The sequence below is a fragment of the Acipenser ruthenus genome, chromosome 2, assembly GCF_902713425.1.
Source record: "Acipenser ruthenus chromosome 2, fAciRut3.2 maternal haplotype, whole genome shotgun sequence".
Taxonomy (NCBI): domain Eukaryota; kingdom Metazoa; phylum Chordata; class Actinopteri; order Acipenseriformes; family Acipenseridae; genus Acipenser; species Acipenser ruthenus.
The window spans coordinates 24,552,487-24,624,575 of record NC_081190.1 but is presented as its reverse complement, the minus strand read 5'-3'; the positions used below and the strand labels follow the sequence as shown (position 1 = coordinate 24,624,575).

General features: G+C 36.4%; 2 protein-coding genes across 3 annotated transcripts in view; one reads left to right on the top strand and one right to left on the bottom strand.

Moving 5' to 3' along the window:
- The window catches only part of LOC117963437 (peptidyl-prolyl cis-trans isomerase C-like), a 5,811-nt gene extending 756 nt beyond the window's left edge, over positions 1–5,055 (bottom strand). Inside the window, exons 1-5 of the mRNA XM_034903539.2 lie at positions 4,848–5,055; positions 4,119–4,232; positions 1,569–1,662; positions 518–702; positions 1–134 (exon numbers count right to left, since the gene is read on the bottom strand). The exon at positions 1–134 is cut by the window's left edge and continues 756 nt beyond it. Of these exons, the coding sequence (XP_034759430.2) occupies positions 6–134; positions 518–702; positions 1,569–1,662; positions 4,119–4,232; positions 4,848–4,952 (627 nt within the window). The 5' untranslated portion in view covers positions 4,953–5,055 and the 3' untranslated portion in view covers positions 1–5. The remainder of the gene's footprint in view (positions 135–517; positions 703–1,568; positions 1,663–4,118; positions 4,233–4,847) is intronic.
- Positions 5,056–24,366: 19,311 nt separating this feature from the next.
- LOC117962511 (putative histone-lysine N-methyltransferase PRDM6) lies at positions 24,367–70,565 on the top strand. Of its 2 annotated transcripts, none has more exons than XM_034903546.2 (8): positions 24,367–24,735; positions 25,371–25,860; positions 30,089–30,396; positions 51,341–51,468; positions 55,254–55,378; positions 56,223–56,565; positions 63,815–63,991; positions 68,761–70,565. In XM_034903546.2, the coding sequence occupies exons 2-8, from the start codon at positions 25,383–25,385 to the stop codon at positions 68,873–68,875; spliced, it is 1,674 nt and encodes a 557-aa protein (XP_034759437.1). In that variant the 5' UTR covers positions 24,367–24,735; positions 25,371–25,382; the 3' UTR covers positions 68,876–70,565. The 2 variants fall into 2 exon arrangements, with proteins under 2 accessions (XP_034759437.1, XP_033870066.2); XM_034014175.3 differs by having other exon boundaries at positions 63,815–64,001; positions 68,761–68,889.
- Positions 70,566–72,089: the final 1,524 nt, after the last annotated feature.

Below are 72,089 nucleotides of genomic sequence, written 5' to 3'. Positions count from 1 at the left end.
ACTTTTTACCAGCCTTCCAATTCTATCACAAATGGTTCTTTCACGTCTATCTTACCACTGTTAAAAATCACACAGTCCTGGAGGGGTTGATTTCTATCGTTTGTGTCTTGAAGTTCTATTGTGTGAATCACAGACTGAAAAAGAAAGAAAGAAGATATTGGTTCATTTAATATAACTATCTAATAAAACAATTCAGTAGGATGCTTGCCAGACAGAATACATTTTGCATTTGAGATACCATTTAGCCTACAGTACTAGTTCTTGTACTAACTGTGCTACCAGAGAGCCCAGTCAGAACAAACAGCAAATGAAATTCATTCTGACTGAGCTCTTATTTATTGTTTTCAATCATGCTTTAACCTACTGAATTCTTCTTTGGAAGTTTGACCAATACTTACTGATTCCTACTTCTGGAGGAACCATGAAGATTCACTTGGCTCTATATTAAAGCTGTCTCTAGTAACTGGTTTAATTCTAAAAGACCAGTTTCACCTCTATATAATAAACTATGTTTTACCATTCCTTCAAGGACCTTCCCAAACACAACGTGCTTGCCATCCAACCAGGGTGCTTTTGCTGAGGTGATGAAGAACTGGGAACCATTGGTATCTGGGCCTGCATTGGCCATGCTGACCCACCCTGCTCCCAAGTGCTTCAGCTTGAAGTTCTCATCTGGAAATGTCACTCCATAGATGCTCATGCCTGAAACAAAGACTGTGGTTAGACTCATCCACTTACTGTTCATGCTCATGGCAGTCGCAAACCTAAGCTATTTGAACTACTTGGTGAAATTAAAATTCTGTACGCTACTTTTACTTGACTACTGCCTTGCTTTATAAAGGTTTTAAATTAGTGCAATTATTTTACAAAACCTTTACTAGCTCAATACTTAGAATTCCAGAGTACATTGTAAGATTTTCTGGTCCTCATAAGAATAACGAACAAAGTATGTATTGTTTGCATAGAATATTTTAAAGAAATCCAAAAAGAGCCTGGTGATATTCGAAGCCTGTAGCAGTGTGGAGTAGTGGTTAGGGCTCTTGACCAGAGGGTTGTGGGTTCAATCCCCAGTGGGGACACTGCTGCTGTACCCTTGAGCAAGGTACTTTACCTAGATTGCTCTAGTAAAAACCCAACTGTATAAATGGGTAATTGTACATAAAAATAATGTGTTATCTTGTAACAATTGTAAGTTGCCCTGGATAAGGGCGTCAACTAAGAAATAAATAATAATAATAGAAAACACTGTATCAAAGTCAAGGCATGTAGTTATCAAAAGTCATGGTTTCCTCATAGCTGCAGAAAGTCTCCATGAAAAAAGTCCAAGTGACAAGTGTTCATATCACAACACTCTTACCATATAATCTGTTCATAACCACAAGACTCCGATTTCCTCAGTTCCAATCCAAATGTTTATTCCAACCACATCCTTAATTATGAAATCGAACCAAATAAAACCCTCAATCTTTTTTTTAATTTTACCCATTAACTTTGTACTGGAACAGCACTCCAATGTGCGAGTTGCCTGCCCCTGCTGTAGAGCATGGTTTTAGCATCAAATGCTTTACCTCCAGTTCCATCTCCAGCAGTAAAATCTCCTCCTTGGATCATGAAGTCCTTGATCACCCGATGAAATTTACTTCCTTTGTAGCCGTATCCTTTCTGTAAAAGCAAACACAGCATACAGATTAATTACTAAGACATAAATATTCACATTTAAATGTATTCATGCTCATTGATTTCAGAAAAAAATAAACTGCAGGCCTACATTTTGTATGTCTTCAGTACTGACTTGCTGAAAAACTAATAAAGGCTAACCAATTTTATACTTTAAAAATACATTTTTAAAAATGGGCATAGATACACATTTTACTTTGAGATTGGTCTGATATAAGTGAAATAATATGTCCTATACAACTATATCTGTCTTCAGAGCCTTTTGAGTCTATGAAGGGAATAATGTGTGCATTTTGACTAATTAACACAGCTGGAATAGTCAGTATCCTGAAGGTAATAAAGTATGGCCAGAAATCTATCTAGAAACATCAGATCTAATACAGTATGTTGTAAACAGTACAAATCAATTGAGAACAGCACCCAAAAATGTTGTCTGAACTGAACTGTTACATAGGTGACCTCATATGCGTTGCTGAAGTGTCCAGGGAAAAGATTGCTCAACAGTGAATATAAGATGTTTTAATCTACACAATTGAAATGTGCTTTAACCACTGCTGGTTTTTATTTCGTCAGAAATTGTAGGGCTGTGCAATGCAGCTTTCAAGTCAAACTCTTCACATAAAGAAGCAGCTGTTGATGTTAAACATTCAGATTGCATTGGACTCTTTCCAGATGAGGCCCAAATGAGTTATTTATTGCAATAGAACTAATGCAGACAAACAGATAATACCAGGATTAATTCACTAAGTGTATATTATTAACACTATGTAACACAATTTTTGTTCCTGGGTAGTAAGTGGTATTTCCTAATTGCTTATGCCTCAAAAGTATAGAAAATGGCTATTATTCCCCACAAACTTTGCTTTTGTGACCAGGACAGTGATATTTTGAATTGACCTATTTCCAGTGAGAAAATGGGTGAATTTGTGTCTTTTCGTTCACATAAAGTCAGAAAAAAACAACATGTGAATCCAAATTAACATGTATTTATACTAAAGTAATACAAAAATGACTACAAAAGATTTAGAAGTGAGTAGTTTTTCGAGATTTACGATTATACTGTAAATCACTTTCACGAATCAGCCCCCAAATGTAGTCTCCCATCATGTTCTCGTTATACTGTCCTTGGTAGCGGCGTTCAAAGTCCAGTATATCCTGGTGGAAGCGCTCGCCTTGCTCCTCCGAGTACGCTCCCATGTTCTCCTTGAATTTATCAAGATGAGCATCAAGGATATGGACTTTGAGGGACATCCTACAGCCCATTGTGCCGTAGTTCTTCACCAGAGTCTCAACCAGCTCCACATAGTTTTCAGCCTTGTGATTGCCCAGGAAGCCCCGAACCACTGGGACAAAGCTGTTCCAAGCCGCTTTCTCCTTACTAGTGAGCTTCTTGGGGAATTCATTGCACTCCAGGATCTTCTTTATCTGTGGTCCGACAAAGACACCGGCTTTGACCTTTGCCTCAGACAGCTTAGGGAAGAAGTCTTGAAGGTACTTGAAGGCTGCCGACTCCTTATCTAGAGCTCTGACAAATTGTTTCAAATCAAATTGGCCCAATTTGATGTGCAGTGGTGGCATCAGCACCTTCCGGGGGTCCATCAGTAGCTCCCACTTGACGTTGTTCCTCCCCACAGAGAACTCGGTCCGCTGTGGCCAGTCCCGCCTGTGGTAGTGCGCCTTGGTGTCCCTGCTGTCCCAAAGGCAAAGATAGCAGGGAAACTTGGTAAAACCGCCTTGGAGACCCATCAGGAATGCCACCATTTTGAAGTCTCCTATGACCTTGATGCCATCTCAGAAAAATGCAGATATGTATCCCTTAGGCAGCTGGAACTAAACTGAACTGGTGGGCTTAAGGCCCCTGTATTTATACTACTATTTATATTACTGGAAAGTTCTAGAAAGTTCTAGAAGTTACTCCAAGTTTACTCAGCACTGAATCTATCTGGAATGTTCTAGAAAATAGGTAAATTTCAAAATATCACTGTCCTGGTCACAAAAGCAAAGTTTGTGGGGAATAATAGCCATTTTCTATACTTTTGAGGCATTAGCAATTAGGAAATAACACTTACTACCCAGGAACCAAAAAAAAAATTGTTACACGGTGTTACTCCTATCATAACAATGATTGGTTTCAATTACATATATGGGTGGAATCACTTGGTGTAGAGGTGAAATACTGGATTAAAAAAACACATTCATTCAACTCGGCATGGAAAGGATCATTAGGTGGCTTTGCTACTTATAAAGCCGATTCCACCAACTAACACAAAAGCAGCCGCTTGCATGCGACCTACAGTCAGGGACTGCTAATATATCCATATAGTGGCTATGCAGATAGTTAGAAGAGACTATAAATAATAAGAATAATCAGAAACCATTGCAATCTATTGTATATGTTGTGTACTACTACATATAAACTTTACATTTTAAACTGTTCATACCTCACCAGTTGCAAGGGTAATAAAGTTGTTCACTGTCTTTGGCACAACTTCCCCAAACAGCCCAATAACTATTCTGCCAACCTCGTACTCTCCCACCTGGATGTCAAAGAACACCTGAAACAATAAAAAAACAAGTGCATATACTGTCTGAGTGATATAAATAACTGACATAATAATCTGGTTTATTTAGAAAGTGGCTAATGCCGTTTTTTTTTTCTTCACAGGGTTACTTGGGGGTTCATAATTGGCACATCACTGGTGCAGCATATACGAAACGACAAGTCTGACATCGTTTTGTAATGTTAAAAATATAACAACTAAATAGAATTGATTCAAAATGTTATTCCATGCACACGCTTAGTAGTACATGGACAAATGAATCAATATGACCTCCATGTCTTAGATGTTTGATTCTGGTTGCTGTAGTAGCACCATCTGTATTACAGGGCGATAGGAAAATAAGTTTACCACATCAACGCACCATATCATTGATGTTGTAAACGTACTTTTTAATCACCCATTGAAACCACCGAGTGTAATGTTAATACCATACAAATTGATTCCATTACCATATTTTAATCTATACTAAATAGCTGTACCGATACTGTTACACACATTCAAATTACAAATAGATCTTCATCATTCCTTGTTTACCTCACTTCAGCCTGCGGTGTTACTGACCTTGGCACCTGCATTTCTAATCTACATTAGGAACATTGTGATACCAACCTTAGCTGTTAGTTTTGGTCCTCTTTTTCCTTTTGCGCATTCCACAGCAGGAAATGTTACTAAGACTAGAAGCGTCAAAACGCTGAGTACTGTTCTCGGTTCCATCTTACGTGCTAGGAAGGACGTGGAAGAAAAAAAGCCGCAGCTTCTGCTGTAAAACGAATATGAATCACTGAAGCACTTCCTGCATAGAGCAGACCCTTAAGTGAGCAGGGGAGATATTACAGAATCTTTTCGGAATACGTTAGAAGGAGGAGTTGGGGTTTTCACGTGTGTACGTTTCAATTAGTGCTTTACAGTGCCAAGTCTGCAACATTATTTTACAACGTTGCACATTATTTCTGCTGAAAAGTATAACAAACAAAGCCGGATAAAAGTAAATGAAACTGTTGTACACTCATGGGACAGGACTGGTAATTTCAGCCAATGGATGCAAAATTGAGTATATGTTTTGTATGTCAAATTCTTCACTCCGTACATAATCCGTTCGATATGCTAAATACTGTAACTGATCAAAATACTGCATCTTGATTAATTACATTAAAACAATGACTAGGCAGTTCTGACTTGAGTAAAGCCTAATAAAGTGTATTGACAAAAAAAAAAAAGCTTAGTTCAGTGCAACATTGGGTTGTGTTTCGATGCAGTACATACTGTGTTTTAAAAGTGTGATGAAATGTTGAATAAAATACTGTATGCAGTTAATGACTCAGGAAAGATTACATTACAGATTATAAGTATCAATACTTCTGTGTCACTTCAGTTGGAATATACTATCTATCTCTCTCTCTCTCTCTCTCTCTCTCTCTCTCTCTCTCTCTCTCTCTCTCTCTCTCTATATATATATATATATATAAATACAATATTTGAGTCGTAGTATTAAAAGCTGGATAGTCTTAAAACGTGGAGAGGAATGTGTATTAAGTTATAGGCACAAACTTGATCATGGTTGCGTTTAAGATAATCCCTTGAAACAGAAGTAGGCCATGACAGCCATGCAATATGTAGACATTTGTTTTCACCTTTCTCAAGCTAGATGCAATTTTGTGCAACTACAGAATGAATTTGCAAAATGAGTACTTTTGAAGTTCCCCAGTTAATGTGCCTAATTCAGAATATGTGTGAGACCCTTTTACCTTTATTACAGGCATTGCTTACACTGTACAGTAATTCCGCTCTACGACTAGATGTGTGACTATTCCTGATCATTACAAAAGGCTGATGCCTAGAATTTATATAAGTGCTGCAATTGAATAGTTTCTGCTCTGCAACAATATACAGTGACTACATTAATGGAATTACTGGGAAATTATAAGGTGTCCTGATTTGTAGAATTCTACTGTTAGCTGCCTAACTGTGATTAACTGACATGAAATATACATTTAAATGTGTATGACATACATAACAGCCCGGGGTTGGGGGTAAATTGTCTACGTCTGTTCTCAGTTAACATTCACATTACTTATCATAAAGTGACAGGCAGGCACTGTGAAGTCAGTGACTAATTTGGTGTCTGTGAAATGCTATTAGAACCATAATGCTGCCAAACAAGCACTACATGACTGCAGGAAAATGGTGCCGTTCAAACCTCAAGACATTGGGGTGGGGGGTAAGTGAGTTTGATCCAGTTGATTGGACTAAGGTTTATAGCATAACAAAAGTTAGGCATCACATTAGAATAAGCAATAGATTAAAACTTGATCTTGATTGCAGTGTACTAAATCTGACCCCCTAAATAATGCACCATCAACACACTGTGAAACTACGTGATAGTCACACATTATTTAAGCACTGTGAATAAGGTTATAGTCTGCTTGCTCACTGATGTTGTTTTTCTGATGTCAAGCAAACGTCTGCTTGAGGTGAATTAAACCACAAGTATGCTGTAACTGACCCTGAGGGTATAGCTGTTATGTGTTTATTGTTTAGCAGGTTGCTTGGACCAATATGTATGTGCAAATATTTATTGAGTTCTATATAAGTGGTTCATATGGGTTGTGCCTAAATTCTTCATTTGAGGAGTGAGAAGTAGGTTCATGAGAGAGTTGTCTTTACTGAAACCTGCTTTTCATTTTTGAGATGTCTCATCGTGGTGCTTTAGGTTTTTACACAAATAGTAAAGATAAGTCTAAAAGGCTAAATGCAACATTAAAAACTAAACTCAGTGCCCAGGAGTCCAGTCCATCATCACTGTGCATGTCAGTACTGGTGTGCAATGTCTCTGTTTACTAAAATCCTCCATAGTTTGGAGTGTTTTTTCTTCTATTTTATCTGAGCACAGACCTTTTGTATTAATAGTAAATTAGTTTTTTGTTTGTTTATATTCCCCAAAGGTAAGAAACAGACTTCCTCTCCATGTCACTTTGTCAAGAGTATTGAGTTTTTACAGGAAATCACTTCAGCATAGACTAAAAAGGTAACAACCACTCTTTATGTGAAACAAATATTTATATAAGGATGCTTAATAAAATGTTCCTTGTCATTATACAATATTGATCAAAGAGCTATTGGTATGAAATGAGAAAGAACAGCTAACTAATGTATTAATTTTCTATTTCAGTCATGACATCCTTTTACATCAAGTTTACACTCTGCCTCCGGTAGATGGAAGAAATACCAGGTTTGTTATCTGTGGTTTTTCTTACTGCTGTATTTCGTACACCTGCTAGGGGCAGGGACACAGGTTAAGAATCGCCCTCTGGTGTACTAGCTGTACTAAAAGAGAAGACAAAGCTCTATTGAGGACACAGGGAAGCTTTTAACTTCTGGCTTTTAAAACGTCACCAGTACTACCAAGACTGAAGTGAGTCTAGACAAGAAGAAAAATACATTAGTTACGATAACTGTGATGCTTCATACCCATGTCAAGTTGCTCATTATTATGCTGCAACCTCTAAGCATAGTGGATGAGGTTTTGTTTTTAACAAAGTAGCATGTAGGGTTGATATTCCTTGTAGGTTTATTATACTATGTACTCATACTAAATATAATATTAATGCTATTATACATATGCTATTATACACAATTCTTTCTGTAGTTTCCTCACTAATGAAAATAACCTATTTTTAATCAGTTATATATCCTGAGATTGTGTGAAAACCACTCAAAGAACCGGTATGTTATCAGTTTCCTCTGGTTTTGTACCATCTAAACAGAAAGCCATTTGGTGCGATGTGTGTTCTACTGCAAATCATTACAGACCACTTCCCTGCCCTGGTATTAGCTCATACTAGATAACAGAAAACATATACAGGCAATTCTGTATCTTTCCTAAAGCTCGCCCCAGTCCCTCAACTGATTTCCACCCATTCATTCCTTTATAGTTGTTCCTATGTTGGGTTCTGATGTTGTTGGCCTAATATAGAGTTTGGCATCCATGTTATCCCTGCAAATTGAAAATGTCTTGTCTGCAAATTAGATGACAATGCTAATTATTTCATGCTAAATCTTGATTTATCCTCAGGATAATTGCCACTGACTACAATGCTTTTTTTTTTTACAGTTGGTGAAGGTTACTCCAGCTCTTGTGGTATGATCTTGACCTGGTGTACCCGTTCAGTCATGTCCATTCTATCAACGACCTTCAATCACACATCATTTCATTTTATTGAAAAATACTTTAAGGGCCCATGGCAAGGTGAGTGGTTCCATGTCACACGTCTGGGGGGGAGCCTGTGCTGAGCTGTCCACTCCACCTTTGTGCAAAATGAGTGCCTGCTTCCCTTACGTAAATAGTTGCATGTGTTTTGGTGGGGATAGGGTTAAAAAAATATCCCTGCATGAAAATTGTACTTAGTTTCTCTTTATTCCAGTCATGTGAGAACTTTGCTGGCTTGGAGGAAACTGGGGCTCTGATTGATTGGACAATCAGTTAATCAATTTAGTCAATGAAGCCACCTGGAATTAAAAGGCAGCAGAAAAGCCCCAATTGTGGTTTGTCGGTCTAGGTTGTATAGTGTGGGAGAAATTCGTAGTTGTAATTGAATGTACTTATAAAATGACATTTCAAGGGCTCCCGAGTGGCACATCCAGTAAAGGCGCTCCGTCTGGAGTGCAGGATGCGCCCTATAGTCTGGACGTTCGAGTCCTGAGTTCGAGTCCAGGCTAGTCCTTTGCCGACCAAGGACGGGAGCTCCTAGGGGGCGGCGCTCAATTGGCCGAGCGCCACCCGGGGGGAGGGAGGGCTAGGTCGGCCAGGGTGTCCTCGGCTCACCGCGCACCAGCGACCCCTGTGGTCTGACCGGGCGCCTGCGGGCTTGCATGGAAGCTGCCCAGAGCTGCGTTGTCCTCCGACGCTGTAGCTCTGAGGTGGCTGCACGGGTAGTCTGCAGAGTGTAATGAAGCGGACGACTGACGGCTCACACTTTGAAGGACAGCGCGTGTTCGTCTTCGCCACTCCCGAGTCAGCGCGGGGGTGGTAGCGGTGGGCTGAGCCGAAAAATAATTGAACATTACAAAATTGGGGAGCAAACAATATAAATAACTGGCGACCACTAAATAAAAAAATAAAAAATGACATTTCAAATCTTAAACTACGAGACTTGAGATGCTGTGATGTTAATGAAGTTTATCTTCCCCTTTCCTTCCCCCCATAACATTCTCTAGATCTACTTCAAAGGATTAGATATTAGTAACGATTTAAATTAGGGAATAGTTGAGATTACCTGCTGTGCTGATCTTTACAGTTTTGTCTAAACAAACAAAGATGATTCTTATCTGTTAATTAAGAATGTCTGTCTGAAAGACATTTATCTTCCTATAAAGGGTTAAGAAGTGCAAGACCTGGTAGATATGAGGTGCCATGACTTTCTCCCATGAAACGAATTGTTACCATGAAACATGGAATGTTTAAGTGAATAGAAATTACTAATTTCCTTATCCTAAAAGTTAATTGAAAAACAAACCTTTACGAGGGTATAATATTGATTTGTTTAACAATCTCAGGGTTTTAGATTTACTAAAACTATGAGATTGAAACGTAACAAATAAGTAAAACTTAACTGATAAATTGGTTTTAGAATGCTTTTAGTAACTAATCTTGCTGATAAAAGTTTCCGAGTTGTTTAAGAACATTTTCCCAATAAAATTGAAATGTTTCTTGTTTTTTTAATGAAGTTTCAAGTGAAAATAATTCTTAAATGATTTTACTTTAATTATTGCATAACATGTTTAACATGCTTGTAACAGTAATCTAGTTAGGAGAATGAAACTGAAATTATTTTATGATCAATATAACTAAAGTTAGAACAAAATTAAGTTTTGATCTATAAATGTTACTGTTTTTGTGTTTTCTCTCTCCATGGAGGAGGGGACACTACCTGTGTTAATGAAAGAACTGATTTCGGTCAGGGATTAGCTTCCTGTTTTACCCAGAAGTGATTGGATCACCAAAGTAAACTTCTCTTTGGGAGCTATATTTAAAGCAAAACAAGTATGAACTCGTTCTCTTGGGCTCTTGAATCTTAACTCTCATCTCGTCATGAAGTAACCACTGAGCCTTCGCTTGTAATGGGGACTGTGAACAGGTTGGCTTGGTGGTGACGTCAGACCAGGAAGAGACAGACACTGTTGCTGTGGGTTGAAGGGCAGTAATAGTGATTATAGATGAAAAAGTTATTCAAAACAAAACAACACAAAATAAAAGGCCAAAATAAACTGACAGCGAGACACACACTGAAACAAACAAGTACTAATTGTAGCAATTGCAGTTTATAGCTATATTTTCACTCACGTCTCTATCTCCTTCCTTATCCCTGAACACCCAACCCCGAACAGCAAAAGCTGCTGGTGTTTATATTGTGGTCAAAGGATTAACTGGCTATTAATTGCCTACTTTAACCGTCGACCACGTTCTGCACGGGCTTTCTCATACGCGTGATCGACAGCCAATCTGTCAATAATCACTAGCTGCCGACCACGCACTCTCACGATTTTAGCTGGATGGGGCAGTTTAACCCCATTCATGCTGTAAAACAATAATAACAGTAAAACAACATTAAAACACAAAACACGCACAGGGGCGGGGTGTACCCCACCACAGGGACCCATGCAAGCGTTGTACGTATCTTCGTCCTGAAGAAGACTCCTTGCTACATCCAACTGCAACTCTACGTGTTACACATCTCCAGAATAAGTATTACCTTTAAAAGACTAAAAGTTAAGTAAAATAGTATGTTTGTATAGGAAATATCTACATGCAAACCAGAAGTAAAAACGTTTAATACAATGTAACACTTTGATTAAAAATGATGAACAATTGAAGCAAGATAAGATTAATGGAACTGATGATATTGTGGCATTTGAAAACAACAGCTGCGAATGATGGAACCATTTAAACATTGATTGAATTTATCTACAAGTTTGAAGTAACTCTGGATTAGAATTTAATACTAATTGCAATTGAAACTGCTTCCGAACTAAACTTGTGAAACAAAAATGCAGTCTTAAGTCCAACACAACAGACACTGCTTAACACAGTCACTGTACGTAATGTGCATGAATCCTGCGTGCACGTGTACTTAACCATACTGAAGCCTGTAATATTTATATGTTTATTTAGCAGATTCCTTTATCCAACGCAAATTACAGTAGAAGGGGAATTGGCTCGCCCTGCTGGAAATTTTGTGTTGGGCGAAATTGGCCCAGAAGAGTGACTTGAACAGATCTTCCCGTTTCCGGACCCAACATTGTTTGTAAAGCCCCATAGAGTTCGAAAGACAAGAAGGGTTAGAAGAAACGAAAAACGTAAGGGCCCCATAGGGGAAAGGGTACCCGAAATGTTACTTGGGGAGAGGACACCTGGTACACAGCCAATACTAGGATTTACTGGAGCAGTGGTCTCTGCCAAATTTACAGTTTGGAAGGGAACAGTTAAATGATCTCACTTTGATGCATATAAGGAAATCTGTTGTGGAAATAAATGGGCTGCTGGTTGAGGGTAAAACTAAAAATCCTGTGGAAAAATCCCATAGTTTTGATTCCGAAGCCAGACAGGTCCTAGCATATTTGTACTGATTTTCGTAAGGTAAACAAGGTATCTAAATTTGACGATTACACAGTGCCCCAGGTTGATGAGTTGATTGCAAAATTGGGCAAAGCCACATCTGTGTCAGTGTTGAACCTTACCAAAGGTTACTGGCAGATCCCGTTACAGTCTGGGCTAAGGAAAAGACGACCCCATAAAGGTTTATTTCAGCACACGGTCATGCCCTTCAGAATACACAGTGCCCCTGCGACATTCCAGGCTTATAGATAAAGTGTTGAGGCCTCATATTCAGTATGCATCAGCATACCTTGATGATATCGTGGTGCATAGTGAGGATTGGGAAACTTAGCTAAGGTGGAAACTGTCTTAGACAGCTTACACCAGGCAGGGCTTAACCTAACCCTGAAAAGTGCCATCTGGGTTTAACAGAGGCAAAATATTTGGGCAATGTTGTCAGTGGTGGGTTAATTAGGCCAAAGTGAGCAAAGTGGAAGCCATAAAAGACCCATCAATAAGAAGCAGGTTTGGGCCTTCCTGGGAATTGTAGGGTATTATCGGAGGTTTATTCCGTATTTTGCTACAATTGCGGCTCCATTAACCAAAATGACAAAGGATAAAACTCCAAATATGGTTAGGTCGACAAGAGAGACTGAAAAAGCCTTTAACCAGTTGAGAAACCTACTGTGTAGTGGCCCTGTATTAATAGTCTCAGATTTTAAAAAGCGTTTGTAGTGTGTTGGTTTAAACCTTTATTTTGTTCCTAAGGCACTGAACTGTAATACTGTCTGTGGGTGCTTGCTGTTTGACCGTCTGTCACGTTACCACATAACTAATATGTTTGTATATTACCAAAATAGTGGGGGTGGCCTAGGATATTGATGTATTACTTTTAAATATTATATCTTCATAAATATGCACTACAATAGTAACCAGTGTCAAGTGTCTGATAAGTGCCTCTCGATGCACTGTTTAGCATGCTATGTGTTACTGTAGGATAGAACTCTGCAGCTTGAGAGTTTTTCTGAACCTGAATCTGTACCAGGGAAGCTGTATCTCTGTTAAAAACCTGAACTGATGATGTGCGGATCCAATCATTCGGCTAAGTCGAGGTGGTTCCTTCGACTGGAATCGAGTACCCATGGCCTGGAACCGCAAAAGAGGACGGGGCATGGACAAGGATCAGTCCAGTCCTGACCTGACTTCTGTTGAAGCAGACTGGTACAACTCCTGATTTAGCTTACCCAGCCTTTTAACCACGTTACAATTACTAGACTCCAGATTCCTTTTCTATGTCACTGAAGATATAACTTGTTGTAATTTTAACTTGTTGCATCCTATTTCATATTGTATGTTAGTAGTATGATTTGCACTTACTGTAAACTGTACTATACTTAAATATTAAATACAGTACAGGATAAAGGCGTCTGCCAAATAATACAATAATAATAATAATATACATCCGTAGCACATGCTGGGCAGGAGTGCTTCAAGCCATTCACTTATTCCTTTCAAATGAAATATGTTTTAGTTCAACCATAAGAAATAACTTTTAAATTCAAATTAAATTACAATGTATTAAATATTTTCAAGACTACATAATGCTCTGTTCCATCAGTATGATCAAAGCAGTTTTGAAAAATGACAAGGTTTATAATATCCTATGTACTGTGAGATTCAGTATACTTTTTTTTATGGGCAATCATGCTGAGACCTGCAAGAAATGTAATTTCCCCACCACAGGAGTGGACAGGTTAAAAATATTTTATATATCATAACCACAAACAGAGGACCAACATCCATCATCCCCTTCAAAGAAATGTATTCAACATAGAATAGATCATACTGTTCTTAATTCAAAAAACCTCTTTGAAGTACAATCACATATTACAAATTCAAGTAACATTTACATCCAGTAAAAACACATACATTCCAGTCTTAATTCATTTAATTATTAATGTATTGGTTACAGTAATGTTTGGGCACCCCAAAAACATAATTGTAATATGACCCCGTTCACAGTACTGGGCTGGCCCAGGGCCGCAGCATATTTAGGTCTGAAACCCCATTCACATTTGTGGTTTGAGGCGGCTTTGCGCGTTCACACAAGTGACTTAAAAGCAGGCCTAAAATGTGGCAGTGATCTTTGATTTATATCAGATGTTTCTTATTAATATATTCATATATATATTTTTCAATGCAGCTCAGTAGCAATAGTATGGTATATATATAAAAAAATAAACATATATATTATTGACTCTTTTGACTTAATGTTATGGTGTGTAACGGGGCGACGGTCCGAGCTTACCCCCGACGCACAATAACAGTATTCTCTCAAGAACACGGAGGTATTTAGAATGCAGGAAACACCGACTTGCTAGTGTTCACAGGTATACATATTTATTTTCATAATGGATACTTCACTCAGATTGCAAAGGACTGACATTCACAAGACAAGCTCACAACTGACCACATAATACTACTGCTCCCTCCTAAAGAAAGACACGGCATTAAATAATCAATTAATTATTCAATAACCAGTTACACCTGGAATAATTTCATACAAAAATAATTTTTAACATGCATTCCATTTACAATAAACACTCATATATTTTACATTACACATGTTTCTTCTCAGTTATATGTATTTGTTTAACCTGCATGAATACCGTCTTTGTTTACAAACACGATCGTTAAACTATTCTATTGTTTACTTGTTATTATTATCATTGTCATTATTATTCTCTAGTCCCTAACCATTACCAGTAGAGACTGGACATCACCATTACCCCATCTTTGGAAGATGACCGAACATATCACTATAACAAAACCCTTGTTACACATGTAGCTACGGCAACTCAATTAAGGGAAGCGCCCTAATCTAAATACAGCAATACACTGTCATATATCAAATACACTTTACTCAACAACATGCATGATACATAATAAACTACTGCTTTATTGCCAGTAGAATAACATTAGCACAGAAAAGAATCCCAAGTTTGCTGTTTACGTTTCCTTTCATTTATGTTTCGCACTTCCCATGTGTTCTACAATGGTCTGCCTACGAGTGTAATCTACAGCCTTGCTGCATGAAGTACAAAACAGCACATTGCCATCGAAGTGAAATTCGTGCTTGCCAAACTGGTTGATCCGATCATTAGGGGTGATTGTTGTTGTTTTTGGTATCTTTGAACAGATCTGGATATTGACTGAAGCCTCATTCAACACTGAACTTGAATACCGGAAGCAGTTTTATTAGACAGGTATGTTTATGTCAATTTAAAGCAAAGTTGCCTGTGTTAATGTTTATATATGGTACGTGTATTGATTTGGTTATTATCAAACAAACAAAAAAAATGTTTTTTGCCCCTCCCCAAATGTAAAACAAAAAAATCACCGTGATCATAGACAATCCACTTTTCTCCTTGTTATTCCGCAGCAAACTGATCCCTGCTACTGAGCTACATAATCAAACTGGTAATGTGATACAAAAAGGCGGCCCTAAGTCTGCTTTGCTTTCATATATACATGAAGGCCGGCCCTAGTCCCGGATTGCAGGCCCTGGGCCACATTTTTCTTTTTTGGAGCATTCACATGAGAAAAGGCAGCCCTGAGGTAGCCCTGGGCCATCTTAAATCGCAAGTGTAAATGGGGTCCAAGTGTCTGAAAACCATCATATATATATATACAGTCGCAGACAAAAGTATTTGGGCAGTTAAAAAAAAATTAAAAAACACAAAGAAAGTGATTTCTATAATTTCTAATTGTTCTATTAAAAAATATAAATTAGAGATTCTGCTTTATAAGAAAACAACAAATTAACAAATAACATACATAAAATGAAATCACATCACATGCAAAAACTAATTTCATACTTTGACAAAAGTATTTGGGCACCCTTACATTAGTATTTTGTGTGCCCACCTTTGCTACCTTTACAGCTTGCAGTCTTTTTTTGTATTTTGAAACCAGTTCCTGGCATCTTTCCAGAGATATTTTTGCCCATTCTTCAACACATACAGCTTTGAGTTCTGCAATTGACTTTGGTTTCTTTTTTGCAACAGCAGCCTTCAAGCCAATCCACAACATCTCGATGGGATTCTGGCGACTGAGATGGCCAATCCATAACTGTAATCTTTTTTTCAGAAATTCCTTTGTAGACTTTGCAGAATGTTTAGCGTCATTATCCTGCTGGAATACAAACATCCGTACAACAAGCCTTCTAGCACTGGGTAGCAAATGAGAGTGCAAAATGTCTTGATATTTTGCAGCATTCACTGATCCTTCTACAATACAAAGGTCGCCAGTGCCTGAGGAATAAAAACAAGCCAATACCATCAAATCTCCACCATGTTTAATACTGGGCACGATTAACTTTTCTTTAAATTCTTCTCCTCTTTTTCTCCAAACATATTCTTGCTTTCTTGGTGGAAAAAGTTACATTTTGGCTTCGTCGGACCATAACATTTGGTTGAAGAAATCATCAGGCTGTTGGTTTTCAGTCATGATATTGTCAATAATTAGCAATGAATGGGTTTCATACAAAATATGTTGATTGCCCAAATACTTTTGTCAAAGTATGAAATTATTTTTTGCATGTTATTTTTCATTGTATGCATGTTATGTAATAATTTATTTGGTTTTATTATAAAGCTGAATCTCAAATTTATATACTTCAATAGAACAATTAGAAATTAAAGTAATAACATACCGTATTTATATATATATGTGTATATATACACACTGTATTATCTCTCTCTCTCTCTCTCTCTCTCTCTCTCTCTCTCTCTCTCTCTCTCTCTATATATATATATATATATATATATATATATATATATATATATATATACTGTATCTATGCATATACACTGTATATATTGTAACATATATTTTCTTTAGGCATTGAGAGTCTGCATGAATGATGGAAACAGAGGCGTTCTTTCACAGGGTTTTGTAATACAGCACAAGTAATGGAGCACAGATGTGAGCAGAATTGTGAGCATGGTAAGAAATCTGATGTACTGTAACATGTGTAAGAAACAACTGAAGTACAGGTAGGTGCAAAATTAAGTTTGCTTTTAAACATACCTTGTGCCCTTCACCGCTGCTTCTTCTAATAACCTTTCAAATGCTTGTCCCTTTTACTCAGGGAAGCTGCTGACAAGTACATTTGTCCTTGAAAAAATATCTTCTATCCTTTATCTCAAGTTGGGCTTAAGCAGTTTCCTCCATTTACATCACACTGTGCCAGTTAAAAACTTCAAAAATCATTAAAGAGTGCTTTGTATCTTTGCTAATGCTAATTTTATTTCCTGTAAATTCAATTTAACTGAAAATAGTTCAGGCAAAGGCATATACAATGTTATTTTTCAAGTAGATTAAAAGGGGAGATACTAGCGCAAATTAATAATTATTGTTTTAAAGAGTAAGTAATGGTGTTCCGAAAACTACAACTGTTTAACGCACCTGGAATTTTTACCTGACAACTTTTTACACTTATAACTTTATTTCAGTTTCAAAGCTCTTTTGGCTGCTCTAGTGTATTGGGGTTTGAGATCTGTCCTCTAAATCACTGCAGGAAGAGTGATAAATAAAAAACACATAACAACAGGGGCTGTGGCATTTCTGTTTCGTACCACATCATGGATAGTTATTGCTGCTTTAACTATTTGACAATGTGGGTAATAATCCTTACACTATCAATGTACTAGAGCGGACATTTTGAAAAGAGCTTTGAAACAGACTTTAAAGTTATAAGTGTAAAAAGTTGTCAGGATGTTAACAATGAAAAGAAAACTTACAGGTATGTTATCTAAACAGTTGTAGCAACACATGGGGACGTGTAACACTATGTTTCGGAACCCCGCTAGAAAGGAGACAAAAGTGTGTTAAAAAACAATATGCTGTCTTTTAAGCCCCACTGGGAAAAAAGAATACCAAATAGTTATCTGTGTGTTACTTTATCATAGCAGAATCCCCTTCAATACATATTTAAGTCCCCCTGTCATATCAACCTCAATAATGGAACCTATTAATTTTAGTTTATGATTCATTATAGTATAGGGCACATGATGTCTACTCATTCATGTTATCAATATTCAGAGGGATAATGGAATACGGATATATAGACTCAGATTGGTGACAACAAAGATAAATTGCCCCTAAGGGATAGGTGGTTTAGATTGTAGTGTCTGTGCGTGTGTGTGTCTGTGTATGTGTGTATGTGACTGAATCTCAAAACATACAGATGTTGTGTTACTACTGTATTCTCATGAAAGTGTGTAAAAGTAGAGCAACACATACTGTTAACCAACAGTTTGATCTTAGACATATGCTATGGGCTACCAATCACAAGAATACTACTAAACTCTTTATACAGCTATGGTCAAAAGTTTTGTATCACATTATAGAATTAACAAATTTTGCTTGATAAAGTCGGATGAAACCTGCTGAATAATGTTACGTTAACAAATTGAATTACATACCGCTTTGTAGTTTTCCATATACTTAATGAAAAACTGACAACAATTGTTGAAATCTAACATGAAATACTGTACTACTATTATGGCTTCCATTAGACTTGTGATATCATTTTGTAGTTTCTTTGATTACATGATGCTAAATAAAATATCTAAATTATGTTCATAAAGTTGTTTTTTTTTTATGTTTCAATCCTAAAAATTATAGGCGATACAAAACTTTTGGCCATAGCTGTATAACCAAATGGTTTCTTTAGTACCACTCTGGTAAAATGGAAAACAGTCAGTACTATATTGCTGTATAAAAAAGCATATGTAAATATAAAATTATTAAATTTTAAGGAAGTAAGGAAACAAGTTGTTATATAAAGAACACTCAGGAATCTTATTTTCTAATGTGTAGTACCATTTTTTTTATAAGGTTACAATTATCTGTCAGTTTGAACAGTTAGTATACATGAGGTTATATGTGTAATTTAAGGTGGTTGATGTTTTAACTTAGTTTTTTTTTTGTTTGGTTTTAGCTTATTAAAAGCAGCTCGAGTCAGAACCCTTCTGGCTACTCTGTATCTAACAAAAAATGTAAACGTTATCTTGTTGATCTATCACTACCACCTTAAACCCTATAGTAAAACTAAACCATGTTAAACATCCCGAAGTCTCTACTGAAGTAACACATCTACTGAAATAAGTAAAGACACATCCGAAGTCTGTTATCTCTTACTTAATCAGTCTTCTTTTATCTTATTGAGTGTTTTGTATAAATGGATAAATTAACAGTCAGCACTAAAATATGCAACTGTTTACATTATATAATTTACTTTTGGGTGTTATATTTGCATTTGTCAGCATTTACATTAAGTACAGCGAATGAGAGGAGAATTTTTGTAGATTTCAAAGGAGTGACATCCATTAAATCCCTCACCTACTTATCCCGGATTAAATGTACATCTTTCAACTTGTCACCTAAACATGTCCCACTTTTCTTTGTACAGAGAAACGTAAAACAACTATAGAAAAGCATACAATCAACCAATGCCACTTTTATTTCAACACTTTGATAAAATGGAATATTAGTAACATTTAATTATTAACAGCTAATTGTATAAGCAGATTTTGACAACAGCATATTTCCATGTGGGTTACTTTTTCCTTTCAATCTTTCCTACCCACAACTGCTAAAAATACAAACAAAATACATCATATCATCCCAGAATGCATTGGAGGTGTACCGATAACACAACCTTGCTTCTGCTTGCCACTTGGGGGCACTGATAACACCCCAATCAATTAATCAAGAAACTTTTGGCCACCGGTGGCACTGTTTGATGAGCAAAAGGAGAATATTTTCATTCTTAATGTTTGTTTTTTGGACATACGCAGCTTTGAGCTTAAGTTGATATACAATACACTAAATTATCTGTCTTTACTTAAATAGGTTTGTAAAGTCATACCCATTTTATTATGGCAAGCCCAATTATAATTTAGAGATATCTTAAAATCAGATTTGAGATATCTTCAAATATTTAAAAGATATCTGTAAAACATTTTGAGATTTCTCAAATTGAATTACAGATATCTTTAAAACACTTTATTTTAAGAGATCTGTAAATCAAATAGAGATATCTAAAAACGAATCTCAAATTGATTTACAGATATCTTGAAATAATATGTAGGTATCTGTAAACCACCTGGATTTTGCTAGAATGGTACGCCACACTGTCATTTAGAGATATCTGTAAATCATTTAAAGATATCTCTAAATCATTTTAAGATATTAAAGATATCTCTAAATGGACAGGAAATCTCTTCAAAACAGGAAGTAATTTAGAGATATCTGTAAATTACTTCCTGTTCATTTAAAGATATCTCTAAATAATTTCAAGATATCTTAAAATGACTTCCTGACAATTTATATATATATATATATATATATATATATATATATATATATATATATATATATATATATATATATATATATATATATAAATGACTATTAGTATTGTTGCTGTTGTTGTTGTTGCTCATAATAATAATAATAATAATAATAATAATAATAATAATAATAATAATTAATATTAAATATATGTTAAATGTCACATACATTAAGCACATTAATAAATTAATTAATCTTTGCAAAAGGTAACATCTTTTTCAGGCCTATTGATTAAAGTTTAGGTCCTAAGTCTTGGGCTAATGAAAGCCCCTGTCTGAATTTCATCTTGATTATTTTATTTGTCCTGTTTAATTTAGACTGTCATAGACCCTCACTAAACAAGTTATGATATTAGGCCTACATGCCGCTAACAATATGATGTCCCAAAGTATTGACACTCTCCTATTTTTTCAACAGCTGTTGTATAAATCATTTAATTAGGAAATTATGAAGGAATTATTTCCCGTTTGATACCAATTACAACAAATAAATAAATACATTTTACATATTTCACTTTATAATTTCAAATTCATATTTTTACACAAGTGATGACATTGAGAAGAATGTTAATTATAGGTTACATATCCACAAATGAGAATACAATCAATCAATCAATCAATCAATCAATGTGGCCTTTCATGGCTAAACCATCTCAAAATCAACGTGTATGTTGCATGTAAAAGTTTGGAAAGGGTGTCAATGAGAGGGAGAGAGAGAGAGAGAGAGAGAGAGAGAGAGAGAGAGAGAGAGAGAGAATTAATATACCATTCTCTGCAATAGATCTGTATAATAGTAATACAAAAATGTCAAACAAATATTGCCACCCGAACAGGAAAACCAACAGGTGTGTAATTGAACAGACTGTCAAGAGTAAATTAGTCATATCGCTGTTCTTAAATTGCTATGCAGGGTTCCAAAGAAAATTACTTTACATTTGGCAGCAGAACGTGAGTCTCTAAAATGAATCCCTTTTAAACAATTTTACATGTATTTTGGTCTCGATTTATTTTAATAATTCTATAAATACTGTAAACCACATCTATAGAAACTGTATAAACGTGGGAGAGCGTGTGTTGTTTTTGAATTAATATTTATTATGCACCTCATCCGAGAATGCATTGGCCTACTCGAAAAATCTGAGTTGATCTTAGTTAATGTTGCGTACATTCTTTTACCAATGAAGAACACAAGTTCCCTCTCCAGATCATTGTGGGTAATGTTCTATTTATTTTTTATGAAACCTGGGACTCGTTAAATACAAATTAATAACCGCTTTATTAAATTAAACTAAATACTTATGGTACTCTGCAAGGAGAAATTAAATCATGATGCTAGAGAAAATGTGAATCACCGAGTCCCATCTGAATAAATGTCTATATTAATGAATTATAAACCCAGCAACCCGTGACCTTAAAACTATAATCAGGAGACACCCAGGACATGGAGAAAAGCTGTTGAATTCTTTATCGGACTCCTGTCAAAGAGAACCGTCCATTTGTCTTCCGTGGATCAGGCGAATTAATTAACAAGAAATGTAAACTTTTTAATTGGATGTCAAACAGAATCAGATACATACAGAATGCAGATCGGGACTAAACCTGTACTAGTATTTTGAAATCCACGTCAAAAACGTGCTGCCACTAGATTATTTTGGTCAAATAAATGATGAATTTCGGCAGTTAATTTATCGATCCAAACTCCCATTCCGTTTTATTTTAGAGGTCATTAATCAATGAAGAAAAACACCGCTGCGCTCCCCTTTTGCATTTAATACACTCGTACGCCTTATTTATTTCACTTCAACAAATTCGTAGCAATATTCAACATCGATTTGTAGGATAAATATTTAAAAACACGTCTGATCGCTTCCACATTAAATACTAAACGTGATCATTTTTATAACTGGAAGTCCCAAGTTGCTTAAATCACTATACAGAAAAAAAAATACATAGTGCAGTTTTCCGGATTGGATATTTACTTGTTTTATAAACTAAATACACAAAGCATAAAATACATACACTGACTCGAGTCCAAGTCCATTCTTTACACAATTTGTTGAACTACATCAAGTTTATAGCTCTTATATAGGAATGTATATGTAAAACACCATATACATATGTATATTAGTACAAAAGTACAGTTTTCACTTTTATTTGTGAAATAATGAGACTCGCAACCGCTAATATCATATTTCCCTCTGCTCATAAAATGACCTGAGTTATTTAGCTCCAGAAATTTAATTTTTGAAACATCATTGAACAGCTGGTTTTTAAAGGCATCTGGTCTATAGATGTCTATTTTATAATAATAATAATAATAATAATAATAATAATAATAATAATAATAATAATAATAATAATAAAACGTACACTTCCATATACACAATGTATCCGAAAAGATATGGAAGGATACTGGCTTTATTGAAGTAACTGAAAAATATACCAAGGTTATGGTTAACACATTACTTGCCTATAGATAGGCCTCAATAGGTCACGATTCAAAAAGCAAAAAAAAAAAAAAACAACACAAAAAAAAAACGTTTAGTTTTAATTTCCATTTTAAAAAGGACCGTGTTAATTTAGTAAAGTAGTGATCCTCTGTTGGGCGCTTGATGGACAAGCACCACGTTAAGTGTTCTTGCAATCCCTCCCGAAGGACCCATGTTAATCACACAGCTAGAGAGCGCTTTTATTGCTCTTTGGCTCCCAAGTTTGAAAAGTCCCTGGTGGTAGTTTTGTTTTATATCCCTCTCTCTTTTTCTTACCGTTTATCGTCTGTAATTGAAATCGTATTTGTGAATGTGACTGCACACAATTCGTTACACGCAGAAGTAGAAGTTATATTACAACATTAACAAGCTGAATTGGATCATGCCACCCTCAGCAGGTGTTTATGAAGTGAGTGATGTGTGATAATTGATGCCGCAGTCAGCATTATTTCAATGTTTATGTGCATACAAACGGTGTGTACCGGCACCTTAAATCTGTAATAGTATTTTTTATCGTCAAAAAGTTCATTTTTATTTCTTAATATGCATAGCTACGATATATGTGAATAAAAAGTGAATAAAAACACTCCCAGTCGTTATTTAACCAAATGTACATTAAATATGTGTTTAATGTAATATATAAAGCGCCATTAAATGGCCCGGCCTGCATAGAAAGTCGAGTAGAAATAGCTGATGTCTGTGTTGATATTTAATTACACTTTGATATACACTTTGAGTATTCGGGCATATTGCTTTGACATTCGACAATAAAAATAACAGAAACATATTGGCCACAACAATTCAGCTTTTAAAAAATCCTCTCGACTACACACTCACAGAATTGTCGCAGAACAAACTGGGAGATCAGTGTACTTTATGACCCACATTCTTTTCAAGTGAGCTAGACTTTTCATAGTCAACTCAACCAAATTCCTTTTCTGGCGATTATGTGTGTCTTTTAGTTTATGTTATCAATCTGTAGTGCAGATGACGGATGACCTTGTCAAAACGACGCCAGTCAAAACATTTTTTTTAGCGCTGCTCTGTTCAAAATTGTGTAAAAATGCCCTGCATTTAGATACAGACACAATCCAAACAGCAGTAACTTTCTCAGAGTCTGAAAGAATGGGTGGGAAACACTGGAGGTTGAATAAGAAACTCAAATAACAATACCACGAAGTCAGTTAGAGTCTAATGTAAATTAATGTTTAAATTGTTTTAATGTTATACCTGCACTTGTAAAAAATAGACAAATGAAAGGATTGAATCAATAATAATAATAATAATAATAATAATAATAATAATAATAATAATAATAATAATAATGATGATCATGATCATGATGATCATGATGATCATGATCATGATGGTAGACAAGGTCAGATGCCTTTAAAACAAGCTGTTCAATAATGTTTAAATAAATTCTGGAGCTAAATAACTGAAGTCATTTTATGAGCAGAGGGAAATATAATATTAGCGTTTGCAAGCCGTATTATTTAACAAAATAACTGTACTTTTCTACAGCCTTTGTCTTCATTACAATGACAACATCATTGAGCGTCATTTTAATGACCTCGACAGCTAAAAATAAATACATACCAATAATAACACAAAAAGAAATACTTCTGTGTGTGTCATTATGTCATGACAGTGATCTGAATTGTCAATCTTAAAGTGCCGTGAGCTCTTTTTAATAACCCAAACACTATCGAGATGGCAGAGACAGATGTTAGGTTGTATTTTTGATCCAGTGTTAACTCCCCCATCCCTTGTGTTGTGTGCTGTCGTAAAGCCCACGTGCCCTCTCTCAAGCCTGCTAGTGATCAGAGAGCAAGCGAGAAGTGGGGAAGCTCAGATACTGTACTGTCGGACTTGGAGCTTCGCTAGAGAACACCTCATATCCCAATAAACAAAGGGATTATGATTTAAGGATCTGGAATATACAATCCGGAGCCATTGTGAGTGACGAGGAAAAGACAGATTTTTGAATAAACTGGGTAAGTCTATTTATATACAGAATGCTTAGCATGTTACCTAAAATAGGAGAAACTATCGCACTGATCCTCACTGTAAGCAATAGCTCAGCAAAACAAATGTAGCGTTTTTGCCATTCTAAAACATAAGAAGTATTAAACAGAAATAAGCCGGCTATCAGAATGGTATGCTTGACTCACAAAGTAAAATAACCAATGTTATTCCAAAAATATTTTTTCTAGATTGCGAGCATTTTGCTACTATTGTATTATTTTAGGATAGCTTCAATGAAAGTAAGTTATAGACTTTTAGATTGTTGAAACAATATTTTGATACAGTACAGCCAAATTAATATTGCAAGGAATTACGGGTATTTGTTCACAAACTTTTTGCAGTGCTGTTAATAAACTTTCATACAATTTTTAATACTGTGCCACGGATAGGTGAAGATGTGTCTTCCCAAACATAAAACACCACAACGTCATTGTACTGTAATTATATAGGATATGTTCGGCATGCAGGACTATAGTCATGGTTAACCTAGTAAGTGTGTGTGCTTTCTTGTTATAAATAGTTTTTGTTTGTTTTGTTTTGTTTTTCTTGAGCAACATGTATGAAAATAAATTAATAAACACGTACCTTGTTCTGTGCACTTTAGCCACAATTGGAGATGCTGAAGCCCGGTGACCCCAGCGGATCTGCTTTCTTGAAGGTAGATCCAGCCTACATTCAGCACTGGCAGCAGCTTTTCCCGCAAAGCCAACTAAAGACCGGAGCCCTGAGTCAGCTGCAGCCACACGAGAGAGCAGATCTCCCGGTAGAAAGTCTCCGCCACCGCCCGACCTCCATCTCCTCCGCCTCCTCCTCCGCCTCAACCCCATCATCGTCGTCCTGCTCATCCTCCTCGTTAGCAGGCTTAACCCAGTTGTCTGTGCCCCAGATTGCACTTTTTGGACACTCGCAGTGCCCCGAAATCCCCACATCGGTACTCAGCGGTCAAAGCAAAGAGCTTTATTTATCTTCCCAGTGTAAAAACGACAGAGGACCAAGAATTAAATTCACTCCCGAGGAGTTAGACTACTACCTTTATGGACAGCAGAGAATGGAAATTATTCCTTTGAACAATCACACCAGCGACCCAAATAACCGTACGTACAGGCTATATATTTTGAAGTTACCAATGGGGGACAATATGTTTGGTTCTTTGCAGCTGGGTACCAGTTTTATATTTATTTATAATCTTTCCTTATCGTTGATGTGTTTGGCTGATGCATGTCTTTTACGTGTAGAGGTAAAGTTGGAAAGGATGTTATTGCGCAGTTTCATTGGCGCTTAACAATTACAGAAATAGGCCCTAAGGCGACATGGCAAGACAGTGCATTTTACACTTCGCCTTGTTGGTGTTTAATCTCTGTGTTATAAACATTTTATTAAACTTACTAAGAAGATGTTATACTAAATTACAATACAAAACTTAGTGGTTTAACAAAAAGAAAAAAAAACGTTTTTTTTTTTGTCGTTTCTAGTAGAAACTATACATTTGCCTAATCTTAAGCACACAAATCACCTTTCAGTGCTCAAACTTTAAACTGCCTAAAGAGACAAGTCTTGATATATCAAGGTTTACTGTGGAGTACAGTGTCAAAATATATCAGTCTTAAAGGCATTACTTTCACTTAAAATCTAATGCTTTGTATATGATGTACGCTGTGGGGTTTTAATGTTGAGTATATAAGATACCAAACTAATATAAAAACTATATAGATAGATCTGTAAATTACATTGCACAATGAATTGTCATAGCTTATAAATCAACATAAACTCAGTGTTAAATCCCATAACATAACATACATGCAGCAATACTCTTTTTACCGTACAAGTCAGCAATAGCCTTTTTGCATGGCAAATTTAGTAACACTTACCGAAAAACAGTAGGTCACCGCTAAGTGGAGTTGTTCTTTAATTTTACCGATGTTCAAAGAAGTAAAACAACATTATTAGCAAAACCATGAAACATAACAAAATTATGCAAAGCTGGATATAGATTAGAGATATAGCTATATAAGCACATTTTTCAAAAGGAGACACATTGGCTTGTAATGTAGGCCTGCATTAAAGAACGTTTTAATCAAAAGAAGAAAGATTTTTGATTAGCATTTTTAATATGAAAACTTAACTATCCCAATAAGTTACATAATTAACAAAAATGTGATAGCTCGTATTACCTCATCATATTACGTGCTAATTCACATTTGGAAAGGGTGCAAATGTTACGAAGTGGTACAAATATACATACAAACTTCCTTAAAATAAATTATATTCATGTGCATCCTGCATGGGACAGAAATGAATCTTGATATTTCATCTGCTACAATAAACCCGAAACATATGAACAGCACACTGCACGGACATTTCGGTATATCCAGCCCCAAAAATGGAAGCTATAAATTAAACCAGTTTGTTATTGATTACTGTGGATACAGTACAAGAACATGTAAAATAGTTTAGAATACATGTAGACATATGTTATTGAACAGTAAAAAAAAAAAAAAAAAAAAGCTAAAGAAACCAATACCTGTCACAATTAAGAATCCATAATGATTTAATCATTTAGTATTTGAAAAGCTCATATGATGTTACTTTGAAATAATAATAATAATAATAATAATAATAATAATAATAATAATAATAATAATAATAATAATAATGGTAGCATTTCTTAGTGTTTTGCCAAATGTATTGAGGAGGAAAGGGGCGTGTTTGTAGAATGGGCAACTCCTTGGGCTATACAGAATAATATTATATTGCCTAAAGCAATATTTGTCCATGTCGAATAATCTTTTCCCGTAGTCGGTTTGTATCCTATACATAAGGGCTTGTGATTTAGATTTACAGCTTTTTACATGTTCTATTCTACTTCAATATATATATATATATATAAAGGGTATACCACTATATATTAAAGTGAGGTTTGAAAAGGTGGTGACTGTTTATTTAAGGTGATAAAATGGTCCATCAGCAGTAATCTCCATCGATATGTGCCACAAGGAGATGAAGGATGAGGGGACAAGCCACAATTAATTGCCGTATAGTTTTGTAGAAGAGAGTGGAGTGAGTGTGGATCAGGAATCGATCTTCTTCACCGGCCCCTATTCATCATCTCTACATGGTATACGGAGGTCTCTGGGGGACAGGGGACTGCTTTATCTACACACAATATTCTCTCACTCATATTTCAAACAAATCGGAGTCATTTACAATACAACCACAGTGTCTGTAGAAGACATGCTAATACTATCACCTTTTAGACACCGAATCGAGTCGAGTTTATTGGAATGACGTGTTGTAGTCTATGGTGATTAACATGCAGTGATATACACTATTTGGCTGGCATACAGAGCAACGTGGATAATGTAGCAGGTAGTATAGTGACCAGCTTTCTATTGTATAAACGGGGATAGAAATGGTGTTCAAGTAACCACACACCCCTGTGTGATTACCATCACGGTTTAATGATTTCGTATATTGTAAATTATTATTTTTTAAAAAATAAACTAGAATGCATGCAAAGTTTTTCAAATCCTCCATTTTAAACCACAACTTTAATGATGGAAGTTGTATTGTGCTATTTTACTTACTCCAAGCAAAGCAGATGTTCTGCAATTAAATTTGAATTATTAATTTGACCGCATACTTATTGTATGGAAAAAAGAAAAAAAAATCAAGTTACAAAATATACTACCAAAATTTGGTACACTATTGAAAATGTGAAAAGGCCATTTTATTATTTTGGACAGAACTGTGTTCACATGGGTTGACAACTGCTTAGGGGCAAAACAGCCTCGTAGTTGACCTTCTATCTCTGGTCACTCCTGTCTGTATTTGTTAGCATCTGTCAGTGACATTTTGTCAGCAACATGTATTATTATTATTATTATTATTATTATTATTATTATTATTATTATTATTATTAAGTTGCATTGTAAGTTAAGCTTTCTTTCTTGTACATTTTGAAATTCTGCGCTGAATTTTGTAAATTAAGTCTCCTAACTAGTTTGGTTACCTAAAAAGATGCGCCATTTACATAAACGAATACATCATTTTGTCTACCGGATCTTTTAGGTTAGTGCAGAATACAATTTTAATGCTGCAAAAGTTGCGCGTCGCCTGTTAATTTCTAGATACATAATCCTTTTCAAGTTTCCTATTATTATTATTATTATTATTATTATTATTATTATTATTATTATTATTATTATTATTATGAATATTTTTTTTAATTAAGTTATACAATAAATTAATCGGTTCTAAATGTTTTTGCATATGCGTAGTACTTTCCTTTTTACAGATGCTTTGTTAAACAAAATGTAAAATGTAGAAACAGAATTAAAAACATTTACACAGTTAACAGTGAGACGACGTTCGCCTTTCTCCACATTCATGAACTTTTTCAAGAAACGGTTTATGAATTCCTCGAGGAAATTTACATTAGGCATAGCCCAACGAGGTTACAACGCGTTTGTGCACCAACCCATAGGCCTATACAGTTCTCATTAGTTCAGTGATTTTGTAAGTTTTATACATTTTCAAATAATTTGATGAATGAATTTTCAATAATCTCCTTCACAAATCCACAATTTCACTATAAATGAAACGTTGGTTTGCGGTGTTCAGTGTAAATATGCTTTTCTTCCGTTTTAGTAATTTGTACAGCCTAGTCACCGCATATACAGTCCAGTCTCATTACACAAAACGAAATATTTTAATGACCTCAAAAATGAATACAATATAAATTAAAAGATGTACAATAAGCTGTTCTGCAAAATTCGAACACGCACGTATACCGTTTGGCAAACAAGCCGTATTGAAATTTAATTAAAAACAGTGCACATCTCTGCAAGGGGTTGTCCCTTATCAACCTTACATTTCGGGCACTACAGTAAAACCATTTTCAAAACCCTTTTCATTATCACCTTCGATCAAAAAGGTGTATGTACAGCCCCTAATTTTATGAAAAATATACATTATGTATTGTTTTAAAGTCTATATTTTAGTTGATAATTGTTTCTTTTTGGACCTATAAAAGTGGCTTGTTTGAATGATCGCATATCTAAATTAAAAACGTAATTATCTACAGGTTAATGATTATTTAATGTCATGAGTTAATACTGCCACTCAATTCATAAAATAATAATAATAATAATAATAATAATAATAATAATAATAATAATAATAATAATAAGTTTTGGAAATTAGTAGTCTCCTTCAGATTTTTTCTGTATACAGTGCATCTAAGAAACAGCCACAGTATACAAAAACTACTGAATCAATTTCAAAAGTTTCTGCCTGATCTCATCCTGTCTGTTTCCACCCCAGGTTGTGACATGTGTGTTGATAACCGGAATGGTGAGTGTCCCATGCACGGCCCCCTGCACTCATTGCGGCGACTGGTAGGAACAAGCAGTTCAGCTGCCACTGTTCCCCCACCAGAGATCCCAGAGTGGCTGCGGGATCTTCCCAGAGAAGTGTGCCTCTGCACCAGCACCGTGCCAGGACTCGGATATGGAATCTGTGCGGCACAGAGGATCCCGCAGGGCACATGGATTGGTCCCTTTCAGGGAGTTCCACTGCTGCTGGACAAACCCCAACCTGGAGTTGGGAGGAACTCGCGTCACATGTGGGAGGTAGGTCTCTGAGATATATTTCTTTAGCAAAGGATGAAGTATTCCAACTGTATCAGTGCATGACATCATTAGTAACCCTGTGCCTCAGCAACAAACACTGCTGGCTAAAGGGATGCAGCTTGAAACCCTCCTGGAAGCTGAGGTTTGAGAGAATGGCAATTGAAATCACTTCAGATATACAACAATTTGTTCAAGGACTGTTTTAAAAAAGTGAAGAGGTTCCTTAGCTCGTATTAGATCCCTAATTGAAATAGTTTTATCCCCCTTTTTTCATGCAGTATTACTTTAGAGAAGTGATGTCATGTTGATTGTATCTGTTTGTGAATTCATATTTAGAGTTACTCACAACAACCACTATTGTGTATGCAAAAGCTTACTTTTTTGCCTAATATCCTTCCCCAGAAAATATACAAATAGAAAAGAAACTTGTGTCAAATCTATGTACTTGTAAGAATAAATGGGTGGTTCATTCTCTTCTTTAAGCTCGAGTCGTTGACCACTTTGTATTGCTGCTGTGGGGAAAAAAAACACAACCAAAGAACAATGAAACTTGGCAGGTGGAAGAATCAAATATTGAAAAACAAGCTTCTATAGCTGACACCTTTAAGAGTTACTGTATTAACTGCTTAATCTGGGAATCATTAGTCTCAAAGAATGGTTCATTTCCGAGAGCATTAAACAGTAGAACGCAGCATTTTCACAGGGACGCACAACGATGACCTTCCAATTCTTTTTCCCAGAGCCGCGATGCAACGAGACTGACCTGCATTATAACAATCTACTAAATAATGTATATCTAATTCAGTTTAGCGTTCAGATATCTGTTTATATGCAACTTTAAAAAAAAAAATGTTGAATATGTTATAAAGGTGATTTTTATATTTTTATGGAGAATTTTAGAACAGTTCTGTAACACATTATATTATTTTAAACTGATAAGTACTGTCCATACACAAATCCATAAATAAAGTCTTTATATGTTTAAAACTTTTTTTCAGATGTTTAGAACTCTCTTAGCATTTCAATTTGAACCCACAGTCACACAAACAATCACACCTTGTTCTCCAGGAGAGCCTCTTGCTTGCTGTTTGCTTTGGATGTAATCTGTATACTTCACTTTACATCATCTTCAAGTGTATCAGATGCTATTCCACAACCTCACATCATGTCTTGACACCTGTGGGTGTTTATGGGAAATGATAAACTGTCCAGGCCCGAGGCCTTAATAATTCTTTTTATTTGGCATGAGCCAGTGTGGAGGTGACATGTTTAGCGTTGGTTCACTGATTCAAAAAGCCACACAATTAGTCATTTAAGTTATTTCATGGCCCATTTCATCTCAGATCCCAAGGTTTGTTGTGTAAGAAAGCATGTACAAGACAGCAACAGTTCTGTTTTTGAAAAGGATCATAGCAAGTATGATCAGCTAAACATATTCTTTTTGGCAGCATTAACATTTTTCTTCCAACAATAGCAAAAAGTGTTAAAGATTTCTGGTATTTTTCAAATTGAAGTAATGGCAGCAATCATCCTGTAATGGTTCTTTAAAGAAAACAGAAACTTTCTCAGCAATTAAGTGCTGTTGGTATCACAGAGATAGAGATCGTTTATCCATTAAAGTGCCTGCTAATAAAGGTTCACAAAAAAAGCCTGCATGAGCATAACACAAATGAAAATATTATCTTTGTTATTAATGAACTCTTTCCCTCAGGGATAAATTAATCTGGCTGCTCAAGGTTTTCCCCGTTTTCTGCTTAACGTCAGATCATAATAAGACTAGACTGGAGGAATGTACACAGTGTACATGAAAATTCAGTGGGAACAATTGCAAAGGACAGGTTATAACAGTTTAAAAACATACATATACATATATTATGTACAGCAGATATCAGAAAATGTAACCGTGTAGCTAATGTTATCTAGCTAGTTAATGCTGAGCTAATTGTTACCTTCTCATTAAACCCCTTAAATGCTCAATTACCCATCTTTAGAATTCGGTTCTACAGACAAGTGTACCGTTTCAAAGAAGCTGTGGACAACTGTACTTTACCCTTAGAATTCTCTTCTGAAAATGCAACAGGTGTGCGTGTCTTTGGAGCTCTCTGAGAAACTGCCAACAAGTAAAGCTCATCCTTAAAGGGACTGCTGACAGATCCTTAGAATTCTCTTCATAATTTTTGTTTTTCACCTTAAATTTCAGCACAGAGAAACTGTTAACAAATATACCTGCCCTTTGAATTCTCTGGTGATAAACCATTGACAAGTATACCTGCCTTTGGAACCCTAACATGAGAAATCACTGACAATCACACATGTACTTAGAATTCTGCCTTGAGAAATGGTTTGTCTTTGGTCTCCTCTTGTGTTTCTTCCCTTCACAGAATGTTAGTTCTTGGCATATGCTCATGGAAAATAACAATGTTACGGTAAAGGTAACAGGAAAAGAAAATCCGTTTGGTTGTTAGTAGCTTATTGATCCCAGAATCTCATCAAGCAGCTTCTTGAAGGATCCCAGGGTGTCGGCTTCAACAACATTACTGGGGAGAAACCTCACAATTCTCTGTGTTAAAAAGTACCTCCTATTTTCTGTTCTGAATGCCCCTTTATCTAATCTCCATTTGTGACCCCTGTTCCTTGTTTCTTTTTTCAGGTCAAAAAAAGTCCCCTGGGTCGACATTGTCTATACCTTTTAGGATTTTGAATGCTTGAATCAGATCACCGCATAGTCTTCTTTGTTCAAGACTGAATAGATCCAATTCTTTTAGCCTGTCTGCATACGACATGCCTTTTAAATCCAGGATAATTTTGGTTGCTCTTCTTTGCTCTCTTTCTAGAGCAGCAATATCCTTTTTGTAACGAGGTGACCAGAACTGAACACAATATTCTAGGTGAGGTCTTACTTATACATTGTAAAGTTTTAACATTACTTCCCTTGATTTAAATTCAACACTTCTCACAATATATCCGAGCATCTTGTTGGCCTTTTTTATAGCTTCCCCACATTGTCTAGATGAAGACATTTCTGAGTCAACATAAACTCCTAGGTCTTTTTCATAGATTCCTTCTTCAATTTCAGTATCTCCCATATGATATTTATAATGCACATTTATATTGCCTGCGTGCAGTACTTTACACTTTTCTCTATTAAATGTCATTTGCCATGTGTCTGCCCAGTTCTGAATGCTGTCTAGATCATTTTGAATGACCTTTGCTGCTGCAACAGTGTTTGCCACGCCTCCTATTTTTGTGTCGTCTGCAAATTTAACAAGTTTGCTTACTATACTAGAATCTAAATCATTAATGTAGATTAGGAATAGCAGAGGGCCTAATACTGATCCCTGAGGTACTCCACTGGTTACCTCGCTCCATTTTGAGGTTTCTCCTCTAATCAGTTCTTTCTGTTTTCTACTGATAAAACAACTCTTGCAGTCTGATCAGTGTAATAAAACATGCAGGTGCCAGTTTTTAAGACTGCTGTTCTACTTCTTAACTTATTACCTAAATGCCAAATATGTGAGCTGTTGGGATTTTATAGAGGTAATAATGTGTTACACTATTGATATGCTCCAAACTAATATCCAGTCCTGGCCCACTAAAACAGCTTCAGTCAGGCCTAAGAAATATTATTAATGTGAGAGATTTATTTGTATTATACATGAAAATAATTGGCAACAAAGAAATTTGTTTTGTATTTAAATTTAAGTTGTGCAATATAATGGTGACAAAAAAGCCAGGGCATGGGGCTCCCGAGTGGCGCATCCAGTAAAAGCACTCACTGGAGTGTAGGATGCGCTCTATAGCCTGGACGTCGCCGGTTCGAGTCCAGGCTATTCCACAGCCGACCGTCAACGGGAGCTCCCAGGGGCCAGCGCTCAATTGGCCGAGCGTCGTCCGGGGGGAGGGAGGGTTAGGTCGGCCAGGGTGTCCTCAGCTCACCGCGCACCAGTGACCCCTGTAGTCTGGCCGGGCGCCTGCGGGCTTGCCTGTAAGCTGCCCAGAGCTGCGTTGTCCTCCGACAATGTAGCTCTGAGGTGGCTGCACGGTGAGTCTGCAGAGTGTAAAGAAGCGGGTGGCTGACGACACACGCTTCGGAGGACAGCGTGTGTTCATCTTCGCCCCTCCCGACTCAGCACAGGGGTGGTAGCCTAAAAATAACTGGGCATTTCAAATTGGGGAGAAAATAATAAAAACTAATTGGCAACGACTAAATTAAAAAAAAAAAAAAGCCAGGGCATGCCTAAATATATACATAGTCTGCCATTACCAACAAACACTTCAAGATGCCTTATCAAACATCGAAAGGGTCACTGTAGTCGCGATCCCCATGATAGCATGCAGCTCAAGGGGATACAATTATATTCATGCCATGGTTCGATTAAAGTTAAATTAAAGTTTCTCAGACCATCCATCATCTACTTTTTCTAGACTATTTGGCAGCTATTTTAAAGCATGTTGTGTATTTGAAATGCATGCCATGCTTATTGCCCTTGGAATAAACCCGGGCTCCGTGGCATGTTCAGTCAGCTGTAAAACAAAATAGTTGTGCTTTTGTTTCCTGTTTCTTTAAGTTTTTTTTTTTTTCATGTGAGAATTTTTTTTTTTCCCCCGTCTGACCTGGAATGAATTATTGTGTTTGTTTGTTGAGAGTGGTTGTTTTTAGCCTGACCCGAACATTTTATTACAGAGCTGACTTGTAAACTGTAAAGGCTTTTCCTCATTAAAACTGCTAGCAGAAATCTTTTTATCTTTTTTTACTGTATGTCTTTGCAAACTGTCTGTAGTGCTGCCAACACATTTTTTGCAGGTTGTCAGACATCCTTATTGTGGGTTATTGTACTTGACATCATCAACATGCTGAAGGGTGAAAGATAAATGACTCAGATGGACAGATGTCCACCCCTGCCTCATCTCTCTCATTTGTACAGCCCATGTACACAGTGTAATGTGCAAAGAAATTCCTTTAATCACTTACCTTCTCTGTCAGTTGACCAAACAATGGGAATGTAAAGATGCATTTCATTATCATAATAACCCAGATTGGTCTCTTTTTCAACTTTAACTATATATTATAACTTTAGATGGCTGGCTTTCTGACAATTTGCTCTTAAACTGTAATTCTCTGCAGATTATTATTTATTTTAATTCTGAAGGAAAGTAGTTCTCAGAATCCCTTATTAACTGTTAATTTTTTCATTTTGTTTCTGCTTTCTATAGCTTTCTATAGAAACCATGCAACCACGAACCACTACAATGATACATTATTATAGGAGGGCCCAACACCTTGTTTACAATAGAGTGTTTCTCACATAAAGTTGAACTCCTGATGAGAAATAATTAAGGGGTGAAGAGACTTGGCTCAAAAGGATAACTGTGGCTTTAAGCTGACACCCTGGGATCCTTCAAGAAACTGCTTGATGAGATTCTGGGATCAATAAGCTACTAACAACCAAACGAGCAAGATGGGCTGAATGGCCTCCTCTCGTTTGTAAACTTTCTTATGTTCTTATGTTCTTAGCTCAGGTTTCAAATTAAAGTTATACCAATACGTTTTATTTTATTGATTTGTGTATTTTTTAGATAAGACATAGTCTGGAATGTTTAGTAATAATATTACATTCAGCAGTAGTTTTAAACTAAATACCTTACTTGTAATTCTATCAGTGCTTTTTCCCCCAGCTTGAATCGCCTGTATAGGTGTAGTGGTTTATCCTGTACGAGCCATGGTGTAGCTGACACAGCAGTAAATATTTAGCATATCTTAGTTCTGTAGCAGTCTACGCCAGCATAATTTGTACATCACTTTTAAGTGTTTCGTTAGATAAGTTACAGAATTCCATTATCCAAATTGTTGCACATGTGTGACAGAGGTTGACCTTTAGTCATGTCAATCCTTTTGGCGTATTCCTCAGGCTCCAGTCTAATGGCTCAAAGTCTGATTTACTCACTGTAATAAGGGCAGAGGGTCAAGCAATTGTCAGCCAGCCTGTACATACTCTCCTCGGAGCCTGGCTGTTAACACAAAGCTTTTCAAAGTGAATTTACAACCACCATCTCTGACAGGGGCCAATCAGTACACCATAAATGTCAGGTTAGTGAGATTGAGCAGTAAGTAAAGCACTGACAAGACACTATTGGCTGGAATCAATTGCTGAAGGTTTGACTAAGAGTTGCAATCTCTCGGTACCAGTAATAGGAAAAGTAAACATGAAGGCAAGAAACCCCCTGGCTGTAATTTACATTTATTCGCACCGGTGTCTAAATGTAGGTTCACTTAAGCTTTACCTGTCATTGAAAAGCATTGTAAATCCAACTTCCATGGACTACCAAATGGTTTACTTTCATTGTGTAACAAACGACTTCACGAAGGATAAACACACACACACACACACACACAAGTTTGCATGACGACAACACTTCAATATATATTATTTATGTGCTGTTTGCTAAAAGCTAATCCCACGTATAACATATATTGAAAATTACAACACAAGAAACTGAGCAAATACTTTTTTTTGTAAAACATGGTTGCTATCAGAAATGAGATAGAAGGAGAATCTCAAGGATGAAAGATTGGTTATTTGTACAGGCTTCTGATATACAGCATTTGGTTCTCCACCCCAGGGTGGTCGTCTTGTCATGGTTGTTCAGGGCTTTCTAATCAGCTGGATTTACAGCCTGGCATTCTTTGGTTTTGTCTACAGAAGTAAGAAATACATCCTTGATAAAGGATATGTAATCTGTCAGAGAAGTGCTTCCTCAACATACAGTAAACTAGGTGTACTATTCAGCGTTGCTGCCAGACAGGCAGTATGATTACTGTGTGGAATCCATCACTTTGCCTTTTGCACTGATTTCAGATGGCTGCTTTTGAACGTTAAACAGAGCATTTCATTGATTGCTGGTGCAGTCTCATCAACAGGGGGAATTAGCTCCAATCTTTAAGGTTTACCATTCTTTTGCCTCGATTAAAAACTGAGAAGCTATATTATGCACTTCTTTTTGTGACCATAACACAGGTCCTGTAAACTATAGCTGGCATCTCACTGCATCTGGAGTTCCCCATGCCAGCACTCTCAAACACTGTCTAAGGCAACCAGTGATTGCTTTTTAATTGAACATATTGTTTTAATTCATTATGGATCCTTCTTCTTTTAAAAAAATATAAACTACACTAGATACAGTTTACCAATGTGCTTTAACAGTTTGCATCACTGCTGCCACCACCAGGATGCTACTGGAATGTAAATATGTGTGTGATATATCCTGATTTGAATTGCATAAATAAATGTCTTGGTCTTTATGTAAAAGCACAATGTGCCAGTCAGGCTTGCCACCCTTAAAGGAGCAATGTACATATTGTATTCACTAGGGCAGATACACAAAACATTAACTTGTGCTTCATTTAAAGGGTTTTAAGCTGCTATTGATTATTAAATAAGGTTTGGTATTCAAGAAAGCGTACAAACCCTCCTCAATATAAAAGAAAAACGAACTAAAAAAGCATTTCCAGGGTTCATTGTTTCATTATGTGTTGTTTTGGGAGTGTTTTTATCAGTGTTTAGTAGTAAATCAAAAAATATATTTTTACTCCATTTTCTATCTGTTCCTAATTTTAGGGTGAAACTTTTTTTTTTGTATCTGTTTGCAACCATGCACTGCATATTAGAAGACTCCACAAGCTTTATGGTACCCTTTTTTATTTTAAATGTTGAAGCATTACACTGTCATAGGAAAACAAATACATTGGCACGACCCTGCAGTTCTGAAAAGGAAATTCCTGGATTCTTCTTTAAACAAAAAAAAAACGGTCTGATTTTTAAACATATTCCGATTTACTTCAATGCACTTGATGCTGATGAAGTGCAACAGAAATGCTGGACAGTGTTATAGGGTTAATAACCTCATGCAGCGAAGGCAGCGTGTCCAGTGGGTGTTTGGATGCTCCGATATCCATGACCTTTAGTTTCATTTAAGGTTGACCACCCATATCATTCTGTGCAGTGACAGCCAGGACAACAACTCATTTAGCTTTTAGGACATCAGCAGTAAGTAAGGGGATCCATTAAAATGCTGTATGCAAGGATTTATAAATTAGGCAATTTCCTTGATTATTGCAATCATTTACAAAATTGATCGTTTCAGTGTGGTATAGACAGATTTCAGCAATGGCAATTGACAGGGTTCACCTCCAATATACAATGTCCCTCCATGATAAAGTAGGATGCCGTTCTACAAAAGGTTGTTTAGCTTTCGCAGACATCTCAAGGTCAGGTATGCTTAGAAATTAATAATAAAAAGGCAGGTTATTGATATGACAGCTGGGACTCGTGAGAGGCAAGCCACTCTGCATAGTCAGTTTGAAAAGATTTTTTTCAGCCACACTATAATTTGTTTCCTGATGACTGGAAGATTTGTTTTAGCCAGCACTTTATCTTCTCATTGTGATTAATATTGAAAGGTAAATAATTTCAGCAAATCACAGTGGTAAATATTTATTTGATTAGAGATGCAGACTCAATAATATGCTTTTAAAGTCCTAACTTACAAACTGACAGTTGGTAACTTGCTTTTGTTAATTATTTAGCAAATTATATAAAAGGGGCATTGTATGCACATAATTTAATTAGGAGCAGCGAGTGTCAATTGTTTTAACCATAACATAGCTTCGAACCAGTGGTATTGAGTTTCAGTTGAGACAAAAGGCAACGGTATAAATCTTGTTTGAGGGTAAACTATCATGCTGTACATAACTCTGCTGTGTGTTCCATTATTAAAAGCTACTGTAGTAAATGTGTATGTTGTAGTAATAAAGATGGCACTTTACCATTTAATTTTTGTATTATTCATGAACTAAGAGGCTTTACTTCAGTAACTCACCATGGGTTCAGTGCTACCATGTAGGGTTAGGGTTATGTTTTTTTAAATGTATACTTTATATAGGATGTGTGTGTGTATTGTATAATATCATACATAAAAGCATTTCACATTAAGACTTTCAAACAATTATTTAAATAAATTGTGGCATACTATACTGTAAACTATTTATAAAAATTCGGCTTCATAATAATATCTGTATTTAGTCATAATGTGTTACTTACATTTGTGCATTAACTCAACATTTTTACTGGAAAATCTGAATAAAAAGAAATAGAAACTTAAAGACAAGACAGGAGTTTAGCGCTCCAGCAGCTAGTTTAGCTTGTTTTTATTCCGTTTTTTTTCCAGCTTTTCATAGCAGTCTTTTAAAATAAAGTAAAATACTATCCAGATCTCCTCCTGTCACTATGGTTAACTCGAGTGATAAATTACATCTGATATTTACAGAATCTGTAAAAATACAAGCCATTATGTGTTTGTTTACATATTGACAGGATGATGTACAGTTCTGGAGTCAAGGGTGGTGTGATCTGTTATGGTTTTCCTGTCAGAGAAACTAAAAAAACTATTTAAATGTTTTTTTTATAGAGTATTAACACAGGGACTTGCTTAGACTGAAGCAGTCCTATTTTCTAAATTGTCTTGGTAATGTTTCTTGGGTGTTTTGCAATATATTACGTCTTCAAGAGGCCAGGGAAAGAGAGCCAATACAGTTACTGGAGACCGTTTAGTCAAATTGGCCGTTTCAGTGGTTCACTGAATGCATGAGTAACCTCCTGACCTGCCACTCTGATAAGTGTACAGTTATAATTAAATTAGTGCTGTTTTCTTTCTGGATAGTTTCTACTGTAATAATATGTGGAGAACCGTGTCTTGTAAGAATGTTTAATTGAACGGATTTCTGTTTTTCTAAGTCCTATCTTCAAGTTTTTTGACATTAAGTAGGTTATGTGGTTACTTTTTCGACACGTGAGGGTAATTTGACCCCTCTAGGGTTTTACATTATCATTCAAATCTGAATAAAATAAAATAAAAACATTGCAGGCAACATGGTTTTTGTGGTTACATAAAAAAAAATAGGCTCCACAAAGCATTATCATGCTAGTAAACACGTGGTTTTTATGCTTGAGATTGTGTGTAGGATTCCCAGCTTGACTTGCTGTGTGAAATCCAGTATATCCTGTAGACCTGATCCACACACTTTATACTTCAAAGCATGCTGGGGGGTGGGACAGTGACTGCTTGCAAGACCTGAGCGCCACACAGAACCTGGAAGATACTGTAGAGGTGGCGCTTTGTGTCAAACTGTAGCATTGGACAAATTATCCTTGGCAAAGTTGTATTAAAGAATATCAGGACCAGGGCTGGGTGATGCCCTTAGAGAAACTTGCAAGCACAGTACTGGCTAGCTGTGTCATAGCAATTATGACCTACTGGAACTGTAAAGGTGGGAAGGCCAGGACAATATGGGCATGACTATAAAAACACAATACCAGCATTGTGTAGAAACATACAGAGTTATTTTTAGGAGTTATTTATAGGATTTTTTTTTTGTTTTTAACTGGGTCAGTAAATCCCCATTTAGGGGAAACTCCAGCAAGATTATTATTGAGTTAAAGAGCTATGTTTTTTAGACTTGCAGCTATTTGGATCATTGAAATAGACCCCATTATCACAAATACCTGTTTCTTGTGTTTTTGATTATATGTTGAATTGGGGATTATTTATTTTCTGTTAATATTATTTAATAGGATACGAAAGTATGATATGTGTTTGTTTTTTTTTGATTGCATGAAATTCGAGTCCACTCAGAATCACTGATGGTTGGTGTATATAACATGCTTGCTTAAAGAATAGTTAATTAATAGCATTGATTAGGAATGTCATAGTCTTTGAAGAATGTCGTTTTATGAGTCTCTGTAATGGATACAGTGACAATGGGTTCTATATTTATGTGTATATATATATATATATATATATATATATATATATATATATATATATATATATATATATATATATATATATTCATTCTGTTTTAACATTTGTTCTCAATTTTAAAATTCATTCATAAAGGTCAGACAAAGTTCAGGTTTCTATGATGAACTGTAGCTATTTTCTTTGGAAAACTGGCCTGGATAAAGCTATGGTTAGGACATATTATATGTGTTAAGTAATATGATACTTTTCTATATTAATACCATATTTTATTACATTCACGTTCATAAGTCTATTGCTTTGAGCATCAAAAGGACAACCACATGCTTTTCTGTCATCAGAAACATTAAAAAAGGTCTATGTTTTCTGACCCCAAGAATTATTAAGAGATTTTAATATATCTTATTTTGGCTTAATACTCTTTTGTTATTCACTTAAAATAATCTCTGTTTTCATTACAAATGCTTAGCAGATAAATGCTTATCTGACATTTGTTTTATGGCAGAATTTAAATTTGATCTCAGATCATTTACTATGGTGCTACCGCTGAAAACTTAGCTACAGTATTGATACATACTGTTTTACCAATTTAATTAAACAAGTTGACTATCTCCTACACTGCTAGACAGTTTGAGGAATACAGTCCGTATTCATCACGCTTAGAAGTATTTTGTAATGAGTTGTGTACTAGGAGGCTGTGTTTAAATATTACTAGGCAGTAATGCTTTTGTCTGCTACAGTTGTAGTACTATAACCAAGTAACTGCTCCACATATACGAGTGTTGTTTTACATTCTAAAATCTGTAAACTGACAAACATGTGGATCCTGTTTAGAAATGTTATTTTTTGGATGTCATTTACTCAATACATTTCTTTTTTTCCCATGGTAAGTGTGTTTGGTACTCATTTCCTGCAATGCTTCGTAATGTTCTTTGTTACTGAGTTGCATACAGTTGTCACGATCACATGCAGAATTCTATGAACTGTAATGCACTTTGAGTTAGGTAATATCAGTGCAGTGAGCTCTTGATCTTACGGCTTAAAGAAATGTCGTTCACTTATACAATAACATCTCCATCCCCAGAGGAACTATTTCTGCTAGTTTGGTGCATTTGTGTACAGCAGTTTAATCATGAAAGCAATTATATTCTGTGTTGACCAGTATTTAGGAGTTAGCTTTTACCCTTTTTTATTAACAGCCCATCATTTGACACTTCCTTGGTTCAGCTCCTTTGAATACCTTTTTTTTCTATCAGGATGTATAAAGGACTTTTATGTTAGATGATATATAAAATATGACTAGAATATTATTGAAAATGAACGTTTTTACACTTCAGTGTTCACGCTGAGCACAGTTTGATTTATGTATTATTAGCAGTCTTCTTGTTATGTTTGAGCTAAATACTTTTTATTAGAAACAAAACTATATACAGTATAACAACAGAAAATCGTATCTACTCATGAGCATGTGGTAAATTCTTGAATAGCAGTAATTGCTATGGCAGCAGAATAGTGTGGAGTAGTGGTTAGGGCTCTGGACTCTTGACCAGAGGGTCGTGGGTTCAATCCCAGGTGGGGGACACTGCTGCTGTACCCTTGAGCAAGATACTTTACCTAGATTACTCCAGTAAAAAACCCAACTGTATAAATGGGTAATTGTATGTAAAAATAATGTGATATCTTGTAACAATTGTAAGTCACCCTGGATAAGGGCGTCTGCTAAGAAATAAATAATAATAGTGTTAATATCATTTGAATGCAGTATAACAAACAGCTGTATAGCATTTCTGCCTATATGTCAATAAACTGCATTTAGAAACAACACAGGTAGGTGACAATCTATTCCTATTTTGTGTAATGTCTTCCTTTACTAGCCTATTTACAGGAGCTATGTGTAATAAAGACATTTCAACATAGTACAGTATATACTTCAATGCTGATACGGAAACAAGATCCAGATGAACCGAATAGAACCGGTTCACAGCTTGAATATTGCTCTGAAAAAAGTCACCGTTCTTTGATCTTCATAGAGAATATATTTGATTGGGCCAGCAAATAATGGATGCTGTTGCTATGAAGACAGTGAGAGACAGGACAGGAGCAAAAAAAAAAAAAAAAGCTGGCATCGAGCCAGTAAACTGAAAAATGGCAAACATGTCACATTTAGCAGCTGGGTGCAGAAATATTTCTCTCTAATTCAGGAGGATAGGATTTTTTTCACAGCAGGGTACTCTCGAAAGAGTACAACATCAAAGAGGGTGGGACCCACCAGTCAAACAGCGTCTGGCTCCGCAGCAGAGCAAAATGAATGAACTGTCAGGACTTTTTTTCCAGTGGATACGTTTTTTCCAAGTGAAAAGTAAAAGGTTCAGTGGCTTGTTCTAATCACAGACCAAGTCCTGATAATGAAAAGCTGATTCCCCCAACGTCTCCCTCTGATCAGCTGCCGTGACATGTCTGAAGAAGACCACAGATTGATTGATGGTCCACTTTCTAGTGATGGCCCCTGCCGCCCTTGGAGATAAGTGAGATATTGACGGTGAACAAGAGACACCTCCACCCACTAGGTGCTTGTGTGCTCCTGTTGCTAATATCTTATCCAACGACATAGCCCTGCAAAAAGTTGTTATCGCTCAAGGAATGTGTAGGATAATTTTGTAATCAGTATTTACAGGGTTAATTTTAATGGACAGTCTTTTTTAGAACTATTTAGGTCTTTAAATTGTTATTACTACAAATAGAATGCAGATTGAATGTGTTTAAAATGCTACATTAAAGATCAGGATCAATGTAGCTGGCAGCAGTGTGGAGTAGTGGTTAGGGCTCTGGACTCTTGACCGGAGGGTCGTGGGTTCAAATCCCGGTGGGGACACTGCTGCTGTACCCTTGAGCAAGGTACTTTACCTAGATTGCTCCAGTAAAAAAAAAAAAAACCCAACTGTATAAATGGGTAATTGTATGTAAAAATAATGTGATATCTTGTAACAATTGTAAGTCGCCCTGGATAAGGGCGTCAGCTAAGAAATAAATAATAATAATAATAATAATAATAATAATAATGTATCTCATACCACTGGGTGCATGGGAACCAGGAATGTTTACTGTAATGTAAGAACAAATAAGTAGATCTTACTTGGGTTAAATGATTTGGTAACTGTTTAAAGATATGTCTACAAATTCATATACAGTGCCTTGCGAAAGTATTCGGCCCCCTTGAACTTTGCAACCTTTTGCCACATTTCAGGCTTCAAACATAAAGATATGAAACTGTAATTTTTTGTGAAGAATCAACAACAAGTGGGACACAATCATGAAGTGGAACGAAATTTATTGGATATTTCAAACTTTTTTAACAAATAAAAAACTGAAAAATTGGGCGTGCAAAATTATTCAGCCCCTTTACTTTCAGTGCAGCAAACTCTCTCCAGAAGTTCAGTGAGGATCTCTGAATGATCCAATGTTGACCTAAATGACTAATGATGATAAATAGAATCCACCTGTGTGTAATCAAGTCTCCGTATAAATGCACCTGCACTGTGATAGTCTCAGAGGTCCGTTTAAAGCGCAGAGAGCATCATGAAGAACAAGGAACACACCAGGCAGGTCCGAGATACTGTTGTGGAGAAGTTTAAAGCCGGATTTGGATACAAAAAGATTTCCCAAGCTTTAAACATCCCAAGGAGCACTGTGCAAGCGATAATATTGAAATGGAAGGAGTATCAGACCACTGCAAATCTACCAAGACCTGGCCGTCCCTCTAAACCTTCAGCTCATACAAGGAGAAGACTGATCAGAGATGCAGCCAAGAGGCCCATGATCACTCTGGATGAACTGCAGAGATCTACAGCTGAGGTGGGAGACTCTGTCCATAGGACAACAATCAGTCGTATACTGCACAAATCTGGTCTTTATGGAAGAGTGGCAAGAAGAAAGCCATTTCTTAAAGATATCCATAAAAAGTGTCGTTTACAGTTTGCCACAAGCCACCTGGGAGACACACCAAACATGTGGAAGAAGGTGCTCTGGTCAGATGAAACCAAAATCGAACTTTTTGGCAACAATGCAAAACGTTATGTTTGGCGTAAAAGCAACACAGCTCATCACCCTGAACACACCATCCCCACTGTCAAACATGGTGGTGGCAGCATCATGGTTTGGGCCTGCTTTTCTTCAGCAGGGACAGGGAAGATGGTTAAAATTGATGGGAAGATGGATGGAGCCAAATACAGGACCATTCTGGAAGAAAACCTGATGGAGTCTGCAAAAGACCTGAGACTGGGACGGAGATTTGTCTTCCAACAAGACAATGATCCAAAACATAAAGCAAAATCTACAATGGAATGGTTCACAAATAAACATATCCAGGTGTTAGAATGGCCAAGTCAAAGTCCAGACCTGAATCCAATCGAGAATCTGTGGAAAGAACTGAAAACTGCTGTTCACAAATGCTCTCCATCCAACCTCACTGAGCTCGAGCTGTTTTGCAAGGAGGAATGGGCAAAAATTTCAGTCTCTCGATGTGCAAAACTGATAGAGACATACCCCAAGCGACTTACAGCTGTAATCGCAGCAAAAGGTGGCGCTACAAAGTATTAACTTAAGGGGGCTGAATAATTTTGCACGCCCAATTTTTCAGTTTTTTATTTGTTAAAAAAGTTTGAAATATCCAATAAATTTCGTTCCACTTCATGATTGTGTCCCACTTGTTGTTGATTCTTCACAAAAAATTACAGTTTCATATCTTTATGTTTGAAGCCTGAAATGTGGCAAAAGGTCGCAAAGTTCAAGGGGGCCGAATACTTTCGCAAGGCACTGTAAATTCCCATTGAATTACACATGAGTAATAATGGAATACCTTATGTTTTCCAATGAGATGGCCACAAGTTTAAAATGAACGAAAGTACTGTGGACCACCATAGTAATAACAGCTATTTTAAATGAATTTGTGGCCATTATCTGTAAGTGTAACAAATCATTTAATGTTTATAACAATTCAACATGACATCTTTATGTCATGAGTTGATTGAAAGACATGTTCAAGTAAAAGTTTAATGTTGCTAGTAAAGTAAATGCCTGCCATGCTTTCTGAGCAGCAGCTACTCATGAGAGTTCTGAGCCAGTTTCAGGTGTGACTTGATTAGCACAGGCTGGATTTGTATCCCGTACACATGACGGTGAACAATGTGTGGAAGTCATTAAGGGTTTCCCCTCCCCTCCTAGGTTACTGAAAGTGTAAAAGGAAACAGCTGCTCATCTGCAGGTGGTTCACGAATATACCAACAATGTCCAGGTTGGTAGTAAAAAAAAAAAAAAAAAACTGTTTAAATATTTAAATAGCTTTCAAAATACAAAACAATACCAGTTTTAAAGTCAAATTATTTAATCTAATGCCCTTAGCATTGTACGTAGTTGAATTATTATATAACCCATAAATAAAATGATGGTGCATTATAAGGGATTTTTCTGGTTAAATAACTCAAATTAAAAATGAATGTTTTTGTTTTCTTTTAGGTCCCTATGTCAACAGTATCATAGTATTTACATATCTACTTGAGTTCTGTCTTGGATTGCCTTGCACTATGGAAATGACAATACATTGCTTACATTCTTACGATTGTAACTTTGAAAGAGACTGTACAAGCCTCAGATATATGCCTTTCCTTTAGTGTTACATGATTAACTAAATATTCGTTTTTAGCACAATTGTCCACCACTCCAAATCATGTTAACAATGTGTTGTATTCAAATAGATGAGCATATTGATATTGGTTCTAGGCCCTTATAATTGAATATAGAAGACCTCTTTTGGTCAGAGCCCTTGATTATACAAAGTCTGGAGGTCAGAATCCATATGTAGGGGCTCCTGAGTGGTGCATCCGGTAAAGGCGCTCCGTGTGGAGAGCAGAATGCGCCCTATAGCCTGGACATCGCCGCTTCGAGTCCAGGCTATTCCACTGTCGACCGTAGACGGGAGCTCCCAGGGGGCGGCACACAACTGGCCGAGCGCCGCCCTGGGGGTGGGGAGGGCTTAGGTCAGCCAGGGTGGCCTGTAGTCTGTTCGGGCACCTGCGGGTCTGCCTGTAAGCTGCCCAGAGCTGCGTTGTCCTCCGACACTGTAGGTCTGAGGTGGATGCATGGTGGGTCTGCAGTGTGAAAAGAAGCGGTTGGCTGACGGCACATGCTTCGGAGGACAGCGTGCGTTCGTCTTTGCCCTCCCGAGTCAGCGCGGGGGGTGGTAGCGGTGAGCTGAGCCTAAAAATAATTGGCTATTCTAAATTGGGAGAAAATGATAAAAAAAAGAGCTATTGGTCGACTACTACATTTAAAAATAAATAAATAAATAATCCATATGGATGTTTACTGTATATAAAATTGAATGGCATAATTGCTCAGGACCCCAGTGAAGGTGAGAGGAAGGGGAGAAGTGATAAGGATACAACATTGTAACTGCTTTAACAGATTGTCGTTAGCAGTAAATATAATTTAAAATACTTTATCTCCCGTTTCATTAAGATACAATTTGATAATTAACTTGGAGGTGTATAAAATGCAGCTGTCCAACCCAGGTATTGCAGCTCACCATGGCTGAAAACCGGCAGAGACAAAGGGTTATAGAGATCTGTGCCAGACACCTTCCACGTATGCTCCCAAGGCTGTCTGGATTGGAAGCAGTGGACGTTTTCATGTGAAATGCGGGTTTCCATGTGAAAATTGGTGTCAATTTCCTGTGTTTCATGGTCAGGGGTAAATGAGATTTGTACCCTATCCCTCTCTGTGGCCGTTTTTTTCGACCACAAACCTGATTCTGAGTTTTCCTCCCAAACGTTCACACGCATCACTACTTCAATAACAACACATGTAAACTCAGCCATTGTATTAATTCTCAACAAAATAATGCTATGTTAATTGAGAAACATATTATATGGTATAGAGCAACTAATAAATGGACAGTTACAGAGATTCACAACCTGTATTCTGGGGGTCATGGGTAAATCCCAGGTGGCATCCTAAAATAGGTAACTGCATCTACCCATTTCAACACACCAAATCTCAACCTGCTTCTCTACACAAGCTTAAGAATGAAGCTATTACTGTTAAATATAACCACAGGCTGCCAGAATGTGATTTTCTTCCACAACATCTTTTTATTTATTTTTTGTTAGTGAAATGTTTCATTAATGAAATATGTTTCCTCATAACATATCTCTACCCACACCCTGTTAAGACTATGCTGAAGATATATACCCATAAGACAAATGATGGGTCCAGTACAAGTCATGCCACCACTGTCAGTCTGGCTGTCTTTTCAGTTTCTTTAAAAACAGTGTAAACCATTGCTCTCTGTATTTTGCACGAGACTGTGAAATCATACAAATCAATTAAGTATTTGTTAATCAATAAGGACCCTATGTCATTCATTTACAGCTAGTTTCACAAACCCCAAATGTTACCATACTGTAGGTGCATTGTTATCTAACAATAGGTAAGGTAGTCCAAGATTAGTGCTAATCAGGGTCTGTGAAAACCGTAATGAATTTTCTCAATTAATATCACCGTGTAACAATTTCTTTTTTTTTTGGTTCCTGGGTAGTAAGTGTTATTTCCTAATTGCTTATGCCTCAAAAGTATAGAAAATGGCTATTATTCCCCACAAACTTTGCTTTTGTGACCAGGACAGTGATATTTTGAAATTTACCTATTTCCAATGAGAAAACGGGCGAATTTGTGTATTTCCGTTCACATAAAGTCAGAAAAAAACAACATATGAATCCAAATTAACATGTATTTATACTAAAGTAATACAAAAATGACTACAAAAGATTTAGAAGTGAGTAGTTTTTCGAGATTTACGATTATACTGTAAATCACTTTCACGAATCAGCCCCCAAATGTAGTCTCCCATCATGTTCTCGTTATACTGTCCTTGGTAGCGGCGTTCAAAGTCCAGTATATCCTGGTGGAAGCGCTTGCCTTGCTCCTCCGAGTACGCTCCCATGTTCTCCTTGAATTTATCAAGATGAGCATCAAGGATATGGACTTTGAGGGACATCCTACAGCCCATTGTGCCGTAGTTCTTCACCAGAGTCTCAACCAGCTCCACATAGTTTTCGGCCTTGTGATTGCCCAGGAAGCCCCGAACCACTGCGACAAAGCTGTTCCAAGCCGCTTTCTCCTTACTAGTGAGCTTCTTGGGGAATTCATTGCACTCCAGGATCTTCTTTATCTGTGGTCCGACGAAGACACCGGCTTTGACCTTTGCCTCAGACAACTTAGGGAAGAAGTCTTGAAGGTACTTGAAGGCTGCAGACTCCTTATCTAGAGCTCTGACAAATTGTTTCTTAAGGCCCAATTTGATGTGCAGTGGTGGCATCAGCACCTTCCGGGGGTCCCAGCCGTACTCATCATACTTCAAGGCGTCCAGCAAGGTCTTGATGCTGTTGTAATCCTCTTTGAGGTGCACCGAGTGAGCCAGGGGAAGAGACAGGTACTTGTTACCATTATGGAGCAGCACGGCTTTGAGGCTCCTGGATGAGCTGTCAATGAAGGACAGTATAACGAGAACATGGGCAGCAGTGTGGAGTAGTGGTTAGGGCTCTGGACTCTTGACCGTAGGGTTGTGGGTTCAATCCCCAGTGGAGGACACTGCTGTTGTACCCTTGAGCAAGGTACTTCACCTAGATTGCTCCAGTAAAAACCCAACTGTATAAATGGGTAATTGTATGTAAAAATAATGTGATATCTGTATAATGTGAAATAATGTATAATGTGATATCTTGTAACAATTGTAAGTCGCCCTGGATAAGGGCGTCTGCTAAGAAATAAATAATAATAAAATAATAATAATGATGGGAGACTACATTTGGGGGCTGATTCGTGAAAGTGATTTACAGTATAATCGTAAATCTCGAAAAACTACTCACTTCTAAATCTTTTGTAGTCATTTTTGTATTACTTTAGTATAAATACATGTTAATTTGGATTCATATGTTGTTTTTTTCTGACTTTATGTGAACGGAAATACACAAATTCGCCCGTTTTCTCATTGGAAATAGGTAAATTTCAAAATATCACTGTCCTGGTCACAAAAGCAAAGTTTGTGGGGAATAATAGCCATTTTCTATACTTTTGAGACATAAGCAATTAGGAAATAACACTTACTAGCCAGGAACAAAAATTGTGTTACATAGTGTATCCACTGTTAAGATCCCCAAAATTCAAAATAAAAATACAGAAACCTATACTTTTCAGTTTTGTATAAAAGAAAAGGCCTCTCCCCGAATAAGCTTTCTTCCTTTTCTGTTCTGCTCAAGATGTTTCAGGTGTTGGCAGCTATCACCCAGAGGTTTCCTAACTGTTTTCATTTGTGTTATTTCCATCTTTCTTTTATTTTATAAAGTTTTTTCATAGCATTGATGAAAAACTCTCAGCGTGTGTAATCACTAGCTCTAAATCACAAGATGCCATGTTTACATGTCTAATAACACGAAATGCTGATTCTGAATCTGTTTTATTTTTTACAATTGTTCCGTGGCTACCCGCTCTTTGCTGTGTCAGGCCCGCGAACAAAGCGATATTAACGCATTTAAGCTGTTTATGTAGATTCTTTTGTGGTTTAAACATTTAGAATTATTTGGCACTGACATTCTAGGTGCAACATCTACACTCTCAGTGAAATTATAAGTGTAGTTGCTGCTAATAGGCTCCAATAGGGATGTGACTTATAATATTGAAAGTATAGTATCTGATCCCCAATAACCTTTTCCCTTTAGATCTGTCTTCTTATGCCCGTCAAAGTTCTACAGCTATACCTATATCAATATCAAATTAAGGCAATGAAGAAAAGAAAAATAACACCATACAAATAAAAACTAGACTTTAAAAAAATTAAAAAAAACAAAAAAACAATTGGGACACGATTGGACAATTGGAAGACACTTGTTGAATTGCGATTGTGATGATCTCTTTCTGTAGAAAAATGCTTAATTTACAATCTGTGTTCTTCCTGAAGGCAGTGACAAATCACAAGGCCATAAATTTCACGACGGGCAGCTTAGAGACACAGATGCAGCAGTGAGAATGATTGCTGATGATTCCGTCTAACTACTTGACCTTTTGAACTGTTTTGCAGATATATGACCAGGAAGGGACATTACAGCACTTTATCGATGGGAGCGAACCCAGCAAGTCTAGCTGGATGAGGTACATCCGCTGTGCAAGGCACTGTGGGGAACAGAACATGATGGTGGTTCAATACAGGTAGGGTATTGTTTTTGGATGGCCTACTTCACCCACTAGTGGTTCACAGCATGTCAAAAGCTGAACAGCACTGCACAGAGAATCCTTTGTGAAGAGGAAGTCCCATTAAGATCGTGTGGGTGAAAACTCAAACTTAGTCCAAGTACAAACTCAAGAAATCTCTCACTCAAGAAATATCTCAAGCCAAGCACAATGATCAGAGACAGCATGAGATAATTTAGTCACACAGTACCTCCACCATGGTCAGTCTACAATGTAATTGTTTCTGTCATTGATAATTATACAAGAATAACACATTTGAAAACCTCAATGTGTATACAAATAGGTCATTCAAGCTCATAGACCAGCAAGGGGTTACTTGTCCTCTTAAGTAAATGATTTGCATCATAAGAACATAAGAACATAAGAAAGTTTACAAACGAGAGGAGGCCATTCAGCCCATCTTGCTCGTTTGGTTGTTAGTAGCTTATTGATCCCAGAATCTGATCAAGCAGTTTCTTGAAGGATCCCAGGGTGTCAGCTTCAACAACATTACTGGGGAGTTGGTTCCAGACCCTCACAATTCTCTGTGTAAAAAAGTGCCTCCTATTTTCTGTTCTGAATGCCCCTTTATTGTAGCTCCATTTGTGACCCCTGGTCTTTGTTTCTTTTTTCAGGTCAAAAAAGTCCCCTGGGTCGACATTGTCTATACTTTTTAGGATTTTGAATGCTTGAATCAGATCGCCGCGTAGTCTTCTTTGTTCAAGACTGAATAGATTAAATTCTTTTAGCCTGTCTGCATACAACATGCCTTTTAAATCCAGGATAATTCTGGTCGCTCTTCTTTGCACTCTTTCAAGAGCAGCAATATCCTTTGCCATGCGTCTGCCCAGTTCTGAATGCTGTCTAGATCATTTTGAATTACCTTTGCTGCTGCAACAGTGTTTGCCACGCCTCCTATTTTTGTGTCGTCTGCAAATTTAACAAGTTTGCTTACTATACCAGAATCTAAATCATTAATGTAGATTAGGAATAGCAGAGGACCTAATACTGATCCCTGTGGTACACCACTGGTTACGTCACTCCATTTTGAGGTTTCTCCTCTAATCAGTACTTTCTGTTTTCTACATGTTAACCACTCCCTAATCCATGTGCATGCATTTCTTTGAATCCCTACTGCATTCAGTTTGAGAATTAATCTTTTATGCGGGACTTTGAAATAAAAATCAATCAATTAAAAGTGTGATTCCTATTAAACACCCCTTCATTAAAAATAAGGGTAAGAGAAAACACAGCAAACCCACCCCAGGTGTTGCCCTGTCAGCAACTGCTGGTTAGCTGGTGACCAGCAAAGAGTTGAGAAAAGTATTTACTGGCCAGGTATATAAAATCTCAGACAAGGTTTACAGCAATTGCATTACTTAGGAGAGTGGACAGCAAACAGCTGTCTTTTTATACAGGAGAGACATTTTAATGGACCTTTTTTTTCTCGGACCAGTTTACAGTAAGTACCTCCTGAACCTGCCGCTAGTCTTCTGAACCTGCACAGTCCCAGCTGTGACCAGCATACACCAGTGCTAGTCATTGCTGGTTGTTCCATCAGATTTCCATTTTACTGCATCCATTGTCTGTAAATATGGTTTGATTTTTTTTCTGTGGTATAATATTGTTGACACGATTTTGCATAAATGGAAGTATATAACAGCAACCATAAGGCAGGGACTATAATACATTGTCATTATTCATAAGATCCCTTCAATAACGACCTTCTTTTCTGTTTAATGTGGCAGATATGTTTTCAATACTAAAAGAGCTTTATTAAAAAGCAACATAGATGTGATCTCCAAAAGGGAAATTCCAAAACCTCTATCCAATTTTTTGAGCGCCCATATATAAGCAAACACAAAATGTGGACATTAACGTGCCAGAGACATCTACACTGTGCATAGATGTCCTCCTCACTTGGAGTCAGCTGGTTTGAATTCCATATGTTATGATTTGCAGTATCTAAATGGAATTCTCTTCAAAGAACTTTATGATTGATTGACCCTTAGCTGAACGTTTTGTTTTTATTTTGGGGCTGACAATAATGTTCATTGGCATGTGCTCTGCTTCAACTGTGTTGGGACGCCATGCAGTTATCTTTATGAGTCATCCAACCACAATACTAAATACATGTCAGCGAGGGAAATATAATCTGAAATGCAAAAAAAAAACGCTTTGATGTACTTCAGCACACAGAGATTTGTGCGAGTTTTGGAACCGACTGCCTGCTTGTAAGGAACGGTGTACTCTTACACTTATTTCACCCTTTTTCAAAGCCGCCGAGACCACCCATTGCTTAAAAACAGCCCTGCTCTTTCAGCAGCAAGCCGAGTCATTTAGTCTTAGTACATTTATTTGTGTGCAGCAGTGTTTATGTTAAGTGAAGCCAAACTGAGAGATGAAATGTTACAAGGATAGTGTACAAAGTATACCCGTTTTTTTCCCAGGTTGCAAGACGTGTGTGATTTATAGGCCTGACATTGTTTGATTTTTATGTCGTGGTGGAAAGAATTAATAAAATTCACAGGCTTCAGCAATTCTTGTGAGAACAAAGCAGAGTTTTTGTCAGATATTCATAGAATTTTTACATTTATTTATTTTATTTTATTTTATTTTAAAGCCAGCAGAAGCAAATACAAAAAGCATTCTGCTTAGCTAGCAGTGTCTGGGCGATACAACATGGTAGCTTGTGTAAAAAACAAGAAGATAAATGAAATTTTTGCAGCTGTAAGTAAAATATTGAGATTCTGCAGTTTTGTATTGATCTTTATGATCCTGTTGCCAGGGGCCGCTTTGCGGTGACAAAATATGTTGACAAGTGCATATCTCACTGCCATGAAAAATGTTTCCAAGGATTCTCCTTATGTCTGCAGTGTTAAATAAAAAACAAATTGCATTGGTGCTGGCCATTTTTCTTGGTAAAACTTCAGTTTAAGGCCTGCAGCTTGTCTTCTTGACCTGCAGTCTGAACTCAAGAGAAATCTTATGTGGTTCTTCACTGTAATTATGCCACATTTATTTTGTTTTCTGTAGACCAAGGAAAACATTTATAGTTTTTTCCAGTTATATCATTTTGTCTTTTGTGAGATTTGCAACAGTAAGTTTGCTCACTGTTTCCCAGTCTTACCTAATACCAAGTAGCAGGATAAATAATACTGAATTAATCCTAGCGTTATCATAATATATAACATCTACAGTACATATACACAGTACGTAAATCTCATTGTGATAAGGGCTTCTGTGAGCCTTTCACCAGAAAACAACTCTGCTCAGTGCATTGTACAGCTAGGGGAGGTGAAAGGGTGCTGTTAGGGCTGCAGTAGGGCTGGGTTCTCAGGTGTCAGGAAAATATTACAAATAATTAAAATGTTCACTCTACTATACAATATTGCAATTTCCAATTGTAATCAAATTAGTATTGCTTTACTCCACTGTAACACTACACCACCCCATACAGTTTTAAAAAGGACATTTTTTACTGTAACAATAATCATACCATTACTTACTCATGTGAAAAGGACTGAGGCTGCTAACAATTAGCTTTCTTAAACACAGTGGGGTTCTGGAACAGCAAAGCACACACACATAAGGTCGACACATCTGAGTACTACAATCCCAAATGCATGCTGGTCATTTTTTATGTTATGTATTTATTGTACTTAAATAAGCTGATACTTCAGGAACAGAAAATGAAGTAAGATATGACCATAAAGATAGCCTTATCAAAGCCATACCCGTTAACTCTGTTTTTCTCTGTGCAGATCATGTATATTCTACAGAGCGTGCATGGACATCCCCCGTGGGACAGAGTTGCTGGTATGGTACAATGACAGCTACACATCCTTCTTTGGAATCCCGCTGCAGTGTATCGCACAAGATGAAAACTGTAAGAACTTATCTACTGTACGCTCTTTCTCTCTACCTGTATGTGCTTCCAACCTCAGGCTCCTGTGTTAAGAACGGGTACCGTTAACTTTGGAATTGGAACTTGTTGAATCCAGTTCTTTCTAATGTATCTTAATCTCAAAACTGTTTTGAAATAATATTATGAATGCCCTGATGCTCTGAAAGAATTCTATTCTATACAAACACATTTTGCTATGTCAAGATAATTGTTATAATTTACTTGAAGAGTTGATACTGTTTCTTAGATTTTACTATTACCTACACAAATATTAGAAAGTTAAATATATCATTTCACAGCTAAATAAGACACTTTTGATGTCTTGATATAACAACATTAATAAACAGTATCAACTCTTCTAATCAATTTTACCCAATGAACAAAACCCCTTAATGTATAAGGGCATAAAATACAGTAGAATTTGCCATTCTAAAATCTTACTGTTTGCAGAATCTCTTTCTATTTTTGAACACAGCATATGATAATGGTATGAATATGTAATGCGGTATGTTTTCACATAAGCTATTAGGGTTTTTTTTTTCTTGGACATAGCCCAATTCAGACTTTAATATAGAGTAGTTTTGAGGAATCTTCAGATGTTTTTAAAACAGCTATCATAAAGAAAAAGAAAAATATCAACAGCTGTTTTAACTTTGTATTATATTTCAAAATTGTCCTTTAAAACTCTAATGATCCAAAATAATTGAATATGCACATATATTTTAATTTTGAATTAACAGCTCATGAGAATGAACAGTGTATCATATTAACTTAATGATTTTTGGTTTTGTTTGTGCGTGTGTGTGTGTGTGTCTTGTTCCCAAAGTGAACGTCCCTGCATCTGTAATGGAAGCAATGTCCCGTCAGGAGACACTACAGCCCTTTACCAAGACTAGCAAAGGTTCTTCCTCAGTGCTGCTTCGCTCCATGGTCTTCCCACACACCTCGTGCACTAGAAGCTTCTCACTTTTGGACAAGCCGGGTCAAGTAGAATCTGGGTTTAACCAAATGAATGGCAAAAACCAGCGGGTCCTTGCGAGTCCTACTTCAACAAGCCAACTGAGCTCTGAGTTCAGTGACTGGCATCTCTGGAAATGTGGTCAGTGCTTTAAGACTTTCACCCAGCGTATCCTCCTCCAGATGCATGTGTGCACACAGAACCCAGACAGGTAAAACAATGCAAGAGATACTACTCTCACTTGATACAATTACTCAGTAACTACTGTATTTCTATTGCTTTAGATTTTTAGTCGACTACAATCCAATAAGACCTGATGAAGTACAATAGCTTGAAATAACATAAGAACATAAGAAAGTTTACAAACGAGAGGAGGCCATTCAGCCCATCTTTCTCATTTGGTTGTTAGTAGCTTATTGATCCCAGAATCTCATCAAGCAGCTTCTTGAAGGATCCCAGGGTGTCAGCTTCAACAACATTACAAACATCATCATACACAACTTTTAGTTTTTAAATAAATAAGCTAAGGAGAACTAGAGCCTAGACAAAGAGAAGTACATAGTTCTTTTAAAACCCAAGTATCAAATGGTTAATTGTTTTCTAATGGTCTAATTTGATTGAAACTCATTCACATGAATATTTAGTGTTTCATCTCAAGAAAATGTTGAAGAGTTGTATGGTAAGACATAATTGGTTTGCTGATATTTTTAACACAGTAGTAAAATTGTTAACAAAGTATAATAAAGATTTTAAGGTTGCATGTTTCTCACCAGCAATGATAAAGTAGGCCTGGTCGATTACTGTTCCTGCTCAAGAACAGTATTAGAAACATAGTGAAATAGATGTTTGCCATTGATGTAACATTTGCATGTGTAATTTGGCTGATTGCATTGTATTGGCAATGTTTGTGGCCATTTTGCTTCGAACAGTGATATGTTAAATTGGTGTTACGGTCAATGGTGATTGCTAGAGTAATAGAATAGCAACTGGTGATTAATGGCAGCAGTAGTCTTAATTATTTATCACCATCATATACCCTTACTGCAGGTGTTGTTTGTAGTAGAATATGAGAGAAAGAGTGCTGTGCATGCAATGCAATGGGGAAAGGTGTTAAAACAATATTGACCAAAAGGCGATTTTAAAAAATCAGTAATAAGTTCAAATTAATTGATCCTCGTGAAGGGTTTTATAACAATTTGCTATGTTTTTATATTTTTAAAGCACCCTAATTAACTTACTTAATTTTTGCTTTAAAATACATACTGATTACATTTACCGTCAAATTACATTTTAATTATGTCGCTGCTGTCTTTAATGGCTTTTATCAAGTATCAAATAACAAAAAACAATTGCAGTTATTTAATGATAAAGCTAAAATACCCAAATCGCTTATCACAGTTATTGCTTGTTTTATTATTTGACACTGTTTAAAATGTAATTGTAGGGTAAGTTCAAAACACATAAATGAAGCCATGTTTACCAAAATAAATGAAATTATGGAAATGGAACAATAGATATATTCATTCTACACAGCTGAAAAAGGGCTTTTGTCTGAAACATCTGGAAATAAATGACTTTTTTAATCATTTAAACCTTTTGTGTACATGCAAAAAATATATACTTTTCATATATATATATATATATATATATGAAGTCCTGCCTTAAACAATCTATATTATCAATGATGTTTGCTCCTGTCATACTCATTTCAGGGTTCACATGCAGTGTGCAGCGTCTCTGAACTTAATTAAGTACTGAGAGGTAATGAATTGAAATTTTTTGCTTAGCACTATTTTTCTTCAGAGCATATAAACCTATAAATCCACTGTTGCTGTCAAAAGGAAATACCTACCCGAACTGTGATGTGGAGGAAAACAGATGCCACTTATTCAATAAACTAATATCCATATAGAAGAAAAATGTTGCCTGGATACCTCAGAGTCGAAGTCGGTTTGAACGTTTGTCAATATCAAACTTTATAGTCCTGAAGTGAGGATAAAATTTAGCTGAACAAGGGAATCAAGTTCTGTGATTATTTGGAAGCATAGACTGTATACACAGTAAATATAACTATATCTAATTCCGTGTCAGTACATTTTACATACATTTATACGTATATACCAACATAAATACATACGTACATACTGTACATACATGCCTACAGTACATCCATACAGACATATGTTCTGATTTTAGAAGTAAAAAGGAAAACGTAAATTATCTTGGTTATCTTGTTTACCAGTTTTGACTTAATCAATAACTTGGACGATTTTATTTTTATTTGATGCTTATTAATTACTAGCATCCACATGGAATTATTTAAACACAGGGTCGACTACAGTAAGTAGAAGAAGATCAGTAGTAGTTGAACCATGTTTGCAGGTATGTAGTGTACTAATTCAATTGAGTACAGTCAGAACAGAAATTATCACTTTCTTGAAGGACACAAACATCAGGAGAGGGGTGAAAATAGTACCAATAATAAAGGGTAGGTAAATGTTAATACCAAACACATCTTTAGGACATAGCATGTGCTAGCAGTTAGTTAACCCTCAGTTGTGGCTGCTGGTGGTTTAATGTTGGTTTAATGGCAACTGCTGTCACTTATAAGGAGGCTGACTGTCCTTCGTAGGTTTTTCAGGGAGAAACAATTACATGAACACCCACTACCTACTGTAGCAGCTCAGCATTCAGGTCTATAATACTGCACAGCTGTTGAGACCGGTCATCCCATCCCATGTCACAAACTAACACATATTGCTCATCTCCCAGATCAATGGCAGCTCCAGTGCTGAAGTAGTTTTCCTATTGGGGGTCTGCAGCTATGGCCAAAAGTTTTGTATCACCCTATAGAATTAACTAATTTTGCTTAATAAAGTCGAATAATGTTATAATGTTAAAAAATTGACAAAAATTGGAAAATGTGATATTTTTAAATCTAACATGGAATACTGTACTACTATTATGGCTTCCGGTAGACATTTGCAATATCATTTTATAGTTTCTTTAATTACATGATGTTAAATAAAACTAGGCAATGTGAAACTTTTGGCCATAGCTGTACTGTACACCACTCGTTTTCAGTTTCCCCCGATATGTTTTGATGAATATTTGCTTGAGTTGCAGGTCAGGAGGTGCATGTTCAGGCTTTGTTTCTTTTTGTTCTTAGGGAGAACAAGCCTGGAATCACCTGTCTGAGGAGTTCAGATTGGAAACAAATGGTGGTGTATACTCCAGATGGAAATCTACTTCAGTAATGACATATTTCAATACTATAGTCACTGACTGGCATGTACAGTATATGGGTCCTTCTACGATAAAAAGATTCTGCTGCCCTTGTTGTAGCGGTAACACATTAGTTTAAAGGGTACCTGTAGTGGTAGTGAATATAAAATCATTTCAATAGAGAATATGTGGCTAAAAACTTCTGACACAATTTATAGCCCTTGCTCGGCCAATTTATATAGCACACAGGATATGACGTTAGGTCGCTGATTTCCCTATTTCCCAACACTGCTAGTTTATAGCTGCAGCTATTAAAATGATTTGCGACGGCATTTATCCGATTATTATGGATGAAGAAAGTAAAATAGAAGGGTACTTATATGAATCGTTGAGGTCGGGCTACCCCAGTTTAACTTTGTCAGGCAGCGATAGTGAATATTCAGACGAGGATAACGAACAGGAGTCTGCAACCAGCCTAATCTGAGAAAACTGAACCCAAAAAGGCCCCAAATACTTGGTGCAGCTGTAGTAAATGTGTTGCAATAACTTTTGTCTATGTGTCAATTCTTTTTATACAAAACCTTCATACCATGCACATTTAATGTAATGTATCCCGTAAACCCATGCGCACGACTTTTGGCCTATCAGGGAAATCAACAACTTGACGTCATGTTACTGCCTGAAAGGCTGTAATGTGTCAGCTCCCTCAAGTGTTACTTGACCCTGAAAGTGGACAAAGAAATTGAAAACATCAAATCGACCAAATCGGTGCAGTAAGAAGCATTTATTGGATATGAGGAGCACAAAGAGAGCTTTGTTATTTTTGGCTGCAGTTACCCTTTAAGGATCAGTTTTATATATATATATATAAAACAATAGTACATCTATAATTGTGTTATAAAGGATGTTATAAACAATAGTATAGATTTTGTATATTACTACTACTATGACTACTACGACTACGACTACTATTACTACTACTACTACTAATAATAATAATAATAATAATAATAATAATAATTATCAACCTTTTATAACTACTTAACAGTTGCTGTATAAATGAATAATTTAACTAAAGTGTGACCATTGTATCCAGGACACAATGTAGTGTAAAACTGCATTGTCGCTTGTTGTATAAGGATCATCACTTTTAGGACTTTAAATTAAGTCTCACAAGGACTAGATGGTTGATTTTTATCATACATGGCCATCCTCTTTAAAATATTGCTGGGTGCAATAGAAGCAACCACATTTGCTTACATTGGACTATAGACTGGCCCATATGAATTGTATTTATTTTCTGTTCAATCTTTATAAATGTGGGAGGTAAAGTAGATTTTTGATAAACCTAACACACCTGAGTTTAGGATGACCTGCTTACAGTATTTCACTTTGTATAAAAGCTTTGTGAATGGCCAACAGTGTATTGATATACTGCTATGGCCAAAAGTTTTGCATCACCCTGTAGAATGAACTAATTTTGCTTCATAGTCAAATGAAACCTGCTGAATAATGTTATGTTAACAGTTTGAAATCTAACATGAAATACTAAACTACTATTATGGCTTCCGGCAGACTTTTGCAATATCATTTTGTAGTTTCCCGCTCCAGGAACCGACTACACTATGCAAATCCCCCTAAACTGACCACCTTCTGGGCTCCCGGAGTCCCGCTATCCTCACGGCGACTCCGGCCTCTTTAAACTGCCTTTTCAAAAGGCCTCGGCTGGGCAATGCCTTCACGAGCACCGTCTTGCAGTGGAAGGGTTTCATGTAGTAGTTCTCTCCATGGAGCGGACGCTCTCCTCCTCGATGTCAACACAGCAAGCTTTCGATCAGCAACTGTCTGTATGGCTATGGCCTTGCAGTAGCCTTGAGCTGTGACACACACTTTTTGAGCTGCGCGCAGGCTCCCCGGGCACGCCACCCAGCCAATCATGACCTTCTGATCAACTCAGCACCTGTCGAGCCTCCCTGCTCAATTAGTTGCTTAGCAACACGTCTCCTGTTGTGCTTCCCAGCTGCTTCCATAAAGGCACACATGCACTCAAGAGCCAGCGACAGGGTACTCTATATATATATATATATATATATATATATATATATATATATATATATATATATATATATATTTTAAATGATGTCTCAATCTTAAAATTTCAGGTGATGCAAAACTTTTGGCCATAGCTGTATATACATTTTACAGATTGTATAGGTTGTGTGTAACACATCATTTGTGCAATTTAGTGCTACATTAAGTTGTGTCCTAAGAAAGATATTTCAAGGTTTTCAGTGGTAAATTCAGTACTTTTTTCATGGCGAAAGCAGATTACTGTGGTCAGTGTATTGTCAATGAAATTGTTTATGAAAGGGCACAGGACAATATCAGTGACAATGCCCATCATTCCATGTGCATAAAGCAAGTTAGTCATTATACTGCCCTATCAAAAGGCTAAAGTTGAAAAGGCTTTATTGAGTGGCCTATTAAGATGATATCTATATAAACAGTGAACAAGTGAAATAATAGCCATTAAAACTTAATGGTCCCTTTGATCATTATGGGAATGGATTTTCACTGTACAGAATGTACCTAAATGTATATGTATTTGGGCCAAATTGTTAATTCTTCACTGTTTACTTGACTCTACCATGAGATCACAACTTGATCACATGAAGATAACAGCATGCTCCCCATAGACTATTCTGGGTTTCCTTTTGTTTTAACTGAGTTACAGGGTTTAGTTTTTATTGATCACATAATAAAATGATGCTTTCAACCACAGCTGGTTAGCCATTTTCAATAATTACCTAAAGCAGTTTCTAAACCCCTCTAATTCAGATCAGTGGTAACATTTTTTGTCCCCATTAAATAGAACAGGAATAAAGCAAGGAAAATGATACTTTAATTCTCAAGAATGAATAATTATAAAACCATTGTAAATGTTAACATTATGAACTGTAGAGTTAAATTAATTAATATTTTGTTTTAATTCAAAAGGGTGTTATAAAGGATATTTATGGGCCAGTATTGTCTAAATGGAAACAATTCTGATATTTGGGTATCATAAGAATATATCATTAATTAGTTGGCCATAAATGCATATACAGTGTTTTTTTTTTTTTGTCATAGCTTTAAAATAAAATAACAGTAATGTTGTTAGGGTTTAGAATTCTAGAAAATTGGATTAACAATGCAAATCATTAAGAGTAAGGCGTGTTTTCTTCTTCACCCTGTAGACTTTATAATCTAAGGATGCATTGTAATGCTGTTTATGGGATTTTCTGATAAAGATCTAAAGTGCCCCCTTGACATCATGCTGGAGGTATTTGAAGACATTATCTGTGCAATTTACAAAGGCGCATTGATGAAAATGGTGTTGTATTAAACAATACCCACCCATTAATCATGTAAAAAAAAAAAAATCTGCGATCAATGCCCAGGGCTCTCAAGCATTATGCAATAATAGTGTTTGTAATCACTGAAGCAAAAAGCCACAATTAAAAATGTATTTGACAAATGAGGAGCCATAGTCTCTATATTACACAATTGTGTTGTTAAACATACTTTATCACTTTCATCTTGTTTTTATTTCCCTTTGGGTCATTTTTCTTCACTTGCACTCGTTTAACCATGGCTGACCTTGAAGTACTGAAGTGAAATCATCTAAAAGTCGCTAGTAGCTAAACTGAGTTCTATAAAGGTTGATTTCACGCTAGTTTGTTTTATTTTATTTTTAACAAAGGTATTATTTGTGTGACGGCATGTTCTGTAGTTCTATATTATCCAAATTGTAGACTGTACACAACAGCAAACAATCAGGGCTGTTATATTACACAATATCAAGGACTGGGTTGTACTCACAGTTCTGTTGGGTGAAGAATCAAATGTAATATTTAAACCTTTCACATATGTTTGCTGGTTTAATCTCTTTTCCCAGTGCCTGCTCTAATTTGAGAAATTGTATGTTTCAACTATGTTGCACACAACTGAGTTTGGTTGAAATGGTTGAACTATGGGAATCTTGAATGTAAAGCATTATGAGGCTGACATTGCCATGACGGGGTTCCAAAAGCAAAATCATACTGATATTTACACTGTACCTGAGTGCAGAGTGTGAATGTGTCATGGATACTGAAGTGTCTACTTTTTTCATAGTTTCACCTTTAAAAGCATACCGTATGAAAGCAGGCGTGTTGTCATTAGTGTAACACATGCTTTCCTGTATTGCTGTCTAGGCCTTACCAGTGCGGCCACTGCTCCCAGTCCTTTTCCCAGCCTTCGGAACTCCGAAATCATGTTGTCACCCATTCGAGCGACAGGCCTTTCAAATGTGGCTACTGCGGCCGCGCCTTTGCCGGAGCGACAACCCTCAACAACCACATCCGTACACACACCGGGGAGAAGCCATTCAAGTAAGTAACAGTGAGTACCACAACTTATTAGCACACATACTTTTCAACCCCTTTCTGTCTCACAGCATCTGTTTTAGCACTAGCTTTGCAATGATATTGACTACTAGTATAGCATTTATTATTGTGGACTCGGGATCCATTTAATGAGGGGCTGTATTTTATATTTCTTCATATTTCTTTTAAGGGAGCCCTTAACTCATATATCAAAACTTTAATGACTTTAATGGGCATAAAGCTAAACATGTATTCAGTAAATCTTAACTTGAATGCTGTGCTTTTCAATATGCTTGTCTCTGCCCAATCATGATTCCTGTAATTTTCTGATTGAACAGTAATGTGACTCATAGGTAACATAGAAAATTGAAGGGAGTGATGAATAGCACTACATTTGCTGTAAGATGTTCTTAGCTAAATGTCTTAATGTTCTTTAATGTCGGCAGATCGGGGGAGCGCGACTGGAAGTGGGTTAAAATACAAATCTTTTAGGAGCTTTCATAATTACAGTAGATTAGAACTCCTTTATTCATCACTTGAGAACAGGAGGTACTGTATGAAAATGTATAAGAGGGGGTATTTCACTCTCTGCAGTGTTTGTCTGCTTTAGTGATAGGAATCACCGTTTCCCTGCCCCCACATTAAATTGGAACTGAACCTGTCCCAAGCTGAAGCAGACTGCTGAAAAACAAGTAGATACTGAATTCTGCAGCTGCGGGTGAACCCCAGAGCTGAATCAATTCTATATCTCTACCAGTAAGATAAAATGAGCTTAAAATATTTAATGTTAATTTTTAGTGCTTGTGAGTAAAGTGCTCATAAATGTGAGGGATTTTGCACTAGTTCTAGTTAGGCACTGTGCTTAGACTCCGAGAGCCTCCAGCAACAGCTCTGTAAGTGCAGTGACCAGCCCTGACATTCACTAATGTTCAGTTGGCGCTAAACTGAGACCAGTAATCTCACTTCACTTGTTACACAAGCCAGATTCTAACCTAGAGGTGAAATAGCCTGAAATTCTTCAGTAATGAGCTCCACACTGGACAGTCCGGATAGGTTCTTGCTGAAGGGATTTTCCAGTGTTTGATCTTTTATAGATTATATTAAGTGAGACTGCGTAGGCCGGTGAAAGAAAACATATTTCCAAATCAAGAAATGATACCTGGCAGAGAAATCCCCACATTGTCATTTGACCTGAGCCACAGTAAAAAGGCCTTTTAGCAAGTAGACTGAAACATGGCAAGCAATTTTGAAAGATTGATTTTATCTCGGTTACACTATAAATAGATTTTTGTAATTAATTGAAGAGGTTTAAGGGTCAAAATGGAAAATAGATTTATTTTAATCCAAAGGTGTTACTTATGTGAAACCTTGTTGACTCCACTTAATTTTTTTACACCTTACGTCTGCCATGTTTTCGATAAAGCTGCCATGCAACCCTAATTGAAGCTATTAAGTTGCCTAATGCAATTATATATATTAAATCTAGAAACAACGTTTTTTTCCAATGTGTTTGCAGTGTTATAATTACGTTAGCACAGGCCCAATTAGGTAACTCAAATCATATCAAATTAGTTCTTTACAGGTACTTGTTTTGTTTGTTTAAGTCAAACAATGCGTTACACAAGTAAAGAGCTCGACTAAGCACCCAAGAGTCTGTAAATAAGCACAACAAAATCTAAATATTAATGACTGACCCATTTTTTTATTAGGGACATCTTAAGTGGGTCAACAAGTTTAAAAATGAGCTGCAGGTGTAATGCACATTTTTACTCGGTATGTACAGTACTTGAACGCACACTGATGAAAGCAAAGCATCTGATCTAAAGTTCAGAGTTTTACTTTAAGGCTAGTTCTGTACCACTGTTAAATTGGTAATAATAAATTTGAAATCTTCATTACTAGTGCACATTTTATGTTTGAAACAAAAAAGGGAATGAAGTTAACGCAGAGTGGTAACCATAAAAGCCTGGAGAACATTTTGAGGCAGTGCATTTAAAGAGCATGTAAGGCAAGGCAGTTTTAGGAAATTGCCAATGCATTGTTATACCTAACCTTAAAACCAGTGGCAGCTGGTTACTGTAGAAAATGGGGAAGCAGAAAAAAGGCAGAGGAGGGGTCCCCTTAAGCCCCCAGCAGCAGTAGAATCTCATAATCTGACAGACATCACTTTTCATATCTTCTAAACGTTTTACCCAAATTCGGCTTGTGAACACATGTTCTGCACTAGCCAGCAGAGAAAAGAAAACAGTAGCCCATCATAGTTTATTTTAATTAACGTAACTGTTACACTACCAGCGTATGTTTAAAAATGCACTGTATGCAACATTAATATGCAATATCACTTTAACACACTTTGCATAAAATATTTTCAAAACACATTTGTTAAGGCAGGAGAAAGGCAGACAAAAATCAAGCACATCCTATCGACTTAATTTGCTAAACTTAAATAAATAGCCAACACAATAATGATGTACCGTTCTGTATATATGAAACGTCCTTCTAAACCGTGCTTCATTCCTTCCACGCTCAGTATTAGCATCCAACGTCATCAGGTGATTGGCTAAAAGGGGAGGGGAGGCATGCCACCCTTGGCTATTTTGTAGATGGCTTTACTCAGCGTTCCATTTAAGCCAGCTGAAGAAATGGAAGAATATGATTGGCTAATAGTGCTAATCATAACTACAGAGGAGGCAACCGCGCGTCTGCCTCCTCTGAACAGACAGTGATGACTGAGCGGAGAATTTGGATCGGACGGCTGCCTCCGCTTTAAAGCTATGTATTTATTGTTATATTACATAAAGAAATAAAGAAATGCATACAGCTTGTTTATTAAAAACTGCTTTAAACACACAATCATGAGATACACAGAAATACTAAAAAAGAAACTTCATAAAATAGAAGAAAAGTTTTATTAAACACATTCAAAACATTTGTCAATTTTTTAATAATATAATATATTAAATATAGATTTTTCTGACTGTTTAATTTCTTCATTGCCCCGCTATTGTGTAAAATGATGAACTTTTTCTCATATTGTTTTTAATGAATGTTACAAAATATTGTATCATTGCCTAGTAGTGTACTCATGCTCCATAATCAAACTGACCTGTAACCTACAACTGGTGTATGCTCAGCCATTAAAAACATTAATAAGCATTAATAAACATCAATAAACAGTATTGATTCCAATGCTTTAATGTTTAGAAGAAAAACACTGTCACTGGCAAGTTTAGCTGGTGATAGGAGGTAGTTTATTTGGAGCATACTAATCCAGTAACTAATCAGTTTTCTAATAAGCAATCAGCGATACACAAATGTGTCATCAGCATTTCAGAAGCTCCAGAGAGACGATGATCCACACAAAGACATTAATGAATACACCAAAAATCTATAGCTGATCAATACCCCTGAGTTATTTTCATTGAACTGATAGGTTTGATACATTAAAGCTGACATGTTGCATTTGTCAAGATCATAGACCAGTTTACAACAGCGAAACAGTCCGCTTAAATGGTTTAAAGAGGAGTTTTTAAAGACACATGATACTTGCATTTATCACACTGGGTGATAGCTGACTTGGAATGTATAATTTAAGCAATAAATAATGTGCATACAAAACTGATATTTTAAGGGAGAGAATGTAAAATGAGAATCCTTCCTTATCTCCCTGGAGCTGTATTTGATTATGATATACTACTTTGTTTCTGCCATTAAGTAAAATTCAGAAGAGATTAAAGTGAAATGTAAAACATACTTTTACTCTAAACTACCTTGTAAGGTTTTTTAAAAGTACAGCAATTGTATCTCTACAGCTATGGCCAAAAGTGTTGCATCACCTAGAATTCCATGATTGAGACATCAAATGTGTATATATATATATATATATATATATATATATATATATATATATATATATATATATATATATATTAACATAATTTAGATTTTTTATTTATCATGTAATCAAAAAAAAAGTCTACTGAAGCTGTAATAGTAGTATTTCCTGTTAGATTTTGAAATGTCACATTTTTCATTTTTTGTCAGTTTTTCATTAAGTATATGAAACTACAAACCGGTATGTAATTAAATGTCAACGTAACATTATTCTGCAGGTTTCATTCTACTTTATGAAGTAAAATTTGTTAATTCTATAGGGTGATGCTAAACTTTTGGCCATAGCTGTATATTTTTGTACCTAGGATATCTTGGTGAATTCAAATAGTTTGGAAAATATCCACATCCTCTTACAAAACAATAATACGTACCAATAGATCAGTGGTGGAAAATAGCTGGGATAATCACTGTACTGATTTAGTTCTGAATTGTACAGCCCTGACACAAGCCCTCAAAATTCAGCTATAGAGTTATCTTCCTGGAGCCAGGTCTGAGGGTGAATTAGCAGTAACTAAAATTCATTTTGTCATCCTTTCTCCTCTGGGCTATAGAGCAGAAAACAGCAGAAGGGATGCTCTGTTTGATAGCTCACTACTGAAAATCTCTTTGTTCTTTATCTATTTGAAGTGACAGTGATCCTGGCAGTAACTAGACAGGCCTCTCTGGAGAAATCACCTTCCCCTCACGTTATTGACAGAGCCCTCTGTTCTGAATCAGGCAGGCATTGTCCCATCGCAGGCATCAAGGTCTGAGGAGTAGCCACCAATTAGACCTCTTCAGCCTTGTAAAATTTCCTAGCACTTTTAAGTGTCGGTTACGATTAGGCTGGAAGATGAAGCCCGTCAGATCCCTGGTCTCAATTTTCTCGCTTGCCTCTGCAGGTGCGAGAGGTGTGATCGGAGCTTCACGCAGGCCACCCAGCTGAGTCGACACCAGAGGATGCCCAACGAGTGCAAGCCAATAATGGAGAGCACAGAATCAATTGAAGTGGATTAACTGATTGACTGGCCGGAATTAAACTGCAAGGAAAGTCATGATTAAATGTCACGGACACTTAAGCAAAACCAAAGATTTCCTCTGAGCAACTTTCAGTCAGTCCCAGAAAACCAAAAGCAGTAATAAAATGAGTAAGATGTTAAGATACATTGATCCTGGCATGGATGAGAGACCTGGGGGAAAAAAGAAGAGATTATTTATTTATGACTGGGGATCACAGTACTTTCAGTGGATATGAAATCTGGGACTGCATGGATTCCCAAGTTGCTCCATCTGTAGCTTTATTTCCGAAAGCCTTTCCTACCATTGTTATTTAATACCAAAGCTAGAAGAATATTTGGGTAAGACTAGTATCTACATTATTGACTGAGAATGCACAAAGACCTTTCTTTTGGTTGCACCTTTTTTTAAGCATGATTTAAAAAGGGTTCACAAGATGGCCCTTTTTTGCTTTGTCTTGATGTGGATATCATTAAAATACATATGATGTTTGGACACTGATATGAAAGAGACATTAAACCGAACACTCAACTGTAAAATACAAAACCAAAGGATATTTAACTAACTCCCGTTGCTCTTGTATAATGTTTAGTGCACTTTTTAATAATGTTGACTTCTTTTTTTTGTTTTGTTTTTCTTGGTAAAGGTAAACAAAGTAGCTGGCCACAGGCATGTATATTATTGATGCAAAGTTCTGATTTCAATCTGTGCCAAAACATACTGAAAAAATATATTTCCTGCGGTGCAAATGAAAAGTATTTCTTCTAAGAATGAAACATGTTGACTATCAAGATGCCAAAGTACAGATTCTAAGGAACTGTTTTGCTAATATCAAAAATATACTAATTCAATTCCAAACATATTGATCCACACTCCATTTTTCCAAGAACTCATTCTAGGTAACTAAGTTGGGCCCAGCAATGATACATTAATAGAATTGAATAGGAGAAAACCTGGCTAGAAGTCAAAATGTGCTAACTCCATAATCTTAATAAAGGTGTTATATTATATTTTGTTGTGACTGCAAAGTTTCCACCCAACTATTTCAAGAATAATAAAACTGTTTGTACTGTAACTTGCAACTAAGTTATTTCTTGTCATTTTTACAATAAATTAAAATTGAAACAAACTTTGCTTGTACTTCAAAATATGACCCTTTGTCTCCTAGCCACATAGCTTCCCTTTGCCAGACCACATTCCTTATATTTAAAAACATATCAAAACTGTGCTTATTAAAGATTTATGAAATGTATTCCAGCACAATGCCAAAGCCTGTAAAACTCTGTATATGCATTTTAACTGAAGATTTTTTAAACAGTCATTTGTTTCAGTAGATGTACCTACATACAAAAATGTTGACAAATTTTGTTGGATATAATTTCTGTACAAAATCAAACATCTTCTTTAAAATTACTTAACGCCTGTGTTGCCTCATTGAGAAGAAGATGCTGAAGACTCTGAACTGCTTTGTCGTCTTTGAAACTCTTGTAAAAGGGGGTCCTCATTTGAAGTAACAGCCATTAAAGTTAACAAACACCAACAAGCCATCAAAGGCTTCTTGCAGTTCTGAGTTTTTTCAGGGCATGCGTCATCAAAAAATGTAATATGTAATAATCTAACAGTACCAAAATAAATGGATAAGGGAGAACTTGTAAAAAACGTGCTGTATTTAGTTTGTTTTAGAAAAGAACACGGGCAGTATTTGGGTTTTCTTCTAATTCCCTCTAAGGGTTTATTAAGCACTCTGGTACTCATTAAACCTCTAAAAACAAGATAATCTGCATTTCACCTTCCATTAAAAACACTTATGAATGTTATCAAAATGTGTATCCTATTAAAACTTCTATTGGAACTTGCCTCTTCCATATAGTCAGATAGTCACCCCTAGAGGCGTAGATTGCTGGGTTCAGCAAATCAAAGATTAATTATAGAAAGGGACATTCTGTGTAGACTTGGTTCATACAAGAGTGTGAAGAAAAAGCCAATATCATGAATTGCATAGATAACAAATAAGTGGTTTCAATAGGATATGTGAAGACACATGCTGTTAGACGGGTGAAATTCTCAACAAAAAATTGCAGGTACTCATACGCACAGCCGGGTATAAGCATCAAAACAATGGAGACAATTTGAGTGACAACAAATAAATACTTTTAAAACTTATACATATCGGTACACTAAACATTTATAGATACAAAATACTGTAAAGAAATAAATATTTGCAACCAAAATATTTGGCGAATCACACCCATAAAACCTATTTTGCTCCAGAAATATTGGCCACCTGTTGCAATATACTAAGTATGCATTGTTAGTGAAATTTGATATCCGTGCCAAAAATGTATGTGCTTTTGGTAACTAGTAAGCAAAACAATTGAATTCCTTTAGCCACAGTTCACGCAATTCAGACTCTACAATTTCAATAAAATCAATTAATTTGCCGTTTAGAGAGGTGAGTTGAAAAACCTGACCTGTCTTAAGTGTCCCAGAATTATGAGGCCAGTTCGAAACCCTGATTACAGTCCTCATAACAGAAAATGCTAGGATCACAACAAAACAAAACAACAATACTTAACATTTACCCTGCAAGCTGGGCCAATGTTTGGAAAACTTGAAGCACACCTGCATCTGTATCCCTGACTTGCTAAATCTGAAGCAGCACTTTGTTCATCCTGTTTTTTTAATGTTAATCCCTTCTGTCCCACACATCACTTGCCATTTTAGAAACTTTCGTGCAAATTCTGTCAAAAGGAAATCTGTGCAAGGCAAAACGCGGTGTGATAATTACTTCTACTATATATCAACTATGTAATTTATGACATGGATTTTTGTGCAGCAATGTTCGTTCCAATCTTCAGATAGTTTCTCTGCACTTAAGAAAATAACAATGACTTAATTCTGCAGTTTTCACGTTGCACTGCTAAAGTCTTCTCTCGATCAACCAATGAGCACTGACACAAAGAGAAATGGGCGGAGATTTGTGACACATGCCATAAGGAAATCTGATCAGAATGAAAGCTTGGCCAATAAACGTGCAGTGATTATACTTACGTTAATGGTGGCCAATAGCATCTAAGAGAAACAGAATCAGTATGAGGATACAGAATGCAAGCAGCACAAACTGTGCTGAATGAAAGCGCATTTGAGAAACGCTGCACTAGTGGACTGTGTGAGTGGATTAATGCATCCGCGTTGGATGAAAAGCAGATGAAAT

Excerpts from the sequence above, each read along its gene's own strand:
- LOC117962511 (XM_034903546.2), top strand. The coding sequence starts at position 25,383 with ATGCTGAAGCCCGGTGACCCCAGCGGATCTGCTTTCTTGAAGGTAGAT. Across the intron at positions 25,861-30,088 it reads CACCAGCGACCCAAATAACC|GTTGTGACATGTGTGTTGAT; the intron begins GTACGTACAGGC and ends TTTCCACCCCAG. Across the intron at positions 63,992-68,760 it reads ACCGGGGAGAAGCCATTCAA|GTGCGAGAGGTGTGATCGGA; the intron begins GTAAGTAACAGT and ends TTGCCTCTGCAG.